Raw genomic sequence first — 72,089 nt, forward strand, 5'->3', positions numbered from 1 at the left:
CATCTATTGACATCTATCTGTGTATATGTCTGTGTATATATATATATATATATATATATATATATATATATACAAAAAGCAGAGGAAAACCGTTGTGGTTGACATACCAAGTGACTGCAACATCAGGAAAAAGAAAAAAAGGAACTACACGTAGAGAAATACCAGAGACCAGACTCAGAGAAGAGCTGGAAAAAACCTGGAAGGTGAAGACATCAGTGGTACCCGTGGTCAATAGGGTCATGACTAGGGGTTTGGGAAATAATCGTTTTGGCGATATATCGTGATATCCGTCTGCCCAATATAATATCGATCTTTCACTTCTTAGTATCGATTTCCAAAAAAAAAAAAAATGGTTACATAAAACATTGATGGGAAAATGGGCTACCTCTGCACCACCACTCTGGCAGAAAGCTCTGTGGAGCCCTTTAACTGTGCGTGCAGCACCAAATCTGTATTTGAGGCAGTCACAGTGGAAGAAAACCGCAAACAACATGGATAATAATACCTAATCAATATTTTCTGATGAAAATATACAGCACTTGCTGTTTTATCTCATCATTTGATTTTGATAGCTGGGGAAAATATGGCAATATATAGTGATACTGCAATATCGTGATAATATCGTATCGTGACCCAAGTATCGCAACATGTATCGAATTGCAACACTCATGCCAATACTCACCTCTAGTCATGACCCCCAAACTGGAGGAGTGGTTACAGCAGATCCCTGGAAATGCATCCGACATCTCGGTCCAGAAGAGTGCAGTTCTAGGAGATACTGAGCTTCTTCTTCTTTTTTTTATAGAATAGAAATTCCCTTTATTGTCCCACAATGGATGAATTCTGGTGTTCACAGCAGCAAAAAGATTCTAGAAAATATGGTCACCCAAGTGTGGACCTTAGAAAAATGTATAAGAATAACATCATAATGATGAGTTGAAAAATAAATACTGTATAGTGTTTTAACAATATAAATTTTAACGACATTTTTACAGCAACATCAGAGATGTGAAAAACAACAACAGCTGACTACGATAGAAACTGTGCAAAATCAGCATGAATGTAACAACATATTGAGGTTGTTGGGAACATGAATATATATATATATATATATATATATATATATATATATATATATATATATATATATAATAAAACTTTGCTTACATCTAATAAAAAACAATCACCACAACAAACCTAGTGGTTGCATGATAACAGTATTAATATTTCTTTGCATAATTGCCATAGGCATTGACTGGGCATGATATTCTATGTTGATTACTTAATTCAGATTTGTTCAGTTAGGGACCACCTCTAGTCTTCTGAAAGGAAACTTTTCGACTTGGTACCAATAATTAGCAGCACATCCTTTAAGTCATGGAGGTTGTGATGTGGGGCCTTCATGGATCAGACATGTTTGTCCAGAACATCTGGCTGTAGTGAGAATTTGGAAATCTGGAACCAAATAAACTCTTTAATTTCATTGTTTTGCTTAAACTACTCTTTAATCATTCTGCAATACAGCAGAGACCATTTTTCCTTTAAAAGAGACACATTTTTACCAGGGAACAGGGTTTATATTAAGAAGTGAGCCCATGAACTGACTCCATAGCTCAGTGGTTCCGGTCTGATTCTTGCATCACCATTGCTTTCCCAATGGTGGAGCGAGAGCAGCCTGATTGGTCAGTGGTTATGTAGCTCTATACCAACAGCCTGATATTTACTGTCACCCAGGTCAGCTTTGAGGTTTGATTTTGGATATTAATTTCTCTAAGAACTAACATTAAGTTCTTCAGCAGGTAGAGCTATAATAAATTGATCAGGCTGGCCAGTCCTCATTCTCCACATGGCTTCTCTCTGATTGATTGATTGATAGAGTAACTTTTAATAGATGCTGACTGCAGACCAGGAGCCCCTCATAAGAGTATTAGTTCATACGGAGTTCCCATCTGTCCTCACTGTATGTCTGTTTTTCCTCTTCTTCCAGGATGCCTCAGTCACACAGGCCATCAGCAGGACCAATGAAAGCACTGGGGAGTATAATCCATTCTCTGCAGCAGAAATGGTGATACATCAATAATTAACTGAAGTTACAGATGAAAAGTATTTCTCAAAGGGTGCTTTGCCAATAAGTGTTTTTTATTTACTTCTCTCATAGGGACAGTATTCTGGAACAACCGTCCCTGCGCCTGCTACCTCTCCATCCCAGCCAGCTGTACTTCCCACATCTGTGGAGCAAAGCACACAAGTAAGTGGGAGGGAAGAGTCTACCTACACTAGAAAAATATTAAGTTCAGTTACAATGACAAGTTGTGCATGTATTTACAGTTTTAATTGATTTAAACCAATCCTAAAATCATTAACATTTCTCTGGGCTGTACATGAATAACTTTCCATGTCACACTGTCTGCCTATAGAGGGGCCCACGCAGGGTCAGCAGACCTTTGCAGATAGTTTTTAACTTCTGTCTTTGTGCCACACAAATTAAAACAATTGCCATTATGTGACAGAAACAGATTCATCCATCCATCCATTATCTGACACGCTTGTCCCAATAAGGCTCGGGCACAGCGCGTTGCATTCTGGGTACGCCGCCATATTAGTAGCTAGTTGCTACGGTAAACAAAGACCTAAAACAGCATAGAGACAGAGCAGAAAGACGAGTAAACAGCGATGTTAAAAGCGAAGAAAGGATGCGGAATATACCGAGACACACTGCAGAGGGAAGCCAGGGACCGTTATCTGCAAAAGATGGGCTTCATAAACGGACTTGATCCCTACGAAGTAGAAAGCAAGGAGTGGAGCGTTGGGGAAGAATTTCTACCGCCGTTTGCGAGGGAGGACGTATTTTCGTATCTAGTGTGTGGCGTCAGTGCCTACACACATGAAGAGTTTCGCTGCTACAAGTCGCTAGAGGCTAGAGACAGATGGAAAAGTTCATGACATGGAAGTAATCAAACCGAATGAGAACACAGTCATCAGAGCCAAGGTAAGCTACCGTCTCAACATGGTGTGGTGTCTGTTGTGGTGATAAGACTAGGTGCTGGCACTAACGTAAAACATCAAAAATGTATCTACTGGCTTTCCTGGTGAAACAACCAAAACTATTAACCCTATTATAAACTATTAATGACAAAATAAACAGAGTAGGACAACTGTTTTGTGTTTCAGTGGACCTGGCTAACCCTCTGGAACACAACCCTACTTCAGCTCATGCTACATGCTACAGATCAGCCAACAACGGTTAACTTGAAATGATACATGAATAAAAACAGTATGTTCTGTAACTTACCAGAATGAAAATGCCGGGAACACACTCTCATGGACGCAGGGATTGAGTTGAAAGTTATATTTGGCCGTCTTACAGCAGCGACCCATGCTAGCCGGCGACTCATTGTTATGGAGGACATTTGTTTTCCATTGAGACGCCTCCAGGTTGGAAAACGGTAAAAAGACAATCCATTTGGGATTTTTTTCCCCGTCCAGTCACAGCTTGCGCTACTACACCCTACGACACAGCAACGGGCGACCATAACGACAGCAGAGGTAAAATGAAACGGCAAAAAACTAAGCAAACTACTAGCAGAAGAGTGTAAACAGTGGGCTGACCAGCTATCAATATGTCTGCCGCGCTACGTGTGACGTCATGTGCCCGAGCCTTATTGGGGTCGCGAGGGGTGCTGGTCTCCAGCAGTCAATAGGCGAGAGGCGGGGTACACCCTGCCTGGAAAAGTCGCCAGTCCATTGCAGGGCAACACAGAGACACACAGGACAACCATTCATGCACACACTCACACCTAAGGACAATTTAGAGAAGCCAATTAACCTAAAACTCATGTTTTTGGACTGTGGGAAGAAGCCGGAGTACCCGGAGAGAACCCATGCATGCTCAGGGAGAACATGCAAACTGCATGCAGAAAGACCCTGGGCCGGAAATCGGAGCCAGAACCTTCTTGCTGCAAGGCAGCAGTGCTACCAACAAATTTAAGGGTACCGTATTTTCACGACCATAAGGCGCACCGTACTAAAAGGCGCACTCTCAGTTATGTGTCCCATTTCTGTATTTAACACACACATAAGGCGCACCGGACTATAGGGCGCGTTTTTTATATACAGGTACATGTCCTCTACTACCTTTAAATACCTCTACTGCGTATTTAAAAATACAGCGGGGGCAAAACTGAGTATGACTGTGCTTTATTCATGTATTTATTACAAAGTATTAATCAAACCTGGCAGCTGGCCGTGAGACAGACACATCGCAGATGACACAGCGCTGTGGTCACTCCTAAATTAACTTAAAATCCTGAAACCTGCCGACAGAATATGTTCGCTTTTATTACCGGTATCCTGGTGCCTGCAGCTAAAATTATTTAGATGAAAAACACCTGCCAGCAGCCGCGGTGAACGAAAGGATTTCTCCTGTCGGTGCACCGCTGGTATGTGGGGGTCTGAGCGCCTCCGACAGAAATAGATAATCTGGATGAACTGACTGCAATTATTAAGTTTTCAGGTGGCCTTTCTCACTTAAAAACATATTAAAACTACTTTATTCCAACTGATCACAGCAAATATAGCTGCAAGATTTAGATTATTTAGATGAAAAAACACCTGCCAGCCACCGCGCTGAAGAGGAGGAGGAGACCAGAGGCTGCTGTTGAATTAAGTTTTCAGGTAGAAAAATAGAGCGGAAGCAAACCTGAGTATGATTGTGCTTTATTCATGTGTTTATTACAAAGTATTAATCAAACCCATCAAAGTCATCATCCTCTGTTATCCTCAGCATTCCTCTGAATTAAACAGCTGCGCTAAATCAGACATGCCAGTTTCCCCTTCTTCACTGTCAGAGTCACTTTCCGTGCAGCGCAGCTCCTCAGAAATAATGAGATATTTTTTAATGAACGTGAGGAAAAGAACAGGGATCTGTTTGCTTTCAGAGGGAGGAGTAGACACTGCTGTCAGCGACCAGCTTTCAAGCAAACGTTTGTGTTTTATTATTAGTTTTAAATCAATATCACTGGCGATATTCTGCTATAACATGTGAAGTAAAGAATAAAACAGTAAAGCTCAACTTTCATACACATGAGAGATATTTTTTAATGAACGTGAGGAAAAGAACAGGGATCTGTTTGCTTTCAGAGGGAGGAGTAGACACTGCTGTCAGCGACCAGCTTTCAAGCAAACGTTTGTGTTTTATTATTAGTTTTAAATCAATATCACTGGCGATATTCTGCTATAACATGTGAAGTAAAGAATAAAACAGTAAAGCTCAACTTTCATACACATAAAACCTTTAAAATTTGAAGTTCTGCACGTTGGAATTGAGGCGGAGTTAACTCGGGTTGTTCTTTCTACTCCGTGCGCGCTCCCGACGAGGGGATACAAATTTTGGCAGGGATAACTACCTTGGCACGACACCGGCTTTTGCGAAAGCTTGAACAACAGAGCCAGCAGACACAGTCCATCTACAATCCATCCGCAAACGGTGGCGTAACTTGCACGGCGCTGCCTTCCACTTATCCTGAAACTGTGGTCTCAGTCTGTCATCCATCGCTCCCACGCCGCTCGCAGCCTTACTGTGAACGGCCGCTCCACACCGATGTCGAGCGGTTGAAGTTCCTTTATCAGACCCCCGGGATAACGGCGAGCACAGCGTTCATTTGATTCATCTTTTTTTCACATCGGCTGTGAGATGGGCACGCAGCGATGGTGATGCGTGGAAAAAAGCACCTGGTCTCCTCACATACACCTGCCTTTCATCATCTCCTCATTCACCCAGCCTTTTCATTTGCGTTAATATCATATGTCATCAGAGCGCTGTGTCTGTCTCCCAGCCAGCTCCCAGATCAGCTTCTCTGATTGGTTGATGCGGCGCGTCCAGCAGCAAAACTTCAATTTTTCCATCTGAGCAGCAGCAGCGCGTTGGCGGTGCGTCAGATGCTTAAACGCTCCCGACGTGCTGCACCAAAACGCGCTGCAGGACCTTTTGCTGCACCTATATGCGCGTCAACCATTGACTTTGCATGTAAACTCGCTGCTTCTGCTGCACCTGCTGGGTCCGGTTCACACCGATGTCGAGCGGTTGAACAGCGAGCACAGCGTTAATTTGTTTCCCCATGTTTTTCACATCAGCTGTGAGATGGGCACGCATGGAGTTACATATTAACAGCGATGGTGAGGGGTGGAAAAAAACACCTGGTCTCCTTACATTCAGCCACTCTTTCATCATCTCCTCAATGAGGTGGTCTCAAAAGTCGCAGTTACAACACACATAAGGCGCACCGCGCCATAGGGCGCACCGCACATTTTGAGGAAAAAAAAAGACGTTTAAGTGCGCCTTATAGTCGTGAAAATACGGTAACAGGAAACTGAGGTTCAGTTAGATTTCCAGTCTTCTATCATTTAGAATTATGCTCTGAAAGTAAATTAAAATCCTTTTAAGGCAAGTAGGATAGTACTATGTAGGGCTGGGCAACTAATCAATAAAATTAATCAAATTTTTTGTTAAAGTTTTTAGCTTTTAGAAAAAACAAAACAAAAATAACCAATCTACTCCTTGGGCTCCCAAACTTCAGAGTGACTCCCTTTCATTACTTTGATCAACTATCTCACCGTGTAACACCACTAGCTGCAAACATTTAGTGTCTTCATGCTGGTGAAGATTCTCAGTCATTCAGGTCATAGTCATTCCAAAAAATTCAAAATTGTCAGGAATAACATTAGAGTTCCAGGATTTAAACCTCGAACTCAACGACAATTTGAATTTAAAAAAGCTTCCTGGATGGGATGCGAAACGTATTCAAACTTGGAAACAAAGTCCAGTGGATCATTTGTAATTTTCTTTTTTTTTGGTTTTAGTGTCTTTATAATTTTTTTGTTGTGAAACATGATTATTTTGCTGCATTTTTTGCTGCTTGAATTAAGGTTGCCTACCAGAGGGGAGGGCGGAAATAAGAGCTAGTTTTTGAAAGCATGTAATGTGTATTTTTTATTGCACAACTTAAGAAAGGAAAAAAACTAAATCCATTGGATTTGTTTAAAAAAAAAAAATGTTTAAGCCATGTCGCCCAGCCCTACTTAACAGAGCTTTTGATAATACAACAAAGTCTGTGTGTGTTTCGTTCAGACAGATACCAGATAAAATCTATCTACAGCAGTAAGTCTTCTGTAATGACTAAAAATCAAAAGGATCCAAAAAGTCTGGGCACCTCTGATTGATTTAATCTGTATTTTAGGACATAAAAAACTTCACATTACCAATTAAAATCTTTGAAAAAGGCTGATAGCATTGCTGGTACAAACCACAGCCATGTGGTTTTAGGATAGAGGAAGAATATGAAGGTTAAAGGATGTGAATTATTTTAAAGAGGTGGCTAAATGTTTCTTTCCTATGAATGGGAGAAATGGCAAATTAGAAATGTTAAGCAGCTCGTTTTTAAGTTTATTGCAAACACGATCCAGTACATTCAGAATATTAAGAAGTCAAATTTTTAAAGGATTCCTTTTTCAATGCTTAAAAAGTAGGCAGTAGAAATATTGCATATTCCTACAATCTTTTTGCAAGCAAGTTTTGTAACTTGTTGAATGTATCATCATAAACGTTTTGCTGCTGCTTTTCATTCTCCAAGTTTAGCTTCTCATTTTTATTTTTAGTTTAGATTGAGCAACTGTGATGCCTAATTTTCCCATAAATGTTTGATCAAGTAATAATTTACTTAAAGGTGCAGTGGAGGATGTTCTTTTTCTGGGTGGATCATCAAAATAAGTGGTCCTCCTAATTGTCAATCATTCTGGTGATATGTTTACGTAAGGCTGTCTTACGTGCTCGTCCCCATTTGCACTTACTGGCGGTGAGTCTGATATAGTGGAAAAATTGCAAATCTTCCTCTGGAAAGTAAGCTTCTATGAGCGATGTAAAAGCAACGTTTAAACAGAGCGTGCACAAGGGGGAATGGGCTTGTGCACGCTCTCACACTCGCAGGGTTGTGCATGTGCATTCCACTATACCTTGGATTAAAATTTGAGGATAGATTTGTCTTCTTTTTTTTTTCTCAAAAGAAGAGTTTCATTTTTGTGGGGTTCAATAATTTGTCATCACATGTTTACTAGACAGAGTTGTGGTGTTTGAGCTTTGGTTTGTTGGCTGTGCTTCAGGCGACGGCAGCCGCTGCTCAGGCTAACCTGATCAAACAGCAGGAAGAGCTGGAGAGGAAGGCTGCAGAGCTGGAGCGGAAGGAGCAGGAGTTACAGAACAGGACCACGAGCAGAGACCCAAACACAGGAGGTAAAGATTTGCAGATTTCAGGAGCCGCATATGAACATATTTCAGTGGAAACAATAAGCAGAAATGTAACTGGAATGTTCAAATCTCTGTTTCTTAGCTAAGGAGAACAACTGGCCGCCTCTTCCAAAGTTCTTTCCTATAAAGCCGTGCTTCTATCAGAACTTTGATGAAGAAATCCCAGAAGACTACCGCAGAATATGCAAGAGGATGTATTACCTCTGGATGTGTATGTATCCTGTCTTCAAGGAATCCTCTATGCAAAACCTAAACAGTTGTGTGTTTATTGTAGGCAATTAAAACAGACATGTTTTAAAATGTATGGGTTGATGAATTATTTTCTTTTTGCTCCTGTTTTCTGGTGAACCACCTCAGTGCACAGCGTCACACTCTTCCTCAACGTGCTGGCTTGTTTGGCCTATTTCACCGCCGACAGCAGTAAAGGGGTTGACTTTGGTCTGTCCATCCTTTGGTTCATCCTCTTCACTCCCGTGTCCTTCGTCTGCTGGTACAGGCCAGTTTACAAAGCCTTCAGGTAATCATGTTTTGCATATATTTTTTTAATGCAAATTAGTTTGTTAATATGATCAAAGCTGCATCCAGGTGTTGTTGAAAAGTCGTCGTACAAGAATGCATGAGCAGTGGTGTGTATTCTATTAATGTTAAACTTTCTGAGTAGGTCAGAAGTACGTTAATGCTCCTGTTTTTTAAATATTGATGAAAAACTCATGAAGGTTTTACATTTCACTGCTTTCAAACTGTCTATTCAACCATACTGATGTGGTTATTGAAGGGAAATCTAATTCTGACACGAAAGTTGTGTTTTACATATTAACTTTTTTGTTAAATCCAAAACATGTTTTGTTTCTTTAGTCTAAAAAAACCTTCCTTTCTACCTTGTTGTTGCTAAATAAAAAAGCAGTACTTACATGAAGGTTTAGGTTGTATAAAATTAGGCAACATCTATTTCTCATCTCAAGAGTGATTTAAAATCTAGATCCTGGCATCTTTATCTAGCAATACTGTAATTGTCCTTATGTACTGGTTCAATTGTTCTCAGCCCGAGTTGTGTAGAACTATTGATGGGCCGTTATCGGTGTTAACAAAAGCTGCGTTAATGCCTGTTATCGGGCGATAAACAAAATATGTCCGTTAATCTATTCTCACAGTCCGGTTGGGAGCTGGGTCTATACTAATGATGACTTTCACCTTGATATTTTAGCACGGATGTATACCTGGGGGCGAGAACTAATCAGCTGTCAAACCTGTGTAGCCTTACTGATAAATAAGCACATTGAACATGACGAGCTAACACGGATGCAGCTATAAAGACGCTGGGTTTGCTCCAGGGAAAATTTATTCTTAAGAATGCAAAACTCGACAAGGATAAAGCTATTTGCACCTTTGGCAATGCAGAATTGGTTCAGTGCAGGAGTTCTTGCGTTCTGAAGTGCCACTTAAAGGCAGGTAGGCTATGCTAAGTAATTTAAAATTTCATTTTACCACAACACCACAAATGATTACCACAACATTATCTTATCTTCGGTTTAAGTGGGTAAAGTGGGACGCTTTTTGAAAATGTAGCTTCTGTGGTATTTATTTAGCCTAATACTAATAAAAATAATAATGACAATTAATAATAATAATAATTAAACTTTACTGATCTCACATTGGAGAAATTTACCTCTGCATTTAATTTCTGCCTATTTCATTTCTAGAGCTAGAGTTTCATGACACATTTTTAAAAAACCTTGAGATCTTCACATCAAAAGAGACATACTTAACACAGATTTTAGTATTATCCTAAAAAGCTGTTGCACGAAATATTGGTCTGCCTGAGTTGAAAAAGTGGAAAGAGAGCTTGGACTGTCTGACACAAAGCTACTGACTGTAAACAGTTCATCATGACCTATTATGTAGGCCTACAGTTAAGAATTCATGTTTGTCTGAATAAACACTTATTAAACACAAATACATCTTATTGAATATTATTTTCATCACCAGTTATCATAGTAGAAATCTATTTATTTAATATTGAATCATTAATTGCAGTATGCAATTAATCTCTAATGATTTAATTTAACATGTACAGTTAGATGATGCTTTTCAAATGGGATTTCTAATTGTATGATTTAAATGTTACATTTGAAATATATGTTTTTCTATTTCTAACTCTCCTGGTCCTCCATATTGTTCACCATTCAACTGCAGTAATGAATTCAATAACATCCATACTCTGCTGTCCATTTAGTGGAAGGGATGCGTCTGAATTTGTGACTTTGCTGCAGCAACAGGTTTTTTCTGTCTTGGCTTCTTTTGTGCAGCGTGACGGTTAGCTACTGTTATATTGTGGTAAAACTGTACAGGTTGTAGAATATAAAACCTTGAAAGTAGGGAATGTTTAAAGTGGTCTTGGGGTAGATCAGGACTAAAGTTTGAGATACACTTGTAGGATGCTAAAGGTCAGTGTAGTGCTGTGTGATACTGTTCCTCTATGAGCCTTTTATATCAGTGTTATAAGTATTCTTGATTTAAATCTCACCCATTTGAAACAAAAAAGTATTTATTTATAACTCTATTTAAAAAATTATAGAACCTTTAAAAACAGGTCAGTCCCAGCTGTAGATCATTGGATTTAATTTAATAATCTAAATCTACAAAAATATATTTTGGGAGTTCAGGAGTCATTACCAATCAGTTCTGAGATGTTTCTGGCAATCACTACAGTAGTAACCATTCAAAATTTCCCCACTTTCCTGGATGGGCCCTTGGTTGGTCCTTAACTAAAAGTCCTTTTTAAACATCTAAAATATTCTTTCTGTCATGATTTGTGGACATTCAGATCTAAAGAGAAGCGTTATCTTTTGGTCAGACGCTGTAATTCAGTGAAAGGGTGGAGTCAGAGTAAAAAAAAAATGCATGTCCAGGAGGCGGCCAGTGGCTGGAAGTTGGAGGGGATTTTGCTGCCTTCTGACTGGAAAGGGCAATTTTGAATGCCTGCTACTGTAGTTCTGCAGCGCTTTATTTAAGCAACGCTTACATTGTCTTACATTTTTCTTTTTCCACAGGTCTGACAGCTCCTTCAGCTTCTTTTTCTTCTTTTTTGTCTTCTTCTTCCAAGTGGCAGTGTACATCATCCAGTCAGTAGGAATCCCCTCATGGGGAAACAGGTGAGTTTTAGTTTAAACAAGCTGTCTGTTTCAGTTTGTATAAGCATGACGGTGTGCATAGGATCTGGAAAGCGCATGCATAACTCTCAGCTAAGTGTTCTGGTGGTTATTTCTCTCCTGTTTCCACTCTCTTGCATATCTTTGACAGATTCCTGTTGACTTATCTTGTCTGGGGTGCTTTTTTTGTAAGTGCGCTGAGCTTTTCTTCTTGGGGTTTATTTTCAGCATCATGTTGTGTATCAATACTTAAAAGCTTTTTTTCCATCCTCAGGTCTTACAAGCCTCATCTTTTCCATGTGTCACTGAGAATAACATTTATATTAGCAAACTAAGTAGTTTTTGACAAGTTTTTTTAGATAGGTGTTGCATTATACTGAGTAAAAAAAAAAAAAAAAAGACAAATTTCAAACATTTTTCTCTTGTTTTTGACAGTGGATGGATCTCATCAATTAGCATGATTGGTTATAACTTGGGGGTCGCTGTGGTTATGATGGTAGTGGCTGGATTTTTCACTGTCAACGCTGTTCTGGGTGTCATCCTGCTAAAATTGGTAAGTGCAAACCTGTTTTCTTTTTACATTTATCATCCAATTAGGTTGAAATGACAGTGTGTAGTAAAACATTTTATGTACTACAGATTTCCATAATGCTGTTTTCACTTTGTAGAAAGGAAAAGTCCTCAAACATCTTGATGAGCTCAATTTAAAGACTTTTAACAGCTCTTTATTTTAAAAAAAAATCAAACAATATGATCAATTATCTATGTAAAACTAGTGTCTGCTAAAAATCACTTAAATGAGGAGCTTGTTGTAGTACTCCATCTGTCAGGTTACGTATAATTTTGTTAAAGCCCCACAGCTGCATAAAATCCTCCATGTTCTGTGTGGCTCTTTGGAGGCTAAACTCCAGCTTTATTCTGACTTTAACGTTGCACCTCCACAGAGCCACAGCATCAAGGTGAGGTCCCTCCTGCTGGGTCTTTGCGGGACAAGTAAAAGGCCATCTTTGCTTTGCTGAGTAAAAAAATTAAAATGTCAGGCCTTTGGCCTGTTGTTTTTATTTTGGCATTTTAAAAAATGTTCTAAAAAGACTAAAAACGCTTATTAAAAAGCTAAAAAAGGTATCTAGTCTTGTGCATTCCATAAAAACATGGAATACATTTTCAGATAGAGTACAGAAAGGACACTCATTTAAAACACCCTGATTTATAAGATAAGGGATAAAAGCGAGCTTGTGGCGATGGCACCATGTAAAACCCTCCAATAGAGATTACCAGTTTGTTTTTTAATTGGAGGCATGTATAAAGTCTTCAACTGGGGTGCTTTTTCCCCCCCTGTCCAGATGCAGACTGGCCTGTTTTGGAGATGTCTTTGGTTAATGACTTTTGTGCAGCTGTAGTAAAGGGCTTTCTAGTCCATTTTCAGTAAAACCATTTTGAGTGGGTCCAGGCTGGAGTGTAGAGGTTTGCTTTGTTAAGGGAAGCAAGGATCCAGGATTTGGTTGAAAGCATAGAAAGAAAATATAAACCAAGCAAGCCATAATTTGGAGGTCAATGAAGGGAAATAATGTTTTGATCATGGAGCTCTGGCTCCACCAGACTCGTTATATGCTTGTTTTGCATACAGATTCATTATTCATTCAGTTTCCAATACTTATCAAAAGGTGGCATGGATTATGCACACCTGTACACAGAATGGGATATTGAATAATCATTTGAGTTTATGATGTCCAAAATGAAATGTCTCCATGATAACCTTAACTGCTCTTATCTCAGGTCCACTCCAAGTACAGAAGGACTGGCGCAAGCTTCACCAAAGCTCAGCAGGAGTTTTCCCAAGGAGTTCTGACCAACCGCACCTTCCAGAGCGCTGCAGCCAGCGCTGCCACCTCTGCTGCCCAGGGAGCCTTTGGCACTAACCAAGAAAACTAAACTGCTCCAGAAATGCCTGCAAAGGTTTCAAAATCATACAGAAATTTGCCAAAATCCAAAAAGAAACTTCCTACAGAAATCGGCTTTATAAACTGTATAGCTACATTTTCTTAAATGCTGTATTGCAAATAACATTTTCGGACCATGTACAGATAAAAACAAGAAGTTATGGTGATGAAGTCAGTGCCTTGAACGCGGCTCAGTTGTTTCCAACTTTAGACTTCATTTATTAATGTGCAATATGTTGGAATTTGCAACCATCTGAAATCATAAAATGCTCCAGGAAAACAGAGGCTGATTTAAAAGAAAATATGTTTTATGTAAATCTAGAAAGCTTGGTTTAGAAGCAGTGTAATAAAGCCTTAAGAACAAATGTACACGCAATAGGGTAGAATTATTATTGAATATTAAGGTACACCGCATAGTATGCCTATAAAGCAATATAATTCTGTTATAGGACCAAGTTTTTCTGACTCTTCTGTTACCTTTTTTTTTTTCTTTTTTCCAAGCTTGATGCTTTTATGTATGTAGGACACATGAACCAATGACTAATGAAGGTGAAGGGATGAAGGTCTGTCTTTGTAATTGGACTTTTGATGGAATGTCTCTAAACGAAGATGGGATTTTTTTGGGTGGGTGGGGAGCTGCTACGTTTTTATTTCATACTATGTTGTGAAGGAATATCTATATATTTTGTTTTAACTGAACTTTGCTGTGATTACAAAGTAATACATTGAGGTTTGGTACAGATCTACTGATAATTATTGGATATAGGTGCATTAATGAGCGGAAAGAACAGAATACTTGCAGCGCACATAAATGCAGCTAGTTATTTGATGGGTTTAGAATTTATAAGACCTGTCCTGTAAATATATATATAACTGACAACTTCTATATTTATGGTACCATAACACTGAATCACATTTTTTAGGCACCTTTTTTGTCTAGTCATAATCTTATTGGTTTTGTGTTACAGTTAAAACCCTTTAAAATGATTGTATGTGTATGAAAAGGGCTGTCTTTGGTGTTTCTCATTGATATATGCATTATAACGTGTTTGTAAATATGTTTATTTAAGCTGTACTTAGTGGATGGGTATTTGAAGGGAAACGGCCCAGTCTTAACAAGCATTAAAAGTGTGGATTCAAACTGTCTTTAAAGACTTTTTCTTTACATGCTATGGACTGCTGCAAGTGATGAGTTAAAGGGGGAAGGTTATTGTGTGCCAGTTACAGTATACAGAAAGTTAAACCATTTGTTTATTAATAAGTCCAGTGTAGATATATGGTAAACCATAACCAATAATTAAGGGGCTTTAGTTAATAACTAAGGGTGATGCCAGAGTAGCTGTAGTAGAGTAGGTGATGTGGAGCGTTCTGCAGGTCTATACTGTGAAGCATAACCCGTACATAAGTTATTTCATAATTACCGTTATAAATATTGTAGTTTGTTTTGAGCATGACAACATAATTGGAAAAATATATGATCATATTTCACACTTTTCACAGCATTATAGCTTCAATTTATGTTTGACATTAGGTAGGTAGAAGCATAGCAGTTTTACATCTTGACCCAATATCTATCTCAAAAGCTTTTGATGGAAACATGGGTTGACCCAATATGCTTTTTAAATATTTAGCATGGTCTATAACTTATTAAAAAAGTTCAGCTGACATCCCAGCCAAAAGAAGCATTGTGCAACATTTTGGACTCGAATTTCAACTTTCAATAACCTACAATACGGCAATTGAGTTGATCGCTTCCCGCTATCATTGCGACCCCAATCCCTATACAGGAGAGCAGAAGACTTCGCCCATTCAGCCAGGCCAACAATTCTCTTAAATGACCCCCCTTTCAGAGACATAGACAGGTATAGGCCTTTGCAGGCTAACAAAAGAAGCCAAACGACCCCCATTCCAATGGGGTGGACATGTTTGTCCATTTTAATTTGCATGTTTTCAAAAAAAAAAAAAAAGATTTTGATGGACTGCTGTATAAAACCTCCAACTCAACGCTATTCCTGATATTTTGAATTGAAAAAGCTTCCTGGATGGGAAGTGAAATGTCTTCAAACTTGGAAACATGGTCCAGTGGATTGTTTAAAAAAAAAAAAAATTTGGGAATGACTATGACCTTGATGACTGAGAATCTTCACCAGCATTGTGAAACAGAATAAAACATTTCCTATGAGTAGGTTAGGTCCTCCAAATGGAGGTTGACAGGCAGTTTAAGGGTTAAATGAATGCTGTTTTAATGAATTGTGTTTTTTAAACTAGGTGATGTTGGAACATCCCTGCATTTCTGCATGCTGACTCTTCTAAAGTCTCACTCTGCAGATAGGAATAGAAAAAAGGTTTAGATCGATGTTCTCACAGCAAATTTGAAGATAACTTCGGTAAAAATGATAGCCTCCCACCTCCTTGAAAACACTGTTTATAGTTTCTGAAACTGCAAACTGAGTTTCTGAAACTTTTCAAATCAGTGTTTTATTCAACCAGATTTTTAAACTTTGTGGGGTTTGACCTCTAAAAAAGCAAAAAGCAAAAAAAAAAACATATTTTGTATGTTCAATAGCCCAGAATGTATTTATTCTTATCCCCCTGTTAGTTTTCCACAAGGGTTATTTAAAAAGTCAATTACATTATACTTAAATCCCTTAATAAAAAACGTATATTTACTAGATTAAGACTAATTTGCCCATTCAAGTGCTGAGACTAATATAGTATACAGAAAAATACCCTTTTTTTTCCCTCAGTTTTTTTTTAAGAACATACGTGAACAATATAGAACATTAGTAATTACAAAACTATACGACAACAAAGGGCTTTACAGAACAGAACTATTATTTTAATAGTTTAATGGGCGACAGTGGCGTTGGATGTAGGAGTTTGCCCTGAGATCGAAGGGCTGACGGTTTCATTGTCGTCGTGTCCTTGGGCAAGACACTTCACCTGCATTGTATACTGATGGTGGTCAGAGGGCCTGGTGGCGCCAGTGTACGGCAGCCCCGCTTCTGTCAGTGAGCCCCAGGGCAGCTGTGGCTACAATGTAGCTTGCCACCATCAGTGTGTGAGTGTGTGCGTAAATGGGTGAATGAATGTAGTGTAAGCGCTTTGGTCAAGTGTTCTGACTTAAAAAAAGGCACTATATAAGTACATGCCATTTACCATTTAAAATGTCAAAATCAAACCTAATCTATGCTCGATACTTCTTTAAGGGAAGTTATAATTTGCATGGCTTTAGCATTTGAACAAAATTTTAAGAATTCTATATAGAAAATTTATAAATTAGGTTTTTGTTGTAAATATTTAGAGGTGTAAATATGATATTGACCATAAATAATAATAAAGAATTATATAAAAATTATGTTTTGACAAGTTCACATTTCTCCATTCCAAACCAAATATCCTTATCTGTTAAAGTAATGTTAAGATTTTTTTGATGAAAAAAAAAATTGACATATCTCTCCAGAATATTTTGGTATAATTAAATCCAATTATTTTTACAAAAAGTACACATTAAGTCCAAATACCATTTATATCTTTTTATCAAAAAGTTTTAACAGGATAAACATTATGAATAATTTTATAAGCGTCTTTCACAGTTACAGACGTCATCACGCACGGCCCCCCTTAACGTACATTCGTAACCATAGCAACGGCTTATGCTCGCCTCAAGATGGCGGACGAAGAGAATGCAACGCTGGTGAGTGCCTACAATAAACAGTTTCCTTTTTGCTGGGTGAACAATGTCACTGAAGCAGTTTCATGGGGAGACGCGTCTTTAATAAAACAGCATCTTTATATAAGAACTGACTGTCATGGCGTCTGTTTAAACGCTTGTTTGTTAGCGGGGCTGCTAACATAAGTCGGAGCTTGGAGGAAGGTAAAGCTGTAACTTTCAAATCCTTTCCATTCATCTCATTAAAGAGCTCCAACCTAAAGAGTGTTTTTCAGAAACTAAAGCAAAGTGCGCGTCGTTTAATATAACTGTCTGTGTTTAACAGGCGTTATAGAAAATAAGGCATAATGACGTGCTTTCAAGAACCTCCACCATTGCGTTCAAAACGTTTCGTGAGCTTTAAAAATAATGACTTTAAATAATTGGATTGCGCATGCGTATTTGATATGTGCGGGCACTTTATTGGCCTGGTTATCCTTCATTCTATCTAATAAAGTTTACATCTTAATGACAACATTAATAACTGCTTTACTGTCAGATTACAGCTTTCCACTGGCAGCTCATTTTATCCCAAACCTTACAAACTAAATATAAAGCATGTTCTATACAACATTAAATTATAGAAATGTTTTCATTTTATTAATTTCACTGCAATAAATTAGTAGTGGTTCATCAATAGTTTTTCTATTCTTTTTTTCTTCAGTCATCATGCTGTGTTTCTACAAATCCTCCAAAACATTTGATTGGATTTGGGGGAGTTTTGCACCCTAATGCTGAATATATTGAACCGGTTTTAATATTTATTATAGTTATAAACGGGTTGTTTACATTAGTGTTGCACTGATACCAATACCAGTATCGGACTGGGCCCTGATACTGCACTAAAATGGTGGTATCAGTATCAGCCAAAAGTTTATTCAAAAGTTCTACTGGATTCGCTTTGTTTTAAGGCCAAATAATGCTTCTGATGCATAGCCTCTGCAGCCGTCAAATCTGTCTCTGTGCACGAACGAATCCCCCCCCCCCAACACACACGTAGAGGTTCTGCAACGTTGTCGCGCACCTTAAAGAAATAATCCTGACTACACGTCGGACGATCGCAAACCCGCGCAGACCTTAAGTGGAAGTGCGCAGACAAAAAGCAACAGTGATTGGTCCCTGGTATGCCTTTCAGACTGTCTGTTTGGTCTTTCTTCTCGATTCGGTGCCAGGTGTGCCATTTTTAAACACCGAGGAACAACAACAATGGACAACTATGACGAAAGGTTAATCGTCTTTTTGTCAACTCCATTAACAGAACCTGTTCCTCTTCGATGTCTAGCAACTCTAGATCAATCTCCATGGCCATGATATCTTGCAGACGCACCATTGTTGTTTTGATGACTCCCGCTGGCGCCGCCAAAGTTCTCGTGACCATCCGCAGAACTTCTAGCGAGTTCTCTAATAGGCTCCCCCTTGTGCATTGGCGGGAAACTGCTGTGCGTCCCTAGAAATTCCAGACCGATGGTGCAGAAGCATACCAGCAAAACTGGTTAGCAACCAGACCCAAGCGACATTTGATGTGTGCGGTTGCAGAAGTCTAATCTGCCCTTTAGTCTTTCTCATGCTTCACAAAGGTAGGCAGCAGACAAAGCCATGATGGTAAATATTTTGCATCCAAGTAGTATGCAGTTCTTCATATATATACACACATCTATTTCAAACAGATTGTATCGGTATGGTATTGGCCGATACTGCATCGGTATCGGGGCCAAAAAATGGCATCGGCGCAACACTAGTTTACATAGATTAAAGACACAAAAGTGTCTGATAAGGTTTTTTTTTATCACGTAATACATGTATTTAGCTTATTTATACTTAATTTTTTGTGATCTATTGTGGCATGTTGGCCTCCCCCAGTGCAGTGGATTTAGTCTTCCAATGCTTACTTTATAAACTCATAATGATATATTAATAGACCTTTTTTTAAGAGTCAGAGAAATGTTTTGAAATCTTTTGAAAAGATCAACCTTATATTGAGGGTGTTTTTCTCACACCAGGTTGCTTAAACATAGAAATCTAGAAGTTAGAATAAAGCTTTAAAAACAAAACTAGCATCTCTGGGATCCCAAGTTGATCCCGACAGAAGGCCACCCACACTGAGCCTGGTTCTGTTGGGTTTTTTTTCCCCTGTTAAAAGGGAGCTTTCCACCCTACTGTCGCTGCGTGCATGCTTAGTGAGAGGAATTGCAGAAGAGTCAATGACAACATTCAAGGGAAAATCATTGCTGCAAGCTCATCCAGGTGAAGCATAACTTGCAAGTCTGAGAAACTTTTAACCTATCTGACCGTATTTTCTCTGTAAAGTGCCTTGAGATGACATATTGTGAAATGGTGCTATAAACTGAATTAAAGTTGAATTGAACTGGGGATAGATAATGAAAATAAATTTCTTTTAAAAAAGGTTAGAGAAGAATCTAAGAACAGAAAGAAAACTCTAGGTATTAGTGCAAATCTTTGGTGAGGTCGACTTTTTTTATCATCCTCTCAGAAGATAAAAATATCAAATAAATCAGGGGAGGTGAAGATTACTTTTCTCATGTTATGCATTAATCATAAACCTGAACTGCTGATTAACATTGAGTTTAATAAATAAGATTTATTGTTCCTTTGATTCCTTTAGTTGGATCTGATTCATTACTTCATGAAAGTTTGAATATGCCTTCCAGTGATCCTATCGTAGTTTATATTCACCTGTTTTTGTTTTGTTTATAGCAGAATCCTGTTCCTACTGAAGCCAAGAAGCGCCGTGCACCTAAAGGTACCACCACACTGCATTTGTGTCCCTTTTGTTTTGCCGTCCATACTGTGTCTGTTTAAAACTGCTAGCACCTGATAAGCCTGCAGAGGTCCCCCTCGCTCTTTGGTTTGTCTTCTGTGCACTGTGCTTCGAAGCCATGTTGGATATATTACTGCATAAGGAGAGTTTCTGCAAATATATTGTAGTTTTTTATCATTTTAATTTCTCCAGTATTGCAACTTGCCCATCTTGTATCAATCATGTCATTTTGAGTTGTTCCATAGAGTTTGGCTTAGCAATCTTCATTTGTTTATGTTATATTTAAAGCTGTTAACTGCTTACTTCATTATAGTGTTTTCCCTGCAACTGATGTTGAGAGCAGTCCCATGGTGATTTTTAGATATTTTTAGGGACAAATGTAAACAAAGCTTGTTTTACACATTTTACATTTATCATTAATAGGATTGCAACTATTGATTATTTTGCAAAGCGATTAATTTGTCAGTTATTTTTTCAATTGATCAATTAATAATCAGATAGCCAAAGGTTCCTTAAATGAGATTTTTTTACAAAATTAAACCAGTTGAAACTAAAACGTTTCATCTAGAGGAGTTCTGGATAGAGCATATTGACAGACGAAAATTGTTTTTTATCTTAAATGCAAAATGTTCATATATTTTTTACAATTTTGACATAATTGCTGCTCTAAGTTGGTCATTCTGTCAGCTAAAGGCATGTTTTACAGTCTATACTCCATTTAACAATTAATCGGTTACTGAATTAGTTTACAATTATTTCAATAAATGATTAATCCGATTAATTGTCTCAGCCCTAATCATTAACAAATACATATGAAATCACATATTATGTACCTCTGATCGATTGGAAATCACATCTTGGTATGTTCTTGCACCTAGCAGTCCTGCAGATGAGTTGTTGAAAATCAAACTGGTCATCAGAATAGAGATTGAAGTGAGTGGGTGAGTTGGACATGGAGTATTTTAGAAAATGCTGATTTCCTTGGGTTTTCATGTTCAATCACCTCTTGAGTTTAAAGACAAATGCCTGAGAAGGTGAAAGTGTCTGGGAAGCTGCTGGTCTGAAGTGGAAAATGTCTCGTTGAAGCTATGGGAAGACTGGTTTGAGATGAAAGACGGGCAGCATCAAATCCAAGAAACACTTGTAGAAATTCACAAAAAGTCAAACTACAGTAGAAAGGCCACACATCAGTTGGGTGTTGTTAAAAACACTACAGTGTTATTACTGAGCTGTCCATCTCTTTAAAGCAGCAGTTTTTTCTCATCCTTTGATGTCTTCTTCCTCCTGGTTAAGACGTCACTCAGCTCAGATCATGGCAGTCATCGTACTCCAGTGGCCTCCAAAGTCATTAGTCTTCCTTCAGATTGTCTTTGGTTCTTAAAATGAGGATCAGAACTTTTCTGCTTAATAAAGTTTAGGATATAAATAGAAAATTCAAAAAATGTAATTTATTTAAATAACTGAGTAATATTAGCATAGCTTTCACTGTGTTTGATTAAGATTTGTGATTTAAATAATGTAGTAAGCAGATGGTGTCTATAAAGGCCCTATTCCTGGAGCAGAACCTAAGACAACAGTATGAAGCAACTAAGACAATTTATAATACAATTACAAAACTATAAGAATCTAAATGGAAAATTGTATAACTGCAAATAAAAAAACATTTTTATGTATTTTTCATCTCACTTGAAGTTCTGTCCTCAGTTTTCTTAAAACTGTAAAATGCATAGACATATTTAATTCTATGACTAGATATATATGAATAACGTAAAAAAAATTTTTAAATCCAGCATTATGTGGATCAACTAAACCCCTGAGGACCTCATAACCACTTCATTCTTCTTTCTTTTACTATTAGGGCTCGCCAGTTCTGCTAAACTTATATTATTGTTTTTTTTTTCTTCCCTTTTTCCTAGGTTTTACAACCATATTCTGTCAACACCACAACTGACAATTTTCTACATTTAAATTAAATTAAATAAAAAATAATTGCTCCATGTTTGTGTATAGGAAGTATTTTTTCAAATCTTACTAGATCTTACCAAAGTGGACAATTAACAATTTTTGTTGTATTTTACATAAATGGCATTACTTCACATGCATCAAAGAATTATTTTAAAATATGTTTCTGTTTGCTTGAAATTGAATATGAATATGATCTTTTTTACTTTTGACAATAATATTTTATTAATTTTAATGGAAAATACATTAAAATCATTATTATTCAATAATAACTACCGGTATTTGGCTTTTCAAGTATTTTCTCCATTTAGATTGAAATCTTTTACTGCAAAGTTCATCACCACAGTCAGTTCTGTCACCTCTGTCTGAGTTTACATCAACTCCGTCAGATGGACATTTTGTTTTTGTTGTCCAACATACTCAGACGTTGGACCTTTTTAAGAGTCCAGGGAGTGAATGAGCAGTGATATGGGACTTAATGTTCCCAAAAGTGCAAATTGGAACATTTAACCACTCCCAGTGTATATAGTGAGCCCCAGTGAGTTTCAACTCTTTTTAATTTTGACCAGCAGATGCTGCAGCTGGTCCAGTTTTAAGTCGGATGACTGAGTAAATATGGAGCAGCCATAGATGTATAGGGATGTGATTATTAGTGCTGTTTCACCATTTAAAATAAAACAGTGATAACTTTAGTTTGCAATAAAACCATTTTAAAACAGAAGGTTTCATATACTAATTCAGTGTAATCATTAAAATATTTAATTGGGCCCTTATTTATTACACAATCTTCTGATTACACTTAAATTAAGCTTTTGAGTTTAGGTAATTATTACCTTCAGTAATTAGTCAAAAATCTAAATCCTAAAAAGAATTTCAAAAAAACAACAAAGCCCATTTTAATTGTGTCCATGGATACCGAAAGTTATTCTATAATTACTATCATGAAATGCGATTAGAATAATTTAATGCAGGCACAAAGTTAATTATGCTGTGCACAACAAGAGCTTTATGGTCTATTATTAGGTTATCTGCAGTGCAGCTCAGCATCTTTCCTGGTTAAAGCCCTGAAGGTGCAAACATGACTGTTTCTGTTGCAGCATGTATCAGCAACGTAAGATTAGATGAAATGACTCAACATGATGAGGGGATTTTTTGAAGTTTTCTAGGGTAAAACTTTCCAAATAATTATCAAGTTTTTTTCTCTTCCTATAATCTCCCCATGTGTCCTTTGATCTCAGCATGCCTCTACTTTTGCTCTTATCCCCATTTAACACATGGTGTAATGTTGGTTGAGACTCTAAGACATGGCTGAAACACAAGCTAGGCAAAGCTGTCTTAGCATTAACCAGATCCAATACAACAATGCCGTAATTCTTTTATGTTTGGGATAAAGTTTTTTGGGTTTTTTTTTCTCCCCTCCGCACAGCTATACATGGAACACCACATGCTGGGCTTTTCTTGTATCCCCCTGTAGTTGTGTGTCAGATATTCCGGAGCCTCTCTTCTCCAAATCTCACTTGCCGTTTTGAATTCAGACACAGGAGCATCACAGGAGGAGGCCACAATTCTATTCACTGCAAAAACGATCTAGAAATAAGTCAACATTTCTTGAATTAAGTGTATTAACCCCTAATTTGAGTAGGTAAATAAGATGATCTGCCAATGGAATGAGTACTTTTTACTATTAGAATAAGGTTATTAGATAATATGCACTCGAAATAAGATAATGCAATTATTTTTTTCTTATTTTGAATGTGCACTGCAAAAACAAATTAGGAATAAGTCAACATTTCTTAAATTAAGTTTATTTGCCTTTAATTTGAGTAGGTAAATGGGACAATCTGCCAATGGAATTAGTATTTTTACTGTTAAAATAAGATAATTAGATAATATGCACTTAAAATAAGAAAATGTAATTGTTTTTTCTTAGTCTAAATGTAAATAGTCGTATTCCATTGGCAAAGTGTCTCATTTTCCTCCTCAATTCAAGAACAAATGCACTTATTTCAAGAAAAAATAACTTATTTAGCTTTCTATTTTTTCTAGTGTTGCTCCCTCAGCAGGAAGAAAGCAGATCTGGTCTCAGCAAATGAGACTGTTTCGAATCTTGATGTGTTGAATGCGTGAAACCCGTCCAGTTTTACGCTCACCGGCAGAGAGGATTTCCGTGAAGCATTTAGAAACAATCCTGTTCCTTCAGCAGGTCATCAGTGTTTAGCTTGAAGCACTAGCAGATGTAAACAGAGGTTCTTGGGTGTGATTCACACTCTCTGTACTTTAATGACACCCCTCCTTCTCTAAAATGTCACTGACAGACTTAAAGCTCACTTTATTCTACATTGCATTGAATTCTATTTTTAGCTCTTCAGGGAAAGGTTGGTACGAGATAACAGGATTACAGGAATCAAACTTGCTTCGCCTGGAATTACATTTTCCGTTCCTTGTAAAATGAAATGCTCTTTGCTGGGAGGAGAACTCGCAGCTTTGTGTTTTGGTTCTTGAGGTTCCTTAACCCTTTTCTAAAGCCCTACATTGTGCCGCTCATTCCCTCAGCCTCCCACTTTCATTCAATCTCCGCACACTCTCCGTTCTCTGTCACAAGCACCTGGCTTCCCAGAGACAGTGTTACCCTGGCAACAAGAAGAATATCTCAACCTGACAAGATGTTAAAAAGAAAGATGGAGGAGGAGGAGGGGGACTAAAGCAAGTGTTTTTAGGTAAAACTTGCTTGCAAGGTGACATTTACAGCCCGGCTGGTGAATTGATTAAAGTTTAGCCCTGGGTTGGTTCAAGTCTTAACAGCTTGGTTAACTGTCGCATCAAAGACGTGCAAGAGTCTGCAAAGGTAGGGCTCTTCCTAGATAATTTGAACACTTGTCGAAGTCTATATATGTGTGTGTGTATCCATGTATATATGAAGGACTGGATACATACGCAGACGTAACCATTTACAGTCTGAGCCATCTGTTCTGAAGTGAAATCTAGCTAACAAGCAAATATTTCCAGTGTGTCAGGTAAATTGAAGCAAATCCAAGCTTGTGGATTGAGGTTGCAGTAGAACATCTGTGCTCACTGTCAGATCACACACTTTTTAATGACTGCCAAAGGAGGGCGCATGCAAAGTAAATCTTTCATCTTTTGACAAAACGAGACATCACCTGAGCAGAAAAATGTCAGGAGACTAAAATATCTCCAGTTTCTTTTCAATTAGTTGTTTTTCTTGTTTGTTTTTCCCACCCAGCTCCAGAGCTTCCTATTGTGGAGAGAAGGAACTGGCTGATCCACCAGCACTATCTGCGCAAAGATTATGAGACCTGTAAGGTAAATATATATATATATATATTTTTGGTTATTTCCCTGTGGCTTTTTCAGTCGGTACCAACATGTGTTTACTGTCAATCAGATCACATCCAAATACAATGAAAATGAACATAATTGCATGGTAAATACACATTTCTGTTTCCCACTACTTATTTCCTGCAGCAATTGCTTTATTCCTACATCAATCTGGTCTAAACTGCATATACACTGAAAAAAAATGGAAATCTAGATAAGCCATTTTTTCTTAACATAAGTGCATTTATTCTTAGATTGAGGAGGTAAAAGAGACATTTTTACATGGAACAAGACAATTTATATTTAAAATAAGAATATTGTCTTATTTCAAGTCCATATTATCTAATTATCTTATTCTAAGAGTAAAAAAACTCATTCCACTAGCAAACTATCTCATTTACATTACGGTACTCAAATTTAGAGTTAATACACTTAATACATTTTTACTTTTAATTTTAATTTCTAGATAGTTTTTTTTCAGTGTAGGTGCCTGTATGTTTGAGACATGCTGTCTTTACTCTGCAGCTCAGTCAGGAGGTAACAGGTCCATTTCTTAAGCAGTCTTTTAATCTTTAGAAACTCCAGATCCAGCCAAGAGTTTTAATCTTATTTCCTGCGGTGAAGCTTTTATTCTGACTGTGAAAACGATTCACAATGTAAAGGCACACTGTTAAGACATTCAGGTTGTTTTAAGTCTATAAATAACTTCTCAGGCAGGTTATACTTCAAAGTCAGCCACAAAACTATGTACGCTTCAAAGATTGAGTTTTTCTCTTTTATTTCATAGCCATAGAATCCCAAGGCACTTCACTAAACCTAATCTTTAATAAAACAAGCTTCTTTCAGTTTATTTTTTATTGTTTTACTCCAAAAAGGGAAAATTGAGGCTGCTTTCACATTTATCTGCTGAATCCATCTCAGGGCAACACAAAACATCTACGACAAACAATTATGAACAGACACTGAAACTTTAAGCTAACTAGTTGGGCCCAGTTAGCCTAAAATGCAAATTTTTTGTTTTATTAAAGGAAGCTGGATTAACCTGTGAGAGCTCAGCACACTATATGCAGAAGGCCCCCGGCCAGGATTTAAAACCAGCATCTTTTAAAAAAAATCAAGGCTATGCTGTTGGCATTAAGGCTAAAGAGATCAAATGTGTGAGACTGAGGAAAACCAAACAACCAAGGAAAACAGCCTCACACCTAAAGGGATATCTCAGGAAAACCTAAGCCTCCGATAATTGAAAGCTCTCCCTCCCCTTCTGTTGTTGCTTCTTTATCAACCACAAGAAAATCTGCTGTCTGAGAGCAAATTCCCTGTAAGCAAAACAGTTTTCTAAGTTAAAACGGAGCTCGATTGCTCAGTGCTTAGTATATAAGAAGGAAATGTTGAACTTGTATTCAGACAGAAGAAATTACGTTGATGAGAAAACCAAAAAATAAATGCTTTTGATTAAGTTTGACACAGACTTGTGAGGCTCCTCTGGTTCCTAATGTTGCATCATGATTTCATACTAACTAATGCAGGTTGGAAGGGACTTATTACCCATTCAAAATAGTGAAAGGCGATCCTAATAGCGCTGCACAGCACATTGCAAATAATTAATGATCTCAAAATCAATATCTGTGTACAATATCTATATAATAAAGTCTGTTTGGAATGCAGCATTTAGTGGACAGTTCATGCCAAGTATCAATGGTTTGTCTATTACATGCCAATAGTATAATTAGGCTTCTTCGCTGCAGTAGAAAACCACAGCTGACACAGGTCACAGAGCGAGGTTTGAAGCATTTAAGAAAGCAATTAGAAACTGCTGATCTGAACGCTGAAAGCTGACTGCAGCTTTTAGGAGAAAATAAATTCGAACCCATTTGGAATATTTTTACTCAATTCAATAATTTTGACAAAGGCAAATAAGCTACTGTGGACATTAGTTGATGCAACACTGATTGCTTTACTGATTTAAAATTATATCTTATAATCTGATAACCATAGCTTCAAATAGTCTCCTAAGCCTATTTCACTGGAAAAAAAAATCTTAATCTAAACAATTCATATTTTATTAAAATAAGTGCATTTCTTCTTGGATTTAGGAGGTAAAAGAGACATTTTGCCAATGGAACACGACAATTCACACTTAAAATAAGAAAACACAATTGCATTGTCTTATTTTAAGTGCATGTTATCTAATTATCTTATTTTTAGAATAAAAGTACTCATTCCATTGGCAAACTATCATTTACCTACTCAAATTAAGGGTAAATACACTTAATTTGATACATTTAATAAATTTTTTTCTTGTTTCTAGATTGTTTTTCCAGTGTAGCTCTTCAGTTTGAACAGCTGTCCGTCTCTATTTTCGTAGGTGATCATTAAGGAGCAACTGCAGGAAAGCAGTGGAATGTGTGAATATGCCATTTACGTTCAAGGTGAGACATTCTCTTCCTTCACACGTTGTTTTTGATGTTAGCTGAAGGGTGCAGTGAATAAAGAAGCTCTGCTGCAGTCGACTCCTAAGCTCCACAGTTGGTGGTCTAATGTCTAATTTCCTCAAATCTTCTCTTTGGATGCCGTGCTGTGCCTTTGATTTTTTTCACATAGATAAAGAACCTCTTATTTTCTTTTTTTTCTACATCTTTCTTGTTATCCAGCACTAATCTTACGTCTTGAGGGGAAGATCCAGGAGTCCCTGGAGCTGTTTCAGAGCTGTGCCATCCTTAATCCCAGCAGCTCTGATAACCTTAAGCAAGTGGCCCGATCACTGTAAGCTTGCCACACTGAACCCTGTATGAGTGCAGGAAGCCTCCCTCACTAACCATCAAGATGGAGGCAGGAGGGCTTCCTAGTAATTATTGTAAAACTGCAGGCAGGTGAAGGGCATCAGGCCAATTTCACCTACTTGTAGAAGCTTTTCTCTTTTTAGAAGAAATTGCTAAATATGATCTTAGATATCTGGATGGCTTCTTATAATTATTCTTGTTTTATTCTGTTTTCTAGATTTCTTCTTGGAAAACACAAAGCAGCTATTGAGTTCTATCATGAAGCTGCAAAACTTAACGAGAAAGATTGGGTAAATAACGCACAATATTACTACCCATATTAGCACTTAGCATTGTTTGATATTTATGATAGCTACTGCATTTCCAGTATATTGCTAACCCTAACTTTAATCTAAAAGTCACACCATACCTCTATATTCAATTCAGTTTATTTATATAGCGCCAATTCACAACACATGTCATCTCAAGGCACTTTACACTTCACCAGATCATACAGTCAAATTGCTTCAAAGATTTCTATTTAAGGAAAACCAGTTGATTGCATCGACTCAATGGCAATCCTTTACACTAAGCATGCTTGTAGTGACAGTGGAGGGGAAAGACTCCCTTTTGACAGGAAGAAAACTCCAGCAGAACTAGGCTCAGTGTGAGCGGCCATCTGCTGAGGCCGACTGGGCTTCAAGCAGACAGAAGCAGAGATACCAAAGGCAACTGTAAATCAGCCCAACAGGCGGCCCGTCCTGGAAACACACAGCCAGGCAGACAAGCTCCAAGCCAGCTCCCATGTCAAAGGATGAAGAGAGCACATCCGGCTCGTCACAGTCAGCGAAAAAGTCACAGTTAAGCTTCTATTATTAAAAATGGGGGTCTGCGCATTAGGAGGAGACATTTTAGCTTTTCTTTGTCTCCAGAAGGTTAGAAAATATACTAGAAAGGGTCCTAAATAGGTAGCATAAACTAGGACACACATACACACATCTCAGTATAGAGTTTTGAAATCAAAGAAGTTGTGTTTCCTGGTGGCTTTGACTCTGAAAACAAAGCATGAAGTTTTCCTCACATCTAAAGCGGAAAGAACTCTGAGTGAACTTTGTTTTTCTCAACTCTTTGCTAAAAGGCCACTTTTCCAAAGGTTGAGTTACATTTTGCATGCTCTCTAACACTCCAGCATTAAGTTTGAACAAAACCGTTTAAATACAATTTTTATTTGCAATTTAAAAATAATAAAAAATTCTCTCACCCTAGGAGATCAGTCACAACCTGGGTGTGTGCTATTACTTCATCAAAGATTTCAAAAATGTGAGTTTTCCCAACATCGCAGAGCACAGATTGCAGTTGTTGTCTCTTAGACGTTTCATTCATTTGAATGCTGTGTTTCTGTCAGGCTGAGGAACATCTAAACACAGCTCTCCAGATAAATAAACATGACAAGACCTTCACGATGCTCGGAAAGGTTCATCTGCTGGCTGAAGAAACCGACAAGGCTATTGAGGTGTACAAGAGAGCAGTGGAGTAAGTGGGGTTTAAACATTCTGGTAAACACCACTGAGTGGGCAAACAGAGGAAATGATAATACTGTTTTCATGCACTGAACTTTTGGAAAATTGCAAACCACAGTGAGTTTTTATTGGTATTTTATGTCAAACACCAACCTGAAAATAGCGCAATATAGTGGAGGGGAAATGGGATTTGGGTTTTATAGTTTTTAATGCAAATGATGTTGGAAGCCCTCACCAAATTCAGACTTCAGACGTCACATAATCAGTAAACCAAGTCATTCTGTGTTAGGGGTGGAATGGTTCACAAAATCCACGGTTCGGTTCGGTTCACGGTTTCGTGGTCACGGTTTTCGGTTCGGTATATGTTGATTGTTAGCCTGACATGTTGGTCGTGTTGCTGTTAGCATAAACAAAACGTGTTGCACAATGCTTGCACATTGTTTTTATCCACATCTTTCTTTCCGCCGTCATTGTAGGTCACTCTAAATGCAAAGTGGTCCCATACAGCAGACCTATAAAGTGCTGCTGGCGCGTCTTCCAACTCCTATTCTTTCCCACTCGCCATTCCCACACAATTCTCCACAACAACTGATTTTTTTCCCTGCTACACCCGGCTATGCTGCTTCGCTTCTTCTTCTTATTGTTTACTACCGGTGGTTGGCTTTGGTCGCAGTACCGCCACCTTCTGCTCTGGAGTGTAAACGCTTCGCCTATGAGAAAAAGGAGCAGCGCATGAACCGAGCGCAACACATGCGAATTGAACCGAGGCAGTCGAACCGAACGGTTCGGACGGTTTTCATAAACCGTTCCATCCCTATTCTGTGTGTGATTTGATCTCAGTCTAATCACAGCTTTTCTTTTAAAGCTTGAGAGGCTCATGAAAACATTAGTGTCTATCCAGACCCTGGGGAAAAAACTATTTTATCTCAACATGGTTTTATTAAAAATGTTACCTAAACATCCTAACGTCACTTAACAAACTGCTGGACATTATAAACAATGCCAGCTACCCTCTGCACACTCTTCACCACTCAGAGGAGCCTGATCAGTGGGAGATTGCTCCTCTACACATCCAGGACCAACAGACTGTTGAACTCCTTTGTTCCTCAAACTATCAAGCTGTACATCTCCTCACTTAGGGGAAGGAGGAGGTGATAAAAAGTGGGTCAAGGGTCAGCACCCCCCTCGTTAGACATAATATGCAAAACATTACCTATTGTCACTTGTGCAATATTTTTCTCTCTCACTTTGCAATAAAGCATGCCAACGGCGGTGCAGCCTGTGTAATTTTTCACTTATTTATAAGGTCAGCACATCTTTGCAGTGCAATAATCCAAGTCAACTACTGTGTAGTCTTTCCTTAGCTCTGTACTGTGCAGATATTTTTATATCTAAAGGAAACATATTCCAGGACACTACAACTTTTTTAATGTTTGTTTTTGTTCTATATACACTCCTGTTATATTGTCTGTTATATTTTTATCTTTAATGGCATCTTGCTTTAACTCTTTTTACTCTATATAAGCTACTGGAACCAGAATTTCCCTGAAGCAGCAATCCCATGGATAAATACAGTTAAGTCTAAGCCTAATGCACTCCCAAAATTTTTTTCTGCTGCTTTAAAAAAGCTTAATTTATCACATAAATCTTTAATAAATGGTGTTTAGATAATCAGCTAATAATTGCTGCCATTTAAGCAGGTATTTAAGATAGCGTTATTGAATAAAGTTATATTGTGAAAGATGATCCTGAACACACCAGTGTCCAGGTGAGAGATGGTGTTTGGCAGCATCATGCTGTGAGCATGCTTTATGCAGCAGGGGGATGCTGGTTAGAATTAATTGGAAGATGATGTCAACGTTTACTTTTAAATCCAATTGAAAATCAGTGGCAATATTGAAAATCGCAGCTCGGTCCGACTTCAGCTGGCTTGAGTCTGTAGGATGTGACCCCAACTACATGTCTTATCTCTTCCTCTCTACAGTTTTGGACAATCCTTGGAGTTTTATGTCCACAAAATAAATAAATACACATTTTTCTTCCACCTCTCAGTTCTGCGCTGCTTTAGGTTGAATCGTCACATAAAAACACAGCTGCAAAATGAAAATAAAAAAGTTTTATGGTGTTATGATGAAACAGAATTACAGTGTTGAAAGTACTTTTGCAAAGTTTAGCAGCCATTTTATTCTTCATTTCAATGTAATATAGTTTAAACTCTTTCTGAAAAAGCTTCAACTTTGTGTGCTGATTCCATGATTTTTTGCCTGTGGGCTCTCTGCAGGAGATGTTTGTCCTTTATTCCCACCAAAAGTTCCATATTCACCATATTTTTACCCAAAGTCCTTTTCAGCTCCTTTATAAATTTGCCCTATTTCCAGTTTGTTGAATTTTTAAACACTAGGCCGTGGTGTAAATAAGAAAATGATATCAGTGTCTGTAATAGCGCTCATTATGACTACCTCCTGTTGAGGCCAAATGAATTAATCAAATGCCCCAATACTTGTGCTCCCTTTAATGAGACTCACCACTGTGAGTCTTATTTTAGAGTCAAAGCGCCTCCTCTCAGCATCTTCTCTTTGGGCCGCAGAGGTCATAATTAATATGCTACAATTAAGCTGAAGTTACAGCTGATGGCATAATCAGGATTATCTCTGCTCAGAGAAGTGCAGAAATTAAACGTAATAAGAAGCATGATGTGGATGAAGTGACATTTGTCATTCAGTTTGCCCCATTCTCTTTTCAGATTCTCTCCAGAGAACACTGAACTCCTCACTACTCTAGGTCTCCTTTATCTGCAGGTGGGTAAAATTGTCCGCAGTCTTTTCTGTGTTTTTCTTTTTGCTCTTTAAATAAAAAAGTATATTAAATATATATATTTATCCTGTTTAGCTTGGGAAGTACCAAAAAGCATTCGAGCACCTTGGGAATGCCCTCACTTTTGACCCCAACAATTATAAGGTATGCTGGTTCTGACACATTGCTCTTCAGTTCAGCCTTAGCTTCCTGCTGAACCCCTGAAGGCAGCACAGACGTGTTTCTTTTAGAGTGGTTCACTTATATCAGAAGGTCAGATGCTCCAGCCAGACCTTCATCATGTTCTGTTTCAAAGCTTATATCTTCCTCTAATATATGTCTAATCACTGTTTTTATTCCCAGGCCATCCTGGCTGCAGGCAGCATGATGCAAACCCACGGTGACTTTGATGTGGCCATGAACAAGTATAGAGTGGCAGCGTGTGCCGTGCCGGAGAGCCCCCCTCTCTGGAACAACATTGGCATGTGTTTCTTTGGCAAGAAGAAATATGTGGCGGTGAGTGATGCTGTTTTTGTGTTTGGTCGTTGCAAAGCAACAGGTCAGAACAAGTAATGGGATTCACCCACCAGGTATAGTCATGATTAAAAAGATAGCCCTGCCTCTTTAGGTCTTTGGTTTTACTTATGAGAACATTATAATATCTAATCTGAAACAGGCAGGAAAAAGTTGTAAGATTTAACGTCCAGATTACAAAACAGCAGATAAGTTTTCAAAATCTATTTTAACATCACTAAGAGCTTTCCCACTCCACTGTCTTTCATGTCATTGAGGATACATTTTGACCCACTTTTTCTGACAGATGTTACTTTAGTTTGTTAAGGTTTGCACAGGTTGGTTTGTTTTTAGGCCCCAGTCCAGCGTATCAGTCAGGTTTAAGGGCCGATTATACTCTCGCAGCAGTGTGTTGCAGTGAGCTTGTCGCAGAAATTTTTGATTTATACCCAATATTAAAGCGTGGTCTGTGCTCTGTTATTCCATGAGGGACAAGAGGGACAATCAGGAACTAGCTGTGGGTTTAGATACGGCTGAACCAGGGGCAAGTTTGTGCAACAACTGAGGGACATGAGGGCAAAAACGAGCAGGGATCCAGGTGGGAAAAGGGTCCCAGCATTCTTGTATACCTCACCCATTAGCTGGTCCAACTTTAGTCGTTTTCCACAATGGCGGTCATACAAACAAAACAAGCAGGTAAGGTAGCAAACAGCTTACTGTAGAGTGGATGTAGATTTTATCAATCAGAGGCCTCCTGTCTGCGGCACTGCAGTGTTTCCCATTAATAATATTAAATTTATATTTTTTTAAAACAAAGTGGAGTGTGTATAATGTCATCCACGCGCCAGACTGGAGTTGTGACAGGCAGTCCCGGCCACAGGCGGCTATGCTCTACTCCTTCTATTCATTCGGCTAGCTAACCTGAATCGTTCAATTCCATTTCGAGAGCGAGATCATCTGTGGTAGTAGCACTAGACATCTTCCAGGCATGTTAGTAAAACTAGCAGTACAGGTGCTGGTCATAAAATTAGAATATCATGAAAAAGTAGATTGATTTCAGTAATTCCATTTAAAAAGTGAAACTTGTATATTATATTCATACATTACATACAAACTCATATATTTCAGATGTTTATTTTGTTTAATTTTGATGATTACAAATGACAACAAATGAAAATCTCAAATTCATCATATCAGAAAATTAGAATATTGTGAAAAGGTTCAAAATTGATGGCCCCTGGTGCCACACTCTAATCAGCTAATTAACTCAAACCACCTGCAAAAGCCTTTAAATGGTCTTTCAGTCTAGTTCTATAGGCTACACAATCATGGGGAAGACTGCTGACTTGACAGTTGTCCAAAAGACGACCATCGACACCTTGCACAAGGAGGGCAAGACACAAAAGGTCATTGCTAAAGAGGCTGGCTGTTCACAGAGCTCAGTGTCCAAGCACATTAATAGAGAGGCGAAGGGAAGGAAAAGATGTGGTCGAAAAAAGTGTACAAGCAAGAGAGATAACCGCACCCTGGAGAGGATTGTGAAACAAAACCCATTCAAAAATGTGGGGGAGATTCACAAAGAGTGGACTGCAGCTGGAGTGAGTGCTTCAAGAACCACCACACACAGACGTATGAAAGACATGGGTTTCTGCTGTCGCATTCCTTGTGTCAAGCCACTCTTGAACCACAGACAGCGTCAGAAGCGTCTTGCCTGGGCTAAAGAGAAACAGGACTGGACTGCTGGTGAGTGGTCCAAAGTCATGTTCTCTGATGAAAGTAAATTTTGCATTTCCTTTGGAAATCAAGGTCCCAGAGTCTGGAGGAAAAGAAGAGAGGCACTTCATCCACGTTGCTTGAAGTCCAGTGTAAAGTTTCCACAGTCAGTGATGGTTTGGGGTGCCATGTCATCTGCTGGTGTTGGTCCATTGTGTTTTCTGAGGTCCAGGGTCAACGCAGCCACATACCAGGAAGTTTTAGAGCACTTCATGCTTCCTGCAGCTGACCAACTTTTTGGAGATGCAGATTTCATTTTCCAACAGGACTTGGCACCTGCACACAGTGCCAAAGCTACCAGTACCTGGTTGAAGGACCATGGTATCCCTGTTCTTAATTGGCCAGCAAACTCTCCTGACCTTAACCCCATAGAAAATCTATGGGGTATTGTGAAGAAGAAGATGCAATACACCAGACCCAACAATTCAGAAGAGCTAAAAGCCACTATTAGAGCAACCTGGGCTATCATAACACCTGAGCAGTGCCACAGACTGATCGACTCCATGCCACGCCGCATTGCTGCAGTAATACAGGCCAAAGGAGGCCCAACTAAATACTGAGTGCTGTACATGCTCATACTTTTCATGTTCATACTTTTCAGTTGGCCAACATTTCTATAAATCCTTTGTTTTTATTGGTCTTCAGTAATATTCTAATTTTCTGATATGATGAATTTGAGATTTTCATTTGTTGTCATTTGTAATCATCAAAATTAAACAAAATAAACATCTGAAATATATGAGTTTGTATGTAATGTATGAATATAATATACAAGTTTCACTTTTTAAATGGAATTACTGAAATCAATCTATTTTTTCATGATATTCTAATTTTATGACCAGCACCTGTAGTTCAGCGGACAGGATGAAGGAATGGTAGCCGGTGCGCGCGGATGACATCATACATGCACCGCTTTGTATTTAAAAGATATAAATATAAAACATATAACCGCGGATGTCTGGGGGACAGTGATTAGTCTACATGTTATGAATGCGGGTGTACCATAAATGATAAATTATGAACAGTTTAGTTTAGCTCCAAATGACACAAAACTCATAAGGGTGAGTAGAACATGATGTAATGACGTAAAATTAGGGGCCCGATGTAAAAAAAACTGGCATTTCCCTTTAAGTGGGATACACAACGCTTAAAAATGTGCAAAACCCCCGAGGGTCAGAGACTCTCCCACCACAGTCTCCTAAAATCCTGTGGGAAACACTGCACTGTCTGCGGCCACCTACAATTTTGGAGAGGTGCAGCAGAGTGTCTGTGGAAAGGGGGGCACATTTGCGTTCACTACGACACACGAGCAGTCGACCTGGGCTGTGAGTTTAAATCAGCCTTAAGCTCTTTACTTTGACTGGAACACTGCATTATTTCTCTTATTATCATATAGACCACAACCATGAACTCTTCTTTCAGTCAAAAGAGTTTCTAATTGGGGTGTGGTTGTGGTGCAGGGGTTAAGCAGGTAACCCACGTATGGAGGCCTTGTTCAACCATCACTGGTTCAAGTCCCGTCCTGGTGACCTTTGCCGCAAGTCTTCCCCTTCTCTTTAATTCCATTTCCTATCTGCATACTTTAAATGAAAAAAAAAAAAAATCTAAATGAATTCCACTAGAGTATAAAAAATTATCTAAAAGAAATAAAAAAGAGTTCATAATTATTTTTTTGGCTGCGAAACAGAGCCCCAATCATAACCCTTCCACCACCATGTTGAGCACTTGTTCAAGTGCTCTGATATTTTGCTTAGTTTATTTTATTTCCAAAAAGCAGTATTTATTACAACCAAACATCTTTACTTTGCTCCAATCTGTCCAAAATGTACTGTTGCATCCAAAGCTCTGTGAGTCGTTCAGGTTCAACCTTGCAAACTTGAGTAACACTCCCATATTCTTTAAATAACAACCCATTAAATTAGCCATACCGCTTTTTTTTTTATTTTAGACTGTAAACAAGTACGGCTGTAAACATGAAATCTAGTTTGAGGCTTTTTTTGGTTGTTTTTCAAAACCTCAGTCACATTCAGACCTTTGGGTGATTTTGCTGAATGTCCTGAAACGTTTTCCTTTTTTTCAGTGGAATAATGAACTTTGAATGGATTGAAAATGGTGTTATAACCCTCCCCATATTGATGAGAATATACAGTTACTTCTCTAAGGTCATTGCTGATGTCCTTCCAACTTGACTTTGTGTTAATACACACATCTATGACCCAGACGAGCAAAACTCCTGCTGTCATAGAGATCCTCATATGCAATGATCATTTATCTAAGCTCATGGCTGCTGCTTCTCTTATTAATTGCTATAGTGGTATTAAGAATGTATTTTATGCTGTTGAAGATTTTCAGTCATCCAGGTCATAGTCATTCCGTAAATGATTAAAAAACAATCTATTGGACTTGGTTTCCAAGGTTTGAAGATGTTTTGCTTCCCCTCCAGGAAGCTTTCTTAATTCAAAAAATGAATTGAGAAAGCTTCCTGGAGGGGAAGCAAAACATCTTCAAACCTTGGAAACCAAGTCCAGTGGATTGTTTTTTAAACTTTTACGGAAGAATGTATTTTGTTTATTACAGCTGGCCTTCCATTTTAGCTTTGTTTTTGTGTCATTTAAAGTGACAGTTGTACTCCTGAGATTTAAAATGTGATAAACTAAAGAACCTTGTAAAGACTTGTTGATGTTTTGTATATCTAGGTGAGTAAGACCCAGTGGCAGTTCTAGACCAAATGTTCCAGGGGGCCATGGGGGGACCACCATGTTTTCATGGGAGAACAGTAAAGCATGAAGCAAAAAAAAAAAAAACGGGCAACATATTCAAATATATTTTAAAAAGCTGCATGAAGTGAAATTTCATCAATTAGTTTTAATTCAAATTAAATGTCTTCTAACTAAAAATATTTATTTTTGGCTTGAAAATGTTCATTTGGATTATTGTTAAAATCCAAAATAAAAATCCCTTAGCACAGCAAAAAAGCAACTCAAAAAATTGTAGCTATATAAATATATAAAAAGAGCTCAAGTAAAGCTATTTGGAATATTAGGTCAAAGTACATTCAGAATTTAGGATTTTTATATATTTTTTAACTTAATTTAAGTTGAAATTATAGTTTTCTATGAAACCAGAATGAGAACTCAAGGAAAACTGATAAATTTAGCAGTTTTTTTTTTATTTGTTTTGAAAAAAACAACAGATGCAAACTGGGATCCTATTTCAATATCATGGAAGCTATCACCTTATTGTTTTAAAATAATTGGTAAAACAGAATATGCTAAAGAAAAACAAATGAAATAGATCCAAAGGACCTATCAGAAACCTTGTCTGCTCCAGTGCATATCATCATTAGAATTTCTCTTAGTACTGTCTTTAATGCAGGGGCCACAACAGGGGCCAGGACATGATCTACAGAGCACTGGCCCCCCAATTGGCCCCTGTCTAGAACCACCCATGGTAAAACCATAGAACTGAGTCAGGATGTTGATTGTTAGCTTTTTGTCCGTCCATCCATCCATCCATCCATCCATCCATCCATCCATCCATCCATCCATCCATCCATCCATTCATCCATCCATCCATCCATCCATCCATCCATCCATCCATCCATCCATCCATCCATCCATCCATCCATCCATCCATCCATTTTCTTCCGCTTATCTGAGTCCGGGTAGCAGAGGCAGCAGTCTAAGCAAAGATTCCCAGACTTCCCAATTCACAGCCTCCTCAAGCTGCTCTGGGGGGACCCCGAGGCCACACCAAGCCAGCTCAGAGACACAGTCCCTCCAGGGTGTCCTGGGCCTTCCACGAGGCCTCCTCCCAATGGGACATGCCTGGAACACCTCCTGAGGGAGGTGACCAGCAGGCATCCGAAACAGATGTCTGAGCCACATCAGCTGGCTCCTTAGCTTATTGTACTTTCTTTAATTTATCTTTTTGTTACTAATCATTGTTTTCTATTAACCTGATCCAACTGATAATGAAAGGGCAGAACAGCTCCTCTATGAACCGTCTTGATCTGTCAGAAAAAATGTCTGTCGTTCAAGCATGTGGGGAATAATTAAGCTTGTGCAGGAGGTATTTTATGTCAGAACATGAATCAAACCATAGCTACATCTTTTTTTTTTATGCTTGTCTTTAATGCATATCTGTAATGTAATAGAGGCTTGTAACAACCGGATCTGAGTCATGCGTCCTTGAAGTGTTATAAATCCACTTTTTCCTGGACTGTTCAGATACAATTACAGCTCTTCCTCCTTCACTTGCTCCCACAGGCCATCAGCTGCCTGAAGCGTGCTCACTACTTGTCTCCCTTTGACTGGAAAGTGTTGTATAACCTGGGGCTGGTACACCTGACCATGCAGCAGTATGCGTCAGCTTTCCATTTCCTCAGTGCAGCCATTAATCTGAACCCAAGAATGGGGGAGCTCTACATGTTGCTGGCAGGTAATGGTGTTAAGGACTGAGAAATGATCCATGCAGTAATTCTGGCATTAAAAGGAAATCCTTTAAACTATGGCAGCTAGCTAAAGATTTATAATGACACGATGTAAATGTAAGTAATTTGTAAAATTTGTATTGTGAACATCATATATTATACTATCTTAAATTCACTGTTTTCCCTTTTCTATTATCTATAAATCACAGTGGCTCTGACTAATTTGGAAGATGTGGAGAATGCCACCCGGGCATATGAACAAGCTGTGAATCTTGATGAGTAAGTCCTCCATTCCACACTGATTTTTTTAAATCTAAGAATAATGAAAATGTAGAAAAAGGATTCTCTATCATTGCTCTCTCCACCAAAAGAACCAACCCCATGGTCAACCTGAACTTTGCCATATTCCTCTACAATCATGGTGACAAGCAGCGAGCTCTGGATCAATATCAGGAGATGGAACGGAAAGTCAACCAGCTTCGGGAAAGCAGTAACAACTTTGAGTTTGACCCTGAGGTGCTGTACTTCCTGACATCCTGTATTCCAGCTGTAGTTACATGTCGTGATGTGTTAACCTGTTGCTTCTCTTACCTATTAGCTGATGGACATGGCTCAGAAGATGGGCACTGCTCTGCAGGTGACAGAGAGCGTGGTTTGGACTAAACCAGGCAAGGACTCTAAGTCTAAATCTCATTCGGTGGCAGCAGCCAAAACCCCGGGAGCTCCTCTGGGCACGAACCAAGCTCTGGGTCAGGCCATGTCTTCCGCCGCCAGTTACAACAAGAACATCCAGCTAACAACAGGTGAGTATTTCCAGGGCTGCTTTGCTGTTATTATTTCTTAAATCTAAAAACTGGAAATAGAGTTCAATATAAATGTGTTTCTTTCAGCTGTAGTTCCTATTAAAGTCAAATAGACCATGTTGCTTCCTGCATTCCTTACTGTCGAATTGATTAATAAGTTAAAAAAGCAGCCAAAGAATATACTTTTTTTAGTAGGAGGCTAAGAGACAGAAATGAAAAATAAAACCCACCTGTTAGAAAATGCTTTAAAATGTTTCTTTAATGCATGATTTTTTTTCTTATTTTGAATACTGTATTACTCACTGGTCCCTGACAAACATGGCAACCTGAAATACAAAATACTCACTATTCAAAAAAGCTTTACAAGTATTCTATAGGAAAACTGTCCTTTCATTATTGTCTCATTCTCCAATTCATAAAATAAAAATTTTCCTCTTCAGTATTTAAGGTTTTAAAAATACTCGCTCCATTAAAAGAGCTCAGTAAGTTAAAATCCAGCATTAGTAGAAAGGTAACAAGAGCATCTACTAGAACACAACATTTAATCAACAGGTGTTATCAGTCAAGGGTTCAGAACTTTGGAACAACATCCTAGCTGATATAAGAGCTTCTACTACATTCGGTTCACTTAAATGATAAAAGCTAAGTCGGCCGAAACAACTAGCAGGAAGAGCGACACCACTTGCAACACGGAGGAGAAAACAGAGGGACGCAAAAACATTGTTATTTTATAGGATTCAGGAATTTCTGAGAAGGATTTTCTTGAAACACAACATACCGGTGAATTTCAAACCTAACAAAACACTCAGTCACCAAAACACTGGTCATCCTAAACACAGAACACAAAAAAACCTTAGCTGAGTGACTTTGTGTATGCAGTCCAGTGCAGTGAGGACTGTACACTAGCCATTCCCAATGGCTGCTACGCAACGCCAGCTGAATGACAGCCAACCTCAAGCCACTTCCATCTTTCAGTAGAAGCTCTTACTGCTTGTCACTACACGATCCGTCCCGTAAGCACGATTCGTTCTGCACATGCGCTATCAGCTCATTTGCGCATGCGCATCCAGATATATATCTAGGTCATCCTCGATTTTATTTTGTTAGAAAGACCTAAATGACGGTTTCCTTTCCCAAAAATAGTAAACATACTAAAACATAATGTGTTAAAGGTTAATAATGTATTTCCTGAGAAAATAAATGCCTTAAAATCCTTTCTGTTTTATCACTCGTCTCTGCCCGATCTGCACCGGAAATGGGATCCAACGCTACTTCCTACGCTACTATCCATATAAGATACCTATGGGGGGGAAAGTAGTGTTTATAGATCAGAGTCCATGACAAGAAGGCCTGGCGGTGAAAAGCTGATAACTTAATGGGAACTTTATAACTATCATAACATTAAGAAGAAGTTTATTCCACCAAGTTTAGAAATCATATGTAAAGGTATTGTATTCCAAATAGACTTAAAATATTTGTATATATATTTCTTAACCAATTGATTTTAAAAGTGTTGTTCAGGGTAGTAAAGTCTAGGAAGTTAAGACCACCTTCATTGTATGGATTCATGAGAACAGGTTTTTTAAAATAGTGAGTCTTATTTCTCCATATGAAGTTAAATAACATTTTGTCAATGTCACTTAGAAGTTTTTTCTCTAAATGGAGAGATAAAGCTGCAAAAGTCAGATGCAAAATTCCCTCTGCCTTGGTTATTAATACTCTCCCTTTAAAAGAGAGAGCTCTTAAGAGCCATTGGTTGATCTTTAGTAATTATTATACCCAAGTACCTCACTTCATCTTTAACTATTATATTACAAATGGAGCTGGTGGAGCATTCCTTTATAGCCTTGAGCTCACATTTGTTGAAATTTACATATAATCCAGAAGCTTGTGAAAACTCTTTTAATGATTCCAAAGCAAGAGAGACCTGATTTTTATCTTTCAAAAAGAGAGTTGTATCATCTGCAAGTTGAGTGATTATAAGATTTCTATCTAATAGAGGGAGGCCTTGAATATCACTGGATTTAATATGGTTTGCTAAAAGCTGAGAAACCAGCAGAAAAATGTATGTAACATCTGGGCATCCTCTTAAAAGATCAAATCTAGAACAGGTTCCACCAGTCCTGGGACGGAACGGGTAGTGACACTGCTGCGAGCCAACAAGCTAACAGGAGCTAGCATTCTTCTTCTTCCCTACTCCAGGGGCTATATGTAGAGCTCCCCGTACAGGTTTGGTGGGGGACAGTTCAGTAAATCTCAGCGGCCTATAGCCCGGCGAGGATTATATATGTACTTTTCAAAAGATTCAGTTTGCACAGCTTATAGTGAGGTGTGCTCTATAGACTGGAAAATAAGGTAATCTCAAAAGATTATAACATTTAGATTTACAATCCTTGATAGATGCTCAGATTAGAGCAGCTTTTAATGGAATGAAATTAACTCTGTTATATTTTTCAGCCGTTTCCAAAGGCCCCCCCTCAGCTCCTCAGCCGGAGCCTGATGTAGAGAAAGCCCCCAGCCCACCAACTGACCCTCCAGGATCCCCAAAACCGGAAGATCCAGACCGTTCCAGACCCATAAGCTCAAAGAGGAAGTCCAAGGTGGAGGAATGAAGTAGTGACTGCGGTGCTCAATGCCTCTTATTTAGATTAACTGTAGTCATATTTGGGACTTTTAGGAACATTGAATCCACTTTAAGGTCAAAACAATTCAGGGTCATTTTTCTTCACTTTTCATATTTATAACAGTTCCTCTGACCGGTTTGGTGCAATGTTAAAGCCAATGGCATTATGTGTCTGTTAAATCAAAACGTATGTTTAAAAAAAGTAGAAAAAGCTTTTGCGACCTGTTTAGTGTTGATCTTTTAAAAATGGCTTTGCTATTTGCTGAAATTTTTTCATGTCTTAACATTTCTATAAAATCCACTGCTGGATGAAGGAGACAGCGTGACGGTCTGAGTCGGAGCCAAGAAGGTGTTGAAAGAGCGATGTTTTTAAACATTTGTATTATAGGACTAGATTGCTAATGATCATATTATATGTGGACGACTGTAATGTTTATAAGAAATAAAAAAATTAACATTAGATCTATGATTTTAAAGGAATTCTTGTGTTTCATTTTGGAGATCTAGCTGATGATTTGTCCTTTTTCATTCATCCCAAACATGTATATCTTATTTTATTAATTAGTCTGAATTCAATTGTTTTGTTTTTTTACTTTTTTAGTTTCTCCTCGAGGAGAGCAAAGAGACAAGAGTAGTTTTCCATGACTGTTAAAGTTTTATATCTTTAATTCAGAGTTGTTATTATTGATTTGAGCCTTCTGATCCAGGGATCTCCTCCAACTTTTACTGGTTTTAAAGCTGAGTCTTTTTCCTGTGATGACGGCCACTTCAGCCCTCCTTCCTTCCTTAATGAAGCCTCAGCTGACACCGCCACATCCTGTGAGGGAAAACCAGGAACCAGCTTCAGCACCATTTGACCCTGCAGATGCACACAGCAGCAGTCGCTCATTTGTTTCATCTCATTCACTAATACAAACCCTGCTACATTTGATTGCCAAGTTACTGTAGTTCCTTTCATTAGGAGCTTGTTAAACTGTGCCCGCTTGAATCGCCTGTGGTCCTACGTTTTACAAGCTGCCTGATGGCCTGTAAGTTACTCTTCCTGCTGCAGTTATATTTCAGCACAGCTGTGGAAGATTGCTTTTCCATTTCTCATCTCGCTACAATTCAAATAGCCTCCAGGAAAATCTCAGCTCCTCCTGAAAGTTTTCATCTAAAGTTTTCTCTCTAAAGGGAAACGGCTGACTTGTGTTATGTCTCATCGTTGGGTCGTTCATTCCACAGTCTGCTAAAAACTACACCTTTATATAAAAGCTTTAAGATTCTTGCAGTGGTGGGATAATGTGGTATTGACTGAAAAAAAATGCCGGCTTACCGATTAGAGGGTTATGATTTTATTAAATTAGCTGATGAAACAATATCAGCCTCATTGAGAGGAAATACTTCTAACTGGACAATACTGGATTTATTTTTCTTTTTATTCATTTAACCTTGATGGTTCCACTGGGATTACATATATCAATTTCAAGGGTACATGTAAGTGATTCTGCCTCAAGAACTTTGGAAATCAAAGGACTCGGTGAGATAAGGAAGTTTCAGGAGGAGGGATGTTTCTTGTTCCATTCAGTCCAACTGAAAAGGACAGAAAGAAGCTGCATATTGTTTGAGTGAAAGGTATATAGGTTGATAATGCAGCACAGATATAGGCCAGAAGCAGTCCAAGTAATGCCTAATAAATAAAAGTAAACCAATCTGAATTCCTGAATAGTTTGGCTGCACAAAGGAATTCCCAACTGTTGATGTTGGGATGAAATGAAATGTAACATTTTATTACACTTTCAACTGCAGTAACTGTTTTTATGATATGATATTTGTAAAGCTTTGAAAACATAAAAAAAGGTAAATACACATTGGTAGCAATAGGCAAATTAACACAGAATAAGTAAATCTCTGGGTTTTATAGTCATGATATTAACTTGTCAGGTATATTCAAATAATTATATGATCAACAAGACCATCATAGAAAGATTTGTATTTAAAATGTAAAAAAACCCAGAAAATTTTGATTTAGTAAAAAGTTTAATATTTTTAAATAACTGATTTCTGAAGTTGAAACTGAATATCATAAGTGAAATATTACAAGCCTTTATTTTATCTTAATTTTATGAGTGTGCTAGATGGGTAAAACATCCAAATTGTGTTTCTGAAAATTGGAATATTGTTAAAGAATGGAAGCTTAACATATCCCCCTCTAGTCAGCTTGTTAACTTAAAATTGGAGAGCTACTGATAATGGGATTTTAAGACCATGCTGATTCAGAATATTTTGACATCCATCAAACAGATCCTGGACAATTGTGGTTGATTGTTTTTGGCCAATGACTGAAGCTTATATTTCCTTTACTTCCTCCATTTTTCCTAACCCTTTATAGGGCAAGTTAACGTTTTTCATCACTTACATACCCCTTACAAATGGAGTCTGGCATAAAATCACTTGTGGGGGTGACTGTCACATAGATCGGGTTTATAAAGTGCATATGTAGGCCAAAAAGGACGCTGTGGTTGTCATAAACTCTAAATAAAATTAATTAATTGAATTTTATTGATCTCGTATTGGAGAAATACACTCTCTGCATTTGGCCCATCCCCTTGGTGAGCAGTGGGCTGCCATTGTGCAGTGTGGGGGTTAAGGGTCTTGCTCAGGGACTCAGAGTGCAGACTGTGGGGATCGAACCTTCTCAGAGCATAAGCGCACTACTCTAACCAATAGGCCAACACTCCCCAAGTAAGAAAGTAAGTAGATTAGATGAAATTATGGAGATTCTGGTGGGCTAAATTATGTTTGGTTGTAGACATCTTGATTGTTTTGTGTGTTTCTTTTTTAAATTAGCCTCGACTTGTTGGTTCATCTCATATGAGATGTTACCTTTACAAGATATCTTTTCAACTAAAATAGGAAATTAAACATGGTTGATTGAAAGCTTGTAATCTATATACAAAAAAATCTTACTTTTGTATTTTTTAATGCAAGTTGGATTTTCAATCAATTTCTCTTCAGAGGAAGAATTTTTCTTTCTTCCAACCAGACACTTACACTCCAGCATAGCACTGTTTAGCATTTAAATAAAAAAAGTGTATCAGGGTAACTGTAATTAAATGAGTTGTGTAAATGATCTGGATTTGGATGTGGCCAAGGAAAGAAGCAAATCTGATTTGAGCAAAGAGGGAGGTAACTTTTACTTCCTGTTACCACCAGCTATTTTGTATTTCAAATACATCTGTGTGCTGTAGTTTGAGAGTTATTGATTCTGGCTGTCTAAATCAGGGTGAAGCTGTTAACCTTCCTCCCAGTTTTCCCCCAAGCTCTTATAGCTTTAGCCTTAAACTCAGGCTACATCTAAAAGTATTATAATACAGATTGCAGCCTCTCCTGCAGCCCATGCTGGCTCAGTTCAAAACAGTTCCCCAGATAAATGTTAACATTTAACATAGGTTTAGCTCCCGGTGGCTTAAGTCTCCTCATTTCTTTCTCTGGCTGTCTATTTACTGATCATCTGTTTCCCTCTGCCTTTTGAATATTTCATTACCTTACATACAGCCTCTATCCTAGTTTCTCAGTGTATAGTCCTCTATATGTTCCTCCAAATTCTGGAAAAGCAGAATATTCTTTGAGATATCTAAATGTCTGGATAATAGTAGGAGGGAAACACTTTGGAGAAAGATTTGCAGTACAAGACTGTTCCCTATTATGGCCTAAAATATGTGTAATTATACTATGAAGTTTTAAAACGGAATAAAACCGTGGATGTTTTTATCTATGGTGTAAAATTGTTATCTGTCTAGGAGCCATTAAAAACTAATTTCTGTAAAAATACGTTTTGTTTTTGTTTTTTAATCTAGTATATCTCCTATTTTAAGAGAATTTAATCAGTTGAAAACAATATATATAAACATGTTATAGAGAATGTCATCAAGATTTAATTTAGTATTCCAGAATGCCTGTTTTATTGTATTTAAATATTTGAGTGTTTAGTCAGGAGGTTGTTTCTGTAGAGATGAGTACTTGAGAGATTATCGAAGATGCAGCTAACATTTTAATGCCCTTTCCATCATCACTGAAGCACCACTAAAAAACACTTGACTAAAAGTGTTATGTTCTTTTGTTAAAAAATGCAAATGAATTCAAAGTGAAGCAGCAGCAACATGACGGGATGTTAATAACCGTACTTACACTGTATTCCTTAGATGACTTGCAGTGTTGATTTTTTTTTTAGAGGAAACATCCATCCATCCATTATCTGACACGCTTGTCCCAATTGGGGTCGCGAGGGGTGCTGGTGCCTCTCTCCAGCTGTCTACGGGCGAGAGGCAGGGTACACCCTGGGCAGGTCGGCAGTCCATCGCAGGGCAACACAGAGACACACAGGACAAACAACCATTCACACACAGTACAGTCCTGCAGCTGTCGTATCCTCATAAGTCAAATTGTCATTGAATAGATTACTTTAGGTGAGGAAGGTTGCTCAGACCCAGTGAAATCAAACCTTAGACTGAGACAGAACCCACCAAACATTTTTTGTTTAATCCTGACAGTTGTTCAGAGACGATCTTCTTAAAATGCATTTGTAAGGACAAGCAGATTGGTTGAAGAAATATATGGAGCCCATTGTATATTTTTGGAAGGTGTCAGATGTTTTGTCACTTTTCTGCTAATAATGTAGGTGTATGATGCTCTATTTGTCAGGAGATTTATTAAGTACATTCTGTAAGCATATGTGATTAAAATTTATAGGAAACTTGCTGCTACTATATGTTTCCTATCACAAATCGACAAGACCTAAACTAAAGACAGAGCTCTAAATTTAACCAACAGTTTTTTTTCTCCATTGTTCCAGTTTTAAAGGTGGGTTGCTGCGCCTCTTAATGATTGCTCCATATACTCCTGTGGATGTAAAAGGGTAAGATAAGAGGACATGATCTTTTAGACTTTAAATGTATTGTAATTATTTTTATTTTGGTTAGAAAATGGCTTACACAAATGAACTTAGTTGCCAAATCCGCCCCATATGTGCAGTCAGAAGAGTTACTAAATTGTTTCAAACAGCCGGAACTGAGACAAAGCAGAAGGAGTGAAGCTTATGGCTTTCTGCAATATTAAAAAGGCATCACCTCCTCAGCTCATCCTGAATGGAAAGCATTTAGTCACTCTTGGTACCAACCCCTAAGGAAAGTACTTATTTTGTAAGAGAGACTTGGATTCAAATATGTAATGTTTCCATCCACAGTTCATATAAAAATTAACTGTATAAACCGTAACACTGATGAGCATTTAATGAGCATTTAATGCATTCCCAACTTTTTAACCCTTAAGTTTGAAGTTTAAGTTCTTCAAGTTTTACTGATTTTAATTTACATCCAGCATGTTTTAAGAGTGGGTTACATATAATTTTTCTGATCTATTCATTTTGAAAATGCAAAACTGAAGTTGAAGTTAAGTCTTTATATCTAAATTTCCCTCCTGCAGAGACTAGATTTAAGAGAGCATATAAATTGGAAAAGAACCATTAAAAAATTATATTTTTACCTCCATGAGAGATGTGCTAAATGTTTAAAAATGTACAAATTTCTCCAAAGCACCCGTTTGCATCTTAATGTCATGTTCCAGAAATTAGGAATTCAATTACATGCTTAACTATTTTCTTTGAAGTCAAGTTGTTGAGAAATATAACCAGCAGCACTTACGTTTGAGGCAACTTTATATCAGCATGGTTCTGCAGACTGCATGCAGGTCACTGTGGGGGGTTCCGTCCTGTTTCTAAAGCCTGGAGAAACCGCTGCACAACATGCAAGTAATGTGCTGACTTAGATGTGAGCCTGGTTTGGGATCAATGCATGTTTAAACTGAAAGTGGGTTGCCCTGCACAAGTAGCAATATCAATTTCAGAAATATAGAAACTGGTTGGCAAGCTTTCTGTCTTTCAACATTAACTAGTATAATCACCTATTATATAATATCTATAAGTGTAATCAATAAATATTGTGTTTGTTTATTGTCTAATCATTGGTAAAACTCTTAAATATTAAAACTTATGTAATTCGCTTTTATTCTACCTCAAATCCTGCTGTCCTAAATACTAACTAGAGCAGCAAAGATTATAATCCGTGGCAGTACATATTCAGCAATTAATACATAACTAACTCCTGGCAAATTTAAATGAACAAATTTTTTTTTTTTATATAAGTTGTGACCCAGACACAAAGCAGCCTGGTCGTTAGATCGATTAGGTTTTTTTTGGTTTAGGTCAAGTTTTTCAGAAATGGGGAAATCTAACATGCTCAATAATTCCACACATCATTCTTGATGTTAATGTTTAGAAAGAATCCTAGGAAGACTTTTTCTTTGTTAATCCGTTACATGGTCAGGGGAAAATGTGGCTCATCATTAATCCTCCTGTCTGCTTCCAAAAGTTTCTTCTTCTTAAGAAGAATGTCATTGTTGTTGACAGGTGGGCATGGTCCTGCACCTGCGGCTCGTTGAGACTGCTCTGCGAGGAGCCTTCAGTCAGCTGAAGGACGCCAGAGTGTTAAACCGTTGTGTTCGTTGAGCTCTTGATTGCTCACCCGTCTGTCTCCGTGCTCTGAAGACTAGTCTCTGAATCCCTGCTGCTCAGATTCTGCTCAGACATCTTAAAACCATGACAGAAGAATACTCTGGCCAAATTGACAATGCAGACACTTTCGGTGGTCATCTTGCTGCCCAACAGGAGCAGTTGCAGAGTCTAGGGTAAACGCAGCACAGGGACAAATGCAAGTTATGTTTAATAGACTTCACCAACTTACCGCTGCGTTAAGAGTTTGCGAGAGTGATTGACCAGCTGACTCAGAATAAGCACGCAGACGTGTAAGACAATGACAATAAACAAACAAGCTAGCCAGGAGTCAAACCTAGAGTCTTCTGATCTGTAGTCAGACGCGTTACCTATTGCACCACTAGCCCTAAGTAGAGCAAGATGTAACCATCATTGTGTGAAAGCCCACATAAAGTCGCATCATAGAAAGTAAGGTGGAGAATGTTGTCAGATACTGTGAGTGGAAAAGCTTGAAACAAATGCCTCGTGTGAGGGTTGAACTCACGACCTTCAGATTATGAGACTGACGCGCTGCCTACTGCGCCAACGAGGCCATGAAAGCACACCCGGGGACTCATATCGTGCACGGACTTTTAGCATATATTTCTCCACAAGAGGGGCTGATGAGATCTGTTCCCTTAACATCCTAATGGATATACCTCTCGAGCAAGGGATTGTTGGTTTCAGTCCAATCTGCTGTGCAATCCAGTAGTTTGTTTGTCTGGAATCAGCCTATAGCCCAGTAGTCAGTGACCTGAAACAAAGTCCTACAATACATTGTTTTTTTTTTCAAACAGGGCCGCTAATATGGCTTTTAGGCCTCCTTTTCTGAGTATATTTTAGCAGCTCTTCTTTGACTTTCACCTTCCTATAAACGTGCACTGATAGATCCATATCTGTGCATCAGTACTCTAATATATTCTTTTTCTGAGGTCGAATAAAAAAGGAGGAAAATAAAGGTTTTTATAAAGTTACTTTTTGTCAGCTGCTTTGCAGTATTTTCTTGAATTATATCCTTTCAAAATCATTCTGAGACATTTTCACAATTCCAAACAGTTATCTGATTAACACGACTCCTGAAGAGGGAGGTCCATTTTGACAAATTGTCTTTGTGTTCCCCAATGTTGACACCTCTTTTGACACCCCATGGAAATTTGTTTTGGGGAGTTTTAATCCACAGATGTTAAAAGTTAAAATCTGCTTGCAGATTGTTCCAAAATGTCCAAAATTAATGTTGTGGCTTAATTTTGCCTTCCAATTCCCTCTTGTGACGAGGAAAGCAGAGTGGCGCAGCAGAAGCATGCTGGGCCCATAACCCAGAGGTCGGTGGACCTAAACCACACTTTGCTTAAAAACTGTCCTTTACTGTCAAGCTGTTATGCCAGATTTAAGCCTGCTCAAAAATGAGCAGTGACATTTACAGCAGCTGTTGTATTTTTCTCATTAGATACACTATATTGCCAAAAGTATTTGCTCACCCATCCAAATTATTGGAATCAGGTGTTCCAATCACTTCCATGGCCACAGGTGTATAAATTCAAGCACCTAGGCATGCAGACTGTTTTTACAAACATTTGTGAAAGAATGGGTCGCTCTCAGGAGCTCAGTGAATTCCAGCGTGGAACTGTGATAGGATGCCACCTGTGCAACAAATCCAGTCGTGAAATTTCCTCGCTCCTAAATATTCCACAGTCAACTGTCAGCTGTATTATAAGAAAATGGAAGTGTTTGGGAACGACAGCAACTCAGCCACGAAGTGGTAGGCCACGTAAACTGACGGAGCGGGGTCAGCGGATGCTGACGCGCATAGTGCGAAGAGGTCGCCAACTTTCTGCAGAGTCAATCACTACAGACCTCCAAACTTCATGTGGCCTTCAGATTAGCTCAAGAACAGTGCGCAGAGAGCTTCATGGAATGGGTTTCCATGGTCGAGCAGCTGCATCCAAGCCATACATCACCAAGTGCAATGCAAAGCGTCGGATGCGGTGGTGTAAAGCACGCCGCCACTGGACTCTAGAGCAGTGGAGACGCATTCTCTGGAGTGACGAATCGCGCTTCTCCATCTGGCAATCTGATGGACGGGTCTGGGTTTGGCGGTTGCCAGGAGAACGGTACTTGTCTGACTGCATTGTGCCAAGTGTAAAGTTTGTTGGAGGGGGGATTATGGTGTGGGGTTGTTTTTCAGGAGCTGGGCTTGGCCCCTTAGTTCCAGTGAAAGGAACTCTGAATGCTTCAGCATACCAAGACATTTTGGACAATTCCATGCTCCCAACTTTGTGGGAACAGTTTGGAGCTGGCCCCTTCCTCTTCCAACATGACTGTGCACCAGTGCACAAAGCAAGGTCCATAAAGACATGGATGACAGAGTCTGGTGTGGATGAACTTGACTGGCCTGCACAGAGTCCTGACCTCAACCCGATAGAACACCTTTGGGATGAATTAGAGCGGAGACTGAGAGCCAGGCCTTCTCGTCCAACATCAGTGTGCGACCTCACAAATGCGCTTCTGGAAGAATGGTCAAAAATTCCCATAAACACACTCCTAAACCTTGTGGACAGCCTTCCCAGAAGAGTTGAAGCTGTTCTAGCTGCAAAGGGTGGACCGACGTCATATTGAACCCTATGGATTAGGAACGGGATGTCACTTAAGCTCATATGTGAGTCAAGGCAGGTGAGCAAATACTTTTGGCAATATAGTGTATGTGTCCACTGCAATCTCCTACCATCCCAAATACTAGCCTCGTGACACCATCCTAATCTCGCGAGCTTTCAAGTTTTCACTCGCTAATCAGTCTGGAGACTCTCCGTTGAAGAAAATTTGGAGCCGTTCACCAAACGAACGTCCAATCAGCGTTGGCTTTGAGGCGGGTTGAGGTGTGACGCAACGAGAAGTGCGACAGTTCAGTCTAAAGAAAATGGCGGCTTCAGCCAATGAAACTAGCGTTAGCGTGGCTATTGAGCAAGTTTTATCGGAATTAAAGAGTATTTCTTCACTGAAAGAAGAGCAAAACACTGCTCTGGAGGCTTTTCTCAGAGGAAAAGATGTTTTTGCTCTTCTCCTGACTGGTTTCGGCAAGAGTAGCCTGGCTTGCGGTTGTGTTTTCGTCGTCGGTCTGTTAGTACGTCATATGCTTCGTTGATCTGAGTGGTTTATTTGGCCCGCCTATCACCAACATAGACCAATCAGCTAACCAGTATTTTCGCCCCTTCCCAAAATGACTGCAACGGAAGATCGATATGCGGAGCAAATCCATCTGGCGGAATCAGGTTACCCAAATACTACTCCTAATCAACTTTTCAAACTACTTGTAATGTAAGAGCAGAAAAGGCAACGTTTGAAAGAGATCAGTTCAGGAATGCGTTAAAATGCTGCTTTGAAAGAAATCCTTCTCCAGAGACTCCCAGTCTTTTATAAATTTTCCAAAACTTTCTAAATGTACTGTTCAGAACGATACCAGGAGCCAGATGCCAGAATTTGTTGGTTCAATTAACCTTTGGGGTGGATGCAAGTAGAGTGGTGCTGTCATTTTCAGGCTAATAACACCTGCTTAAATCTAATGTGAACAAGTATCTTTCACTGAACCAGGCAGAAAAACAACAGTAATGACAACTTATTGTTACGGGGTTCCAATCTGCATGTGAATTGAGCTGTGCAGAAAGGACCTTCACAAACAGTTTAAAAGTGTGTAACTTATCCCTTCACTTGTTTGGAACTTTGAAGCCCCTTCAAAAGGAGGTAAAGGTTTTCAAACAGCAAAACTCAATTGCAGTAAATCATTTCAGATTTTTTGGAGTTGGCAAGTCCTGCATGGCATGACTGTCACTTGCCTCAATCACCAATGAGGGGATTTTTGTGACTCTTCTTCTCGTATGTTGGTTGGATTTCAAGCTGCATCTGCTTTAAGAGTTTACGAGAGTGATTGACCAGCTGACTTGGAATAACGCAGACGTGTAAGACAATGACAATAAACAAACAAGCTAGCCAGGAGTCAAACCTAGAGTCTTCTGATCTGCAGTCAGACGCGTTACCTATTGCGCCAAAGCTGGGGAACAATAGTCTGCGTAGGGGGGGGAAGAAAGGGAAGAAGGGGGAAGAAGGGGAGGGGGAAGAAGGGGAGAAGAGAAAGAGAAACTCCAGGGTCAAGGGTTCGATCCCAGCAGGTGCAAAGCCATGTTTGAGTGAAAAATTTTCCCAAAGTTCATGAAAGTAATTTTTGTTGTCTTAATTAAACATTTACAATGCTATTTTGTGGAAATTGTCTCGTATTTTATATTACAACATACCACATTGTATCTGCTAAAACAAAGCTATCCCATTAAAGCTTTATTGGTTAAAATATTAAAAATGTTTATGTTTCAGTGATATATAAAATAAAAATTTCCAGTCGTACTGTACAGTACCTATATACAGTACATTTTAATAGTATAAATCATATCCAGTACTCATTTTTATTTTTCACAGAACATTTGCAGCTGAAACTATGTTTTTTTTTTTTTACTATGTATATTTCCTAAAGCACTTTCATAGTGAATTGAGTGATAGAACGTAGAAGACCATACACATTATGTCTTAAAGAACCGAATATTTATTTTCCAACAATGAAAGACAATAACAAACAAATTGCAATAAAAATAACCCAAATTAAATAAATAACTCTGTTAAACAAAGTAAAAGATTATCAGCTCTGAAACAGCACTATGTACAAATAAAAAAAACGTGTAAATGCTATTAAACTGAACACACTTATGTTTTCTTAATTCTCTGTGAAACAAATTGAAATATTGTCAGCTCTGAAAAAGCCCTAACTATGTACAAGTAAAACACTGATGGTACGGCATCCACACCATAAGCTGATGGGAAAAAAAACGATCAGGTGTTGGTATCTGGTGGTAGATCAGGGCTGGCACAGGAGGGTTATACCAGAGCTTCAAATCTGGTCGCAGTTTTCCAGAGCGAAAGAGGGTATTAGAAATCCATCTTTGATCTTGCACAGGTATGGTTTTCCTCATCTCACTTGGCAACCAGAAATTAGCTGCATCCCCAGCTGCTGCTGACTGTAGCAGGGACATTCCAGACTCCCCCTGAAAACAACACAAGAGATTTGGAAATCTGCATAAATATATCTTAATAATTGGACCTATGATTCCATTACTTTCATGAAGAAAAACTCTTGTATTTACAGATGAAACTGTCTCGCAGGTGTGTGCTGGGATCCCGGAGGATGAAGCGATGCTAGGGCTCCTCACAGCAGATAAAGAGGGACTCAGGCTGCTCTCAGAAGATGGAGAGGGACTAGGGCTTATTTCAGAGGATGGAGACAGGATAGGCGTCCTCACGGAGGATGGAGAACGGCTAGAGGTCGTTACAGAAGATGGAGTCAGGGTAGAGGTCCTCACAGAGGACTGAGACGGGGTAGAGGTCCTCACAGAAGACGGAGATGGGGTAGAGGTCCTCACAGAGGACTGAGATGGAGTCGGGGTCCTCACAGAAGACGGAGACGGGGTAGAGGTCCTCACAGAGGACGGAAACGGGTTAGAGGTCCTCACAGAGGACTGAGACGGGGTAGGTTTTTTCCGGGCCACCAAGTTGGGCTTCAGTGAATCCGACAGAGACCCACCAAAACGGGATTTAGTGAACTGAAATAATAAATGTAAACTAATGTAAAATAAATCTAATATGAATCGCAGCATCTAAATACACACAAAAACATGTTGCTTGAAAGCTGTTATTATGGCTTGTTGCACAAGGCAAATGTAATCCTATGAAGTATTTAGCAGAGGAACAAAAATATTTACCATGGACAAAGACAGAGGGACCCTCAAGAAAGACCGTGCGGCTGGAGCTGTATCAGCAGAAGTAGATGGTGCAGCCATAGAGTGCTGGGTCACAGGAGGAGGATGCAGCAGAGCAGGCTAAAAAAAGATATATATTCTAGGTAAAAAAAGATCATTCACCTGAATTGTAAAAGACAAGACATAGCTGTTATTTTAAATCAGTTTACCTTAGCAGAGTGAAAGCTGCAATTACACGACACAGACCCTCCAAAAAGGGTGGTCTGACCTTGGGCTTGCATGGGGCATTTTTATATCTGAAACATTACAGCATCATCCTATTAATGACAATTACTCATGTGTCTTTTTATTTATTTATTTATTTATTTATTTATTTATTTATTTATTTATTTTATACAGTGGCTTCACTTCACCTTCTGATAAAGATCATGCCATTTCTTCTGCCTTGGGGCTGGTCTATTTCCAGCATCTGAAGGCCAAACCCCACTGTTGGCAAATGCCCTAAGCCTTGCCATCCACTCCCCATCTCCCATCCCTTTATGGCTCTTTGGCTTGGTGCTCATCTGAAGACAATATAAAAAAAGAGAAGAATCAAACATAATACAGTATTAATGCACTTTAAACAGCTAACAATTGGTATGAGATGAAAGGATTTAAACATTTTTACTGACATTTTAAATTAAAAAGTTACTATATTGTAAACCTTAACCTTTTAAAACTGTGTCAGTTTGCTAACAGAACATGACATCATAATACCATTAATTTACTTAATCTATGGTATATTATATTTAGCTAATGTGTAATAAAGAGGGAAAATGTGACATCATATTAATCTATGGTATATTATATTTAGCTAATGTGTAATAAAAAGGGAAAATGGGACATCATAATACCATTAATTTATTTAATCCTCAGTATATTATCTTTAGCTAATGTGTAATAAAGAGGGAAAATGTGACATCATAATACCATTAATTTATTCTATCTACAGTATATTATCTTTAGCTCATGTGTAATAAAGAGGGAAATGTGACATCATAATACCATTAATTTATTCTATCTACAGTATATTATCTTTAGCTAATGTGTAATAAAGAGGGAAAATGTGACATCATAATACCATTAATTTACTTAATCTGTGTTATGTTATTCGTAGCTAATGTGAAATAAAGAGGGAATAACGTTGTTTGAATGGAAGGAAACAATAAACTATATAAATGTATACTTACTGTAAGGTTCTTTTTTTCTTGATGAAAAAAGTTGGCCACCGAGAGCTAAATTTTCTAAGATCGGCAACCTCTTTCTTTTTTAATTTTCTAAGAAGATCAGAAAGTTGTTCTTTTTTTTTCTCTCTCTATTTTTTTTCCTACAAGTTATGCTTCACGTTGATTGGCCGACTTCCATTGTGAGCTCAGACATTGATTGGCTCGTAAATCATGACGGTGATTGGCCGAGGTCCATTGCGAGCTCGGATGTTGATAGGCTCAAGCATAGTGACGGTGATTGGCCTGTATCCATTGTAAGCTCGGACGTTGATTGGTTCCGTATATCGTGGCGGTGATTGGCGGAGTTCCATTGTGAGGTCGGCCGCCGATAGGCTCGGTCCATTGTGAGCTGGTGCGCCATTGTTCAATCGTCCAATGTGAGAATGGAGAGGGGCGAAGCTGTTGGATGAGAAATGCAGACTAACGCGAGCGAGGTAGGGCCATGAAAGCATGTCTAGGGACAGGGACTCATCTTGTGCACGGACTTTTAGCATATTTTTCTCCACAAGAGGGGCTGATGAGATCTGTTCCTCCAACATCCTAATGGATATACCTCTCAAGCAAAGGATTGTTGGTTTCAGTCCTATCTGCTGTGCAATCCAGTAGTTTGCTTGTCTGGAACCAGCCTATAGCCCAGTAGTCAGCAGTGATGGGACTAACGGCGTTACTAACGCCGTTACCTTGTTTTAGTAACGAGTAATCTAACTAATTACTTTGACTGTAACTATAACGCAGTTACCATTGCAGGCACCCCGTTACTGCGCGTTACTCAGGTTGCACAATGAACCTTTTTTCATGATAGGACTCGTGCGCAGCTGCGTGAAGCTGACACCCCACCCACGTCAAAAAACTCTGCAAATAGACTGAATGGTTAGTGCAACGTTAGTGCAGATTTGTGCAGAAAAAAATATTGTTTGTGCTACTTTTGTTTAAGAGATATTACAGATTTATTTTAGGTCATCCAGAGGTGCGCGCCTTGTCATGAGAGAGGGGAGGATGAGATTCCGTCTGTCAGTTGGTAGGTGGGTGTTTCTGCTGGTGGGTGTTAACGTGCAGCACACACAGAGAGATGGAGAGTGAGGATGACTCCAGCAGCAAAACAGCGTTTTCCACATGGGAATACCGGTGTTACGTCGAGCTGCGTTTCACCATCACATAACGGTTTCCTCTGCATCTCCACACAGCGCAGGCGGCAAGAGTCACCGCGCAAGCGACAGGAAACGCGCATACTCGCTAAAGGCACGCAACAGTCGCCCTGTGCTCGCGCCACAGGAGAACTATGGAGAGCGTGAACGATCAAATGAACCTGACAACAGCCAGAAATGATAGCCTATATGGAGAAAGGGAGAAATCTGGATGGATGGATGGATGGATACTCTGCCTTCTCAACCTACTGTATTTTTTATTTTAAACATTATTTGATGGCCTTTGTGGCAGGGATGGAGATCCATATTTTATGTCACACACAGAGTATACATCTAGATAGATAGATGGATAGATAGATGTTGCAGTATCTATAACAACCCAAACACACAGGATTTCAGAATTAGACATCCCCAGTTATTAATTTCATATACTCACCGGATCTGAATGTCCTGTTATAAAACTTCACATCGCGTTCCCCCCTGATGTCATTTACGTTGAGTTGCAATAAATGCTAAACTGTCTGCAGGTTCTTTTCTTTGTCCTCCGCTCTATTCAGCTGGCTTTGAAAACACACGGCGAGAAGGTGGGGGCCGGGTGGTGAGGTTTACGGGGGCGAGAAACGCAAAAGTAACGCAATAGTTACTTTTACTAGTAACTAGTTACTTTTTTTGTGGAGTAACTCAGTTAGTAACTCAGTTACTTTTTGGGAGAAGTAACTAGTAACTATAACTAATTACTTTTTCAAAGTAACGTGCCCAACACTGGTAGTCAGTGACCTGAAACAAAGTCCTACAATACATTGTTTTTTTTTTTGTCAGACAAGGCCGCTGTTATAGGTTTAGGCCTCCTTTTCTGAGCATATTTTAGCAGCTCTTCTTTGACTTTCACCTTCCTATAAACGTGCACTGATAGATCCATATCTGTGCATCAGTACTCTAATATATTCTTTCTCTGAGGTCGAATAAAAAGGAGGAAAATAAAGGTTTTTTATAAAGTTACTTTTTTCAGCTGCTTTGCAGTATTGTCTTGAATTATATCCTTTCAAAATTATTCTGAGACATTTTCACAATTTCAAAACCTTTTCCAAACATAAAGTTTAACGTCTATTTATAAGTCTGAGTTTTCTAAGTAACACAGCTCTTGTAGACTGAGAGAGAATCTTACAGTTTGTTTTTTAGCAATCTTGTTCTGAATTCAGCATCAGAACTGTATCACTCTAGCTGGAGTTGAAGAGGGAGGTCCATTTTGACAAACTGTCATTAAATATGCGTCCACTGCAATGTCCTATCATCCTCAATACTACTCCAAACCAACTTTTCAAACTACTTGTAATGTAAGAGTAGAAAAGGCAACGTTTTCAAGAGATCAGTTCTGGAATGCATTAAAATGCTGCTTTGAAAGAAATCCTTCTTCGGTAACTCCCAGTCTTTTATGTAATTTTTCAAAACTTTCAAAATGTACTTCCGTAAAAATTAAAAAAATATCCACTGAACTTGGTTTCCATGATTTGAAGACGTTTCGCCACCTATCCACTGTTTAGAACGATGCCAGATGCCAGAATTTGTTGGTTCAAGTAACCTTTGGGGTGGATGCAAGTTGAGTGGCGCTGTCATTTTCAGGCTAATAACACCTGCTTAAATCTAATGTAATCAAGTATCTTTCACTGAACCAGGCAGAAAAACAACAACAGGGTGGCAGGCTTGATGGGTTCAAGCTGTCACTCCTTAACGGCAATCAGTGGTGGCTTTTATTTTGGAGCAGTTTCCTGGAGCAAGCTGCAAGTTGGCTCCGCTCTCTCAGTGGTAAAGAAGGTCAAAATCTGTTAGTGATCTAAGCTCGCAGAGTCTCCTCTTAACCTCTCCTTGCTCTCGTACTCCAGGATCAGGTCCGTGTCCGTCATCTCCTCACTGCTCTGGAACTTTCTCCCCTCCAGTGACTCCTCACAGGACCGATCCGCCTGCCTGTCCACCCTCAGTCCAATGCTAAGTCGACAGAGCACTCCTCCATTAATCCAGGAAATAAGACCCTTAAATCTGCCTCTGTGTCTGCAGTTGTTTAAGAGTCTGGTTCAGCATCATGTCAGCAGGTTTCTCTAGCTTTTTCTAGTCTTAATCAGTTTCCTCTTTCCTCCCGCAGAACCCCGAACACTGACGTTCCGAACCTCGCCTGCAGCTCCCGCTCTGAGCCGTTCTTATTTAGTGTAGTCCAGGGGTCTTCAACGTTTTCCAGGCCAAGGACCCCAAACTGATGGCTAGATGGAGCGGGGAACCCCTAATTAAATATATGGTATGAAATAATGTTCTATCATGGGATTATTAAAGTATTTCTGATTCTTATTCCTGGTTGATGGGACAGGTGTTGTGAATGAAACGGTGCCCAGCTTAAAAGAGCTCCTGTGTGTCGCTGAATGTGCGCATTGATGACTGAAAGACATCTTCTGCCTCCATTTATCTGTTTACTACAGTATGTTGAATTCATGTTAATGTGGATTTAAAGACATTTCAATTAGTGGAAAAAATTGCAGGGGGGAGTATAAAAAAAGTCTAATCAACCAAAACTTTCGTGACCCCCATGCAGTACCTCTGCGGACCCCCTAGGGGTTGCGGACCCCCTGTTGAAGAACTCTGGTGTAGTCTAATAAACATCTAAAACTGTTCCTTGTTTCCGGGTCTGTGTCTGCATGTGGGCCAAACATCTTAAAATCATGACACCGTATGGGAGTGTATGATTCTAAGGCATATTAATTATTAGAGCAAATGAAGCTAGCAGCTCAGTTAGTCCTGTATGTTTTATTAATTAAAAGAAAACCATGTTAGAAATCCATGGAGATAGAATAAAAGATTTATACTTTGACAGAGTCGTCACAGTAGCTCATTGACACAGATGTCAAAACATCGATGCTACCCATGGTCACAAAGTTCTGACTAAACAGCAGTGTACCATAGTTAGAGATAACTAGAAATCATATTCTTTCTAAAGCATCTGGTAAAGACAGGTTGTCCATTCTCATTTGAAGCTTAGTGTGAATCTGAACATTGTAGAAGAATGTTTGCTTAGATTAGAAAGTTTAATTATTTGGACACACTAAAAAACATGATGTGTTCATGGTGTGTGTATATATCTAGTGGTAGATTTAATTCTTTAAGCATTAGGGGAAATTTCAAATTTTCCAGAAATGCTACTGAGTATTTATGAAACATTTTTTCTACACTCAGACTGACAGAGTACTTCTGCAGCTCGGTATTTTTAGCTTCTTCCATTTAAAAATGCTTCTTGGTGTGAAGTTAACTCACCTAGATGGGATATAGGGATCCATGACCTTTTGTAGAACATTCTACCTTCCTGTTTTTTCCCCAGACATGAATTATTAGAGCATTACGACAATGTTTTTAATTCAGAACAGCTCACTAAAACTTTGTCTGGGTTTTTGTACCTGAGAGGAGGCTTCAGAAGGAGAGGAGATAATTCTGCTTTATCCAGCAGACATACAGCCACATCCGAACCTTACAACACCTACCATGGGGATGAATTAAACTGTTTTTTTTTTTTTTTTTTTTTATCTGGATGAATTTCTTATACAAAGTGGCTAAAATACATAAGGTTTAATCTATCTTTTATCTTACCACTCAGAATCTGAATTAGACAAACTGGATAAAATATGTACATATTATTGGTTAAATGTTCATTAGGAAGTTCTGGTTAATCTATTTACTTATTATATCAGTCAAAATATAATACGTATCAGTGAATTTGTTAGCCTGTTTCATCCATACAGAATTCAGTTGTGATGTTTAACTTATCGGCATCCTGTACAACTAGGGATATCTAACTGTATCCTAGCTTAAACCATTTTGCTCAGGTTGACTAAACTTTCTTTTAAAATTTCCCTGAATCGTCAGGTTTGACATACCCACAGACCACAAATGTTTTATTGATTAAAAACTCTCAACTTTATTGTAAAATATTTTATCGGTAATAATAAGCTAAATACAAACTCTTTTAATTTTAATTCGATTCAGTTTATTAACATAGCGCAAATTCTCAACACATGGCATCTCAAGGCACTTTACAGTTCAACCAGATCATACAGTCAGATTGATTCAAAGATTTCTATCCAATAAAAACCAGCTGATTGGGTCAACTCAGCAATCTCTCAAATTAGGCATGCTTGTAGCGACAGTGGAGAGGAAAAACTCCCTTTGAACAGGAAGAAACCTCCAGCAGAACCAGACTCAGTGTGAGCGGCCATCTGCTGAGGCCGACTGGGGTTCAAGGAGACAGAAGCAGAGATACAAAAAGAAGCAGAGTTATAAAAGGCAACCGTAAACCAGCTCCACAGGCGAACCATCCAGGAAACACACAGCCAGGCAGAGAAGTTCTGAGCAAGCTCCCATGTTAGAGGATAAAGAGGATGCATCCAGCCAGTCACATTCACAGAAACAGGACTACACTAAAAAACAGGCCAATTTTCAAAATCTATAAAAAAGGGTGTTGATGGCAGCAGCACAGCTGACATTTCTCTCCTGGATGGAATCACAGCCAAACAGGAACAGACCAGATGAAGCTACTATGAGAAAAAGCAGAGAGAGCATAATTTTAGAGATTGAACTAACAGATTCTGCAGAGTGGGAGTATAGAGATAGAATGAAGGAGAATGATGAAATTCTAGATATCCGACTAAAAAACATCTGACAACTATCTGTAGATCTGAGTGATAACAAAGTTATTGTTTCTGAATTTGATATTCTTTGTCAAATATTATTTTATTAAATTCTCAACAATTCAGACAGCATTTAAGTTGTTATTTTAATGCTTACTAAATTTAACAAAGATCAATAAATGGGTGCACAATATTCAGCTATTTGAGAAGTAAGCGAAAACAGAAAAATATCGCAATTACATAAAATAGGGATCCATCTTATAAACCTTTTGTACAGACCCAACACAGTTTTAAAACTGCCAGTCTGTATAAGCTTTCTTTGCTTGAGGGTTGTTTTTTCCACCATTTAAAAATTGTGGCTTTTGACGAAGTCTATTTGCAGCAGTTTTATGTTCATCACTAAAAGATAAAAAAAAAAAAAACAGTCCCACAGTATGACTCTACCACCCCCATGCCGGACAGCTGTTAAAATGTTCCTATGTAATAAATAAGACCACCTTCACTTCTCTTTTGCTCCATCCACTGTTATCAAACAGGAGTACATCTGTTTCTTCTGACCATAAGACCTTTCTCCAGAACCTTAATTTGTTTTTTCTGTCGATTTCTTAATTTCAATAAATCCTTATTTAATGAAGTTTGGAGCGGTGGATCTTGTTTGGTCAGGGTGTTTTCGACCCTGATTTTAAACTGGCTTCTCTGTGGACAGTAAGCCTAGTTTCCATTTCATGGTAGGCTTGAGGCTTGGTGGTTCCTTTCATCTGTGGGTGACAGATTATAGCATTAGTATGACTTCCATGCCCATGTAAGAGTGTATGCTAAGGACTGGGATTATGACAAATCGGTATTTATCTTGGAAGAAGTCAGTGGTTAAACAGTCAAAGATGTGTGGGCTTTAGAGTTTCCTCCCCCTGTAATAAGAGCCGGTTTCATATTGGTGTTTAAATTCAGGTGGCTATTTTATTTTACAGGAAGACAGGTTTATGGCTGAGGCTGAATTGCTGTGCCTCCAGTGTGTGTGCATCATATCTGGTCAGGGACAAACAATGTTGAAAAGAATCTCTGTTCGGAGGGCTCCTTCCCCTCTTAGCCAATGATAGTGCAGCTGTAAAGGATGAGGGGGATTCTGAGCCAGCAGTGAAATAAGACCTCATGGCTAAGGTTCAGAAGCCATATATTGTTTACAACCATGCTGTTCAGCAGATGTAGCAGAACATTTCTTTCCTCATGAAATATTGTTCTGGTGTTCAGCTTATGCAAGCAGAGCTTTGGGAGCCGAACTGATTGTTTCAACAGGAATTATGGTTTTTAAATCAGGGCTGGCTATTTTTAAAATACATAAAAACAACAGTTAAACAGATCTACGGTTTTACTTCAGGCAGTTTCATTAATACTTCACATTTAACTGTCTGTCATTTAGATAATGTGCAAATAAAGAGAGCCACCGCACCAGGGAACTGAACCTTCTTTTTCAGTAGCTGCCTTCATTTTGTGTAAATATGCATTTTTTTTCCTGATTCCTCTAGAAGCTAAAGCTAATATTTAATCCAAAGAGGGGAAAAAACAAAGCAGACTGATATTAAAATGCATTATCAGTAATGTTATAGTGTTTCACGAGAGGGAGTTTTTACATGTTAAATTGCCTTGTTTGCTTGAATTGTTTTACTTTTACAAAAATATTAACTGTTTATCAAAATAGACCTTGGAAGGATGAAGTACACCACCACAAATCTTTAGGTGGATGTGTTAACAGAATCTGGACCGTATTTTCTGCCAAAGTAGATTGCATTAGCTGAAACTGATAATTCTACGAGTTCTCTATGTTCATAAACTTAATTCTACTTTAGAAAATGTCCTTTTTTGGAATATGTTCCATTGACAATAACACATAACTAAATTCTAATGTGAATTTGGGCAAACATAAGCATTATCTGAGCTAAAATCCAATGTTCTCATTACTTTGCATTCTGTTTGCAGCTCTTTGATTGCTTGATGAAGGCAAAAACCAAATGTTGGGGGAAACAAGAAACAACAGTAATATTACAAAAATGAGATAACATTGTGTTCTATCCAGATTATCAGGAAGTCAACAGGAAACACTGGAGGCGCTCCACACATTTCTGTAAAATGTTTGAACATGAGAACATGGAGCCTCTTGTGACCCTCCCAACTTTACAAAGTGGCTCCTTTGGCCAAAGCTGATCTTGTCATGATTGGTTACAGAGTAAGCCCAATATGCAGAACACAAACGGAAGCTGATGAAAAGTTTAAAAAGGTTTATTGTTTCAAAGCACATGAATATTGCAACTGGAACTGGTTCAGGCCTGGGGGCAGGTTCACTGGAGTCTGCAGAGATGATAGTTCAGTTAGCGCAGGGACAGATGAGTTATGAGACTTTGAGTTAGCTGAAGAATACCTTGAAGGAGTCCGGGTTTCTCTTTGAGAGAGGTTACTGTTGGATCCAGAGACTGTTTGTTCAGCAGAGTCCAATAACTGCTTCAGCGTATTACTTCTGACTATGAGGGCAGACCTTGATTTGGGTTTCCAGCTCTTAACCAAGAGCTGCAGGGGAATCCAGAGAAGAGTCTTTAGGTTTGGCTCACGAGGGTAGGCTCGGCAGGTTAAGCTCATCCAGAGCTTCACGAAGAGACAGGATTTCTGTGAGGCAAAAACAAGGAAGAGTTAGAATCCTTTCTCAACCAGAGATAGCAAAGATTCTCAGGTTTACTAGGCACAGGTGCTAACCAAACTAGATCAACACTGCGGCCTTGAGGCAAGGTCTGAAGGCAGGTTAAATAGTGGTGGATCCTCTGATGATGAGATGGACCACAGGTGTGTTGGGAGCTCAGCTCAGGAGGACCCACGGCGAACTCTGCTGGAGGAAGGTGGTACAGCTCCAGATTCCAACAGTACCCCCCTCTCAACGACAGAAGAAGTCGACGGGAGGGAGCGCTCATAATCCTCTATCAAGGACGGATCGAGGTTGTAGGAGTCAGGAACCCATTGGCGATCCTCCGGACCGTAGCCCTCCCAATCGACGAGGTACTGCCATCCGCGACCTCGCCGACGGGAGTCCACGATCCGGCGGACGGTGAAGGCAGGATGTCCATCGACGTCCTGGGTGGGTGGAGGGGAGTCGGATGGAGGGCACAAAGGACTGGTGACAACTGGTTTAATCTGGGAGACGTGGAACGTGGGATGTATGCGGAGACTCGAAGGAAGGTGCAGGCGTACGGCAGAAGGGTTAATGACCTGGGCAATCCTGTATGGGCCAATGAATCTCGGAGACAACTTACGAGACATTCCCTTGAGGGGAATGTCCCGAGTGGAAAGCCATACCTCCTGACCGATGGCGTACTCTGGGGCAGAGCGTCTCTTGGAGTCCGCAAAGCGCTTGGTGGTCACAGAAGATCGATTGAGGGAGGCGATGGTGTCCCTCCAGACTCGTTGACAGCGGCGGATGTTGTGATTGACAGATGGAACCGAAATCTCTCTCTCATCTGCTGGGAAAAGAGGGGGTTGATATCCGAGACTGACCTGGAATGGTGATTGACCGGTGGAAGCAGACTTGAGGGAGTTGTGGGCATATTCGATCCATGTGAGATATTGACTCCAGTCAGTGGGGTTGTTGGAGGTCAGACAGCGGAGAGTCGGTTCGAGCTGTTGGTTCATTCTCTCTGTCTGACCGTTGGACTGTGGATGATAACCAGAAGTGAGTGACGACTTACAATTCAGAGCTGCACAGAAGGCCTTCCAGACTTGGGAGATAAACTGTGGTCCGCGGTCAGGGAGAATTTCCTGGGGAATACCATGGAGTCGGAAAACGTGCTTCACTAGGAGCTGAGCGGTTTGAAAGGCCGTGGACAGTTTCCTGAGGGGAATCAGATGACATGACTTCGAAAATCGATCGACGATGGTAAAAATAGTTGACATACCTCTGGAGATTGGGAGACCAGTAACGAAATCTATGGCGATGTGAGACCAGGGACGAGTTGGAACAGGAAGAGGATGCAACAGGCTAGAAGGGGGTTGATGTGAGTTCTTGTTTCTGGCACATATGGAGCAGGCCAAAACGTATTCTTTCACATCCTTGTGTAGCGTAGGCCACCAGAAACGTCTGGAAATCAAGGCGATTGTTCGGCTCACCCCTGGGTGAGCGGAGAACTTAGCTGTGTGCATCCATTGAATCAGGCGAGATCTGACAGATGAGGGAACATAGGTTCTGTTAGGAGGACCGTTACCTGGGTCGGGTTCAGAAGCCAAGGCAGAGTTTATGAGATCGGAGATCTCCCAGGAAACCACTCCAACAGTACAGGAAGCAGGAAGAACGGGTTCAGGCGTCTCAGATTGATCAACAGAGTATAGACGAGAGAGAGAATCGGGTTTGATGTTCTTGGATCCGGGTCTGTAGGATATAATGAGGTTGAAACGGGAGAAAAACAGAGACCACCTTGACTGACGAGGGTTAGCTTGTTTGGCGGACTGGATGTATGCTAGGTTTTTGTGATCCGTCCAAACTAAGACTGGGTGTTCAGCTCCCTCAAGCCAGTGTCTCCACTCCTCCAAAGTGAGTTGATGGCCAGGAGTTCTCGGTCTCCAACGTCGTAGTTTTGCTCTGCCGGGGAGAGTCTACGGGAGAAAAATGCACAGGGGTGAATTCTTTGATCTGAGTCGAGTTGTTGGGATAACACGGCACCAACACCAGAGTCAGAGGCATCCACCTCGAGGATGAATTGCTTGGCAGGATCAGGCTGGATTAACACGGGAGCTCTGGAAAATAAAGTCTTAAGTTTATCAAAGGCAGCTTGAGCTTCGGGGGTCCACTGGACGGTCTTTTTGACTGATGTTAGAGTTGTGAGAGGTAGAGTTGTCTGACTATAATTCCTGATAAAACGACGGTAGAAGTTGGCAAAACCCAGGAATCTCTGCAGCTGTTTACGGTTCTCAGGTATCGGCCAATCCAAAACAGCTTTTATCTTTTCTTCAGATTGCTTAACCTGCCCGCCCTCGAGCACAAACCCTAAAAAGGTGACTGAAGGTTGATGAAACTCGCATTTTTCAGCCTTTACAAAAAGTTTGTTCTCCAATAATCTTTGCAGGACCAGGCGGACATGTTTTTTATGCTCGGAAAGGTTCTTAGAATAGATCAGAATGTCGTCAATGTAAACAAACACGAAGATATTCAAAAAGTCTCTGAGGACATCGTTGACGAGGGCTTGGAAACATGCAGGGGCGTTAGTGAGACCAAAAGGCATGACCAGATATTCGAACTGGCCCAAAGGGGTTTTAAAGGCTGTCTTCCACTCGTCACCCTCTCTAATCCTGAGAAGGTGATATGCGTTTCTTAAGTCGAGCTTGGTAAAGACAGTTGCTCCTTGTACTGGTTCAAAGGCTGATGCTAGTAACGGAAGTGGGTATTTATTTTTAACAGTTATTTGGTTAAGGCCTCTGTAGTCTATACAAGGTCTTAGAGAACCATCCTTTTTGCCCACAAAAAAGAAACCAGCACCCAACGGAGAGGAAGATGGGCGGATTATTCCAGCAGCTAAGGACTCATTTATATATTTCTCCATGGTTTCTTGTTCTGGTTTGGAAATATTGTAAAGTCTACTGCTGGGTAGGGGAGCTCCTGGTAATAGCTCAATCGCACAGTCATATGGTCTGTGAGGTGGAAGGGACGTAGCACTGACCTTACTGAAGACGGGAGCCAGATCATGGTACTCGGACGGGACAGAAGAAAGGCCAGGAGAGTCCATCTCCCCCCTCCCTCTAGGAGAACTTACAGCAGGAGCTGCAGAACGAAGGCATGTTTCGTGACATGAGGTCGACCACGACTCAATGTGGCATTCAGCCCAATTTATATGGGGATTATGTCGTTCCAGCCACTCAAATCCAAGCACCAAGGGAGAACATGCAGAAGGAAGAACAAAAAATGTCAGAGTTTCATGATGATTACCTGAGATCAAAAGCTCCAGAGGTTGCGTTTGATGGGTAACCTGATGAAGTCTCTTCCCATCAATAGCTGAGACACTGAGTGGCTTGGTTAAAGGGACAGTTTCGATCAGTAGCTGCAGAACCAGGTTAGAGTCTATTAGATTTCGCTCACAGCCAGAGTCAATAAAAGCTGACAATGTGAGATTCTGGTCAGAGAAAAATAGGGTGGCTGGAAGCATCAACTGAGGAGATCTTTCAGTTTTCAAATGGCGCGTCAGACTCCTCAGATCCTCTGACGGGCCCCGGCTTTTAACTTAGCTGGGCATGAGGCAATGAAATGGCCAGTCTCACCACAGTAGATGCACAATTTGCCCCTGAAACGTCTTAGCCTTTCCTCAGGGGTTAGCCTTGTGTGTCCAACCTGCATAGGTTCGGCTTCGGTCTCAACCGAGTGAGATACCTGGACAGGCATAGAGAGAGACTGGGTTTTTGGCCTTGGCTTGGAAACGGGTTCTGTGGATCCAGAAAAAACAGAAGCATTATTGAATGCAGGGGCTGACACAGAAAAACCTTGACTTTTTTGTCTAGAACTGTTTATAGCACGAAGTCTATTGTCCAACCTAATTGTTAGGCGGATTAAATCCTCCAGACTAGCTGGTTCATCGAGAGTTGCAAGTTCATCTTTGATATTGTCATTCAAAGCCTGGAAATATGCACTTTTGAGAGCACATTGGTTCCATCCGGAAGCTGCGGCTTTGACCTGGAAGTTAATGGAGAAATCCGCTACAGAGGAATTTCCCTGTCTTAGATTCAGCAAAGCTCGATTTTTAACTGTTTGATCAGAATCTTGATTAAACACCTGGGAAAATTCAGAAACAAATTCAGAGAACGTACAACTGAAGCTGTCCTCAGAGGCAAACCTTGCCTCCGCCCACTCCAGGGCTCGTCCGGTTAGTTGGGACAAAATAAAAGTTATTTTCTTCTTATCAGTTGGAAAACTGCCAGGAGAATTCTCAAAAATCAGATGACATTGTAACAAAAAACCCTTACAGTCTTTCAGATTACCTGAAAACTTTTCAGGAAGACTAGGGCGGAACTCAGGAGATGACGTCACTGCCGGTGACCTTGGAGGCGGAAGTGGATCCGGAAACGGACGTGCTGCTGATGCAGTGTTAGCGCTACCCATGTAGCCAGCATACGTTTGAAGTATTTGGTTATGAAATTCAATCTGGGTATGTAACTCACGGAGGGTTTGAGCGTTTCCTTGGATCTGAGCGTCTTGCTCTTCAAGCCTCCGACGGAGGTGGCCTGCTGGGCTTTGTGTTTGGCCGCAGTGTTCTGTCATGATTGGTTACAGAGTAAGCCCAATATGCAGAACACAAACGGAAGCTGATGAAAAGTTTAACAAGGTTTATTGTTTCACAAGCACATGAATATTGCAACTGGAACTGGTTCAGGCCTGGGGGCAGGTTCACTGGAGTCTGCAGAGATGATAGTTCAGTTAGCGCAGGGACAGATGAGTTATGAGACTTTGAGTTAGCTGAAGAATACCTTGAAGGAGTCCGGGTTTCTCTTTGAGAGAGGTTACTGTTGGATCCAGAGACTGTTTGTTCAGCAGAGTCCAATAACTGCTTCAGTGTATTACTTCTGACTATGAGGGCAGACCTTGATTTGGGTTTCCAGCTCTTAACCAAGAGCTGCAGGGGAATCCAGAGAAGAGTCTTTAGGTTTGGCTCACGAGGGTAGGCTCGGCAGGTTAAGCTCATCCAGAGCTTCATGAAGAGACAGGATTCCTGTGAGGCAAAAACAAGGAAGAGTTAGAATCCTTTCTCAACCAGAGATAGCAAAGATTCTCAGGTTTACTAGGCACAGGTGCTAACCAAACTAGATCAACACTGCGGCCTTGAGGCAAGGTCTGAAGGCAGGTTAAATAGTGGTGGATCCTCTGATGATGAGATGGACCACAGGTGTGTTGGGAGCTCAGCTCAGGAGGACCCACGGCGAACTCTGCTGGAGGAAGGTGGTACAGCTCCAGATCCCAACAGATCTATGCCGAATCTCAGTGCATTAACCAAACAAAGTGGAATAAAACACAGGTATCTTATAATTGTTAAAGACTCTCATCTTGTATTATGATATGTTATGATTTAAGATCTCATAATTATGAGAAATCATAATTACAATTTAAGACCTTTGAGAAGAGGATAATTTACGTCAGCCTCCACTCAAAATCGTCTACCAATCCGGCCTTAACTGGGTTCTTATAGTTTGTGCATACACCATGAAATACAGTAATGGTGGCTTGGACTTTTCAAAATAAAAGCAACATGTTTAAGGTTTATAAATTATCATGTCCTCAAGTTAATTGGGATGTATGAGAATGATTTAAATGTTTTTTATTATTACTTTAATTTAGTTACTGTTTTTTGTATATTTGGTAATTTTTGTCCCGAAACTGTGTTTCCATTCACTGATTTCACTTCATGGTGATAGTAGGACATACCCAGATGCTGGTCACTAAAGGTCATAAAGGTGTGATAGTAAGACCTCATCTTAGACGATTCCAAAGCCCCCCGCTATTCCTTGAAGATCTAGGATTTTAAGTAGGCATCAAATAGTATTTTGAGACACTGAACCAGCCGTGATGCATTTCAGATGCATTATCTTGTAGCCGTAAAGTATCTGTACTGGTTTAATTAACCCTGGAGGAAGAGAGCAACTTCCAGTAGATCAGTGTGAGATTTTTGCCTAAACAACCCCAAGAACTTACAATACCAGGGCAATGTTCACCTACTAATATTAACGTCATCCATATGGTGTAAACTCAGTATTTCTAAGTGCCTCAAACCTAAGAGGAAATAAAAGCATGTTAAATCCAATAGTGACGTCGTTTTCTCCAAGCGATGTCCGTTTCTCAATCTAACATCTAATAATCATGAGGTCTTTAGTTATAATTATGAGATGATCTCTTAATTATGAAATCTTATTTCAGAATTACGTGGATCTTAAATCATAATTACATGATCATGATCTAGTAATTGCAAGATACATGTGTCTAATTTTATTTTGTTTGGGGAATGTAATGAGCTTCACTCGATACAGACTGACTTTTTTTTTCCAAATGTATTTAATAAGATGGCTGATATCAGCAGACTTCCTATATATTAAATGTAGGTTCTATAATTAAATTCTACACCAGCATTACAGTTTTAGTGTTTTTTTATTTATTCTATAAATACAGATTATTAAATTTAAGAAAGAATTTTTGTCATATAAATAACAATATTTGTCACTGACATGTTTTTAATGTTGTTACAACCCTTCATAAGTTATATTTTTGTTGTTTATTTTTTTAAAGATACATTTTTAACAAATAAACATTTGATAATAGAGAAACATTGTTTCTTTCATGTTAATATTGCTGAGGATGTTGTTGTGGGATCAATCTAAAATAAAAATTTTAAGCCACAAAAGAACAAAAACCGTACAAATCACCAAAGGTAAAACAGTGAATCCTAGTGATGGTAGCTTTTGATGGGGCTTAACTTTATTATGTTCGTGTTTGTTTTGTCAAGAATGATAAAAAAAAAAATGATGTTCTTAAAAAAGCTGCAGGTTTAATCAGAGGACAATTTGAATTTTGGAATAATAACCTAATGAGACTCTAGAAATAAATCCAACATAAAAAATCTGGGATCTGTTCACAGGTTGATAGTATATAGTCCTACCTACATAAGGCTAAATTGGAAATTTAGTTAGCAACATTTAAATAATAACCTCAGTGATATATATTTATAATTGATCTCAATGCATTTATAAAGTAATTTATCTCATGTTGCCAACATCCCATAGAAGCTGAAAACTGATTTAAAATCTCTGCACAAAAACCAGGGTTTTCAACTGGAGATGCGTACACCGTTTGTACTATAAATACTGACTGCAGCTGATTAAAATCATCTCCTGAGTTGTCGCTAAGTTCCACAGAAGTCTGTTTATGCCTGGTTTACTTAAATCATGTGTGTCCAAGCAGAGAAACGTCTAAAACATGCAGGACCCTTTAAGGCAAGAATCGCCTATCTTGGATTAGAAGGTGCAGAAAGAAAAGCAGCAGAAAGAAAGACGAGCATCATTCCCCAGAGGGCCTTTGAGGTGATGTTTCGTGTAATTAATCTGCCTAGCTTCACTAGACTAAAACCATATTTCACAAAGACACAAATAATACCTAATTATGTGAGGTTGTTAAATCATGGATGGTCTTTGTACATGTAATTCAGATAGCGTAATGGGGCATATAATGTGTTTCAGTAGTTTTTCTTGTGAGAAATTGCAGGACT

General features: G+C 39.2%; 2 protein-coding genes and 1 non-coding gene across 6 annotated transcripts in view; 2 read left to right on the forward strand and 1 right to left on the reverse strand.

Moving 5' to 3' along the window:
- The window catches only part of scamp2l (secretory carrier membrane protein 2, like), a 15,591-nt gene extending 1,057 nt beyond the window's left edge, over window positions 1–14,534 (forward strand). Inside the window, exons 2-9 of one of the 2 annotated variants that reach the window (XM_038289851.1) lie at window positions 1,988–2,065; window positions 2,159–2,248; window positions 8,155–8,284; window positions 8,382–8,510; window positions 8,657–8,816; window positions 11,350–11,451; window positions 11,884–12,001; window positions 13,225–14,534. In XM_038289851.1, the coding sequence (XP_038145779.1) occupies window positions 1,988–2,065; window positions 2,159–2,248; window positions 8,155–8,284; window positions 8,382–8,510; window positions 8,657–8,816; window positions 11,350–11,451; window positions 11,884–12,001; window positions 13,225–13,380 (963 nt within the window). In that variant the 3' untranslated portion in view covers window positions 13,381–14,534. Of the gene's footprint in view, window positions 1–1,987; window positions 2,066–2,158; window positions 2,249–8,154; window positions 8,285–8,381; window positions 8,511–8,656; window positions 8,817–11,349; window positions 11,452–11,599; window positions 11,799–11,883; window positions 12,002–13,224 lie in introns of those variants that run through there. The other variant, XM_038289852.1, reaches the window with a different exon arrangement.
- A 2,482-nt stretch (window positions 14,535–17,016) lies between these two features.
- On the forward strand, window positions 17,017–42,655 carry bbs4 (Bardet-Biedl syndrome 4). Of its 3 annotated transcripts, none has more exons than XM_038289786.1 (16): window positions 17,017–17,085; window positions 19,816–19,861; window positions 25,083–25,162; window positions 27,543–27,606; window positions 27,829–27,940; window positions 28,175–28,247; window positions 29,203–29,256; window positions 29,342–29,469; window positions 32,200–32,254; window positions 32,346–32,414; window positions 32,613–32,765; window positions 38,804–38,975; window positions 39,177–39,246; window positions 39,339–39,483; window positions 39,566–39,770; window positions 42,228–42,655. In XM_038289786.1, exons 1-16 carry the CDS (start codon window positions 17,059–17,061, stop codon window positions 42,380–42,382), a joined length of 1,608 nt encoding a protein of 535 aa, XP_038145714.1. In that variant the 5' UTR covers window positions 17,017–17,058; the 3' UTR covers window positions 42,383–42,655. The 3 variants fall into 3 exon arrangements, with proteins under 3 accessions (XP_038145714.1, XP_038145715.1, XP_038145716.1); XM_038289787.1 differs by having other exon boundaries at window positions 17,038–17,085; window positions 19,819–19,861; XM_038289788.1 differs by having other exon boundaries at window positions 17,057–17,085; window positions 25,083–25,157.
- A 6,786-nt stretch (window positions 42,656–49,441) lies between these two features.
- trnam-cau lies at window positions 49,442–49,514 on the reverse strand. The gene has a single exon. It is a non-coding gene; the product is annotated as a tRNA-Met (tRNA).
- Window positions 49,515–72,089: the final 22,575 nt, after the last annotated feature.

This window comes from Cyprinodon tularosa, unplaced genomic scaffold (genome assembly GCF_016077235.1).
Source record: "Cyprinodon tularosa strain WSP-4 unplaced genomic scaffold, ASM1607723v1 ctg272, whole genome shotgun sequence".
NCBI lineage: Eukaryota > Metazoa > Chordata > Actinopteri > Cyprinodontiformes > Cyprinodontidae > Cyprinodon > Cyprinodon tularosa.

Excerpts from the sequence above, each read along its gene's own strand:
- bbs4 (XM_038289786.1), top strand. The coding sequence starts at position 17,059 with ATGGCGGACGAAGAGAATGCAACGCTG. Across the intron at positions 27,941-28,174 it reads AAGCAAGTGGCCCGATCACT|ATTTCTTCTTGGAAAACACA; the intron begins GTAAGCTTGCCA and ends TCTGTTTTCTAG. Across the intron at positions 39,771-42,227 it reads GAACATCCAGCTAACAACAG|CCGTTTCCAAAGGCCCCCCC; the intron begins GTGAGTATTTCC and ends TATATTTTTCAG.